Raw genomic sequence first — 72,089 nt, 5'->3', positions numbered from 1 at the left:
AACTCATCTCAAACCAATTTGGTTGAGGTTGGATAATTGTGGAGGCCAGGTCATCTGATGCAGCACTCCATCACCCTGCTTCTTGGTCAAATAGCCCTTACACAGCCTGGATGTGTGTTGGGTCATTGTCCTGTTGAAAAACAAATGATAGTCCCACTAAGCGCAAACCAGATGGGATGGCGTATTGCTGCAGAATGCTGTGGTAGCCATGCTGGTTATGTGTGCCTTGAATTCTTAATCACCGACAGTGTCACCAGCAAATCACCCCCACACCATCACACCTCTTCATCCATGCTTCACGGTGGGAATCACACATACGGAGATCATCTGTTCACCTCTGTACCTCACAAAGACACGGTGGTTGGTACCAAAAATCTCAATTTTGGACTCAGATTTCCACCGATCTAATATCCATTGCTCGTGTTTCTTGGCCCAAGCAAGTCTCTTCTTATTATTGGGGTCTTTTAGTTGTGGCTTCTTTGCAGCAATTTGACAATGAAGGCCTGATTCACGCAGTTTCCTCTGAACAGTTGATGTTGAGATGCGTCTGTTACTTGAACACTGTAAAGCATTTATATGGGCTGCAATCTGAGGTGCAGTTACAGTGCCTTGCAAAAGTATTCATCCCACTTGGCGTTATTCCTATTTGTTGCATTACAACCTGTAATTCAAAAAGATTTGGATTTGGATTTCATGTAATGGACATACACAAAATAGTCAAAATTGGTGAAGTGAAATTAAAAAAAAGTATAGTTACCAAATAAATAAAACATTTAAAAAACGGAAAAGCGGTGCATGCATATGTATTCACCCCCTTTGCTATGAAGTGCCTAAATAAGATCTGATGCAACCAATTAATTACCTTCAGAACTCACATAATTAGTTAAATAAATTCCACCTGTGTGCAATCTAAGTGTCACATGATCTGTCACATGATCTCAGTATATATACACCTGTTCTGAAAGGCCCCAGTGTCTGCAAGACCATTAGTGGGGGCACCACCAGTAAACAAGGGGCACCACCACTAAGCAAGGGGCACCACCACTAAGCAAGGGGCACCACCAAGCAAGCGGTACCATGAAGACCAAGGAGCTCTCCAAACAGGTCAGGGACAAAGTTGTGGAGAAGTACAGATCAGGGTTATAAAAAAATACCAGAAACTTTGAACATCCCACAGAACACCGTTAAATCCATTATTAAAAAATGGAAAGAATATGACACCAGAACAAACCTGCCAAGAGAGGGCCACCCACCAAAACTCACAGACCAGGCAAGGAGGGCCTGGTCTAAATCAGAGGCAACAAGAGACCAAAGATAACGCTGAAGGAGCTGCAAAGCTCCACAGCGGAGATTTGAGTATCTGTCCATAGGACCACTTTAAGCCGTACACTCCACAGAGCTGGGCTTTACTGAGGAGTGGCCAGAAAAAAGCCATTGCTTAAAGAAATAAAATAAGCAAACACATTTGGGGTTTGCCAAAAGGCATGTGGGAGATTCCCCAAACATATGGTAGAAAGTACTCTTGGTCAGATGAGACTAAAATTGAGCTTTTTGGCCGTCAAGGAAAACCCTATGTCTGGCGCAAACCCAACACCTCTCATCACCCCGAGAACCACATCCCCACAGTGAAGCATGGTGGTGGCAGCATCATGCCGTGGGGATGTTTTTCATCGGCGGGGACTGGGAAACTGGTCAGAATTGAAGGAATGATGGATGGAGCTAAATACAGGGAAATTCTTGAGGGAAACCTGTTTTAGTCTTCCAGAGATATGAAGACTGGGACGGGGGTTCACCTTCCAGCAGGACAATGACCCTAAGCATACTGTTAAAGCAACACTCAAGTGGTTTAAGGGGAAACATTTAAATGTCTTGGAATGGCCTAGTCAAAGCCCAGACCTCAATCCAATTGAGAATCTGTGGTATGACTTAAAAGATTGCTGTACACCAGCGGAACCCATCCTACTTGAAATGGCAGGAACAATTTTGCCTTGAAGATTGGGCAAAAATCCCAGTGGCTAAGCTTATAGAGACATACCCCAAGAGACTTGCACCTGTAATTGCTGTAAAAGGTGGCTCTACAAAGTATTTACTTTGGGGGGGGGGGTGAATAGTTATGTACGCTCAAGTTTTCAGTTTTTTTGTCTTATTTCTTGTTTGTTTCACAATAAAAAATATTTTGCATCTTCAAAGTGGTAGGCATGTTGTGTAAATGAAATGATACAACCCCCCCAAAAATCGATTTTCATTCCAGGTTGTAAGGCAACAAAATAGGAAAAATGCCAAGGGGGTGAATACTTTTGCCACTGTAACTCTAATGAACTTATCATCTGCAGTAGAGGTAACTCTGGGACTTCCTTTCCTGTGGCGGTTCTCATGAGAGCCAGTTACATCCTAGCACTTGATGGTTTTTGCGACTGCACTTGAAGAAACTATAAAAGTTTCCGGATTGACTGACCTTCATGTCTTTAAAGTAATGACGGACTGTCGTTTCTCTTTGCTTATTTGAGCTGGACTTGGTCTTTTACCAAATAGGGCTATCTTCTGTATTCCAACCCTACCTTGTCACAACACAACTGGCTCAAACGCATTAAGAACGAAAGAAATTCCACAATTAACTTTTAAGTTGGCACACCTGTTCATTGAAATGCAGTCCAGGTGACTACCTCACGATCTGCTTGAGAGAATGCTAAGAGTGTGCCAAGCTGTCATCAAGGCAAAGGGTGGCTACTTTGAACAATCTCAAATATACACTACCATTCAAAAGTTTGGGGTCACTTAGAAATGCACATTTTTTGTCCATTTAAATAACATCAAATTGATCAGAAATACAGTGTAGACATTGTTAATGTTGTAAATGACTATTGTAGGTGGAAACGGCAGATTTTTTATGCAACATCTACATAGGCGTACAGAGGCCCATTATCAACAACCATCACTCCTGTGTTCCAAAGGCACGTTATGTTAGCTAATCCAAGTTTATCATTTTAAAAGGCTAATTGATCATTACAAAGCCCTTTTGCAATTATGTTAGCACAGCTGAAAACGGTTGTTCTGATTAAAGAAGCAATACAACTGGCCTTCTTTAAATTTGTGGGTTCGATTACAGGCTCAAAATGGCCAGAAGCAAAGAACTTTCTTATGAAACTCATCAGTCTATTCTTGTTCTGAGAAATGAAGACTATTCCATGCAAGAAATTGCCAAAGAAACTGAAGATCTCGTACAATGCTGTGTGCTACTCCCTTCCCAGAGCAGTGCAAACTGTCTCTAACCAGAATAGAAAGAGTGGGAGGCCCCGGTGCACAACTGAGCAAGAGGACAAGTACATTAGAGTGTCTAGTTTGAGAAACAGACACCTCACAAGTCCTCAACTGGCAGCTTCATTAAATAGTACCTGTAAAACACCAGTCTCAACGTCAACAGTGAAGAGGTTGCTGTCCTTCTAGGCAGAGTTACAAAGAAAAAGCCATATCTCAGACCAGGGCAATAAAAAGAAAAGATGAAGATGGGCAAAAGAACACAGACACTGGACAGAGGAACACTGCCTAGAAGGCCAGCATCCCGGAGTCGGCTCTTCACTGTTGACGTTGAGACTGGTGTTTATGGCAAATGCAGCTACTTTGCTGTTCTTACTTTTGCTTTTCTTCCTAGATTGTTTGATGTGACTGTGTTAGCTGAAGTTGGCTAGCGAGCAAGCAAGGGATAAGAACGTTGCCTGCCATCATGGCAACGGAACATTTAGAATGAACGACTGGTCAGGCACTGATGTTGGGCGATTGGGCCTGGCTCACAGTCAGCGTTCCAATTCATTCCAAAGGTGTTCGATGGGGTTGAGGTCAGGGCTTTGTGCAGGCCACTCAGTTCTTCCACACCAATCTTGACAAACCATTTCTGTATGGACCTCGCTTTGTGCCTGGGGGCATTGGCATGCTGAAATAGGAAAGGGCCTTCCCCAAACTGTTGCCGCAAAGTTGGAAGCACAGAATCGCCTAGAATGTCATTGTATGCTGTAGCATTAAGATTTCCCTTCACTGGAACTAAAGGGGCCTATCCCAAACCATGAAAAACAGCCCCAGACCATTATTCCTTCTCCACCAAACTCTACAGTTCGCACTATGCGAACAGGTAGCATTCTCCTGGCATCCGCCAAACCCAGATTCATCCGTCGGACTGCCAGATGGTGAATCGTGATTCATCACGCCAGAGAACTTGTTTCCACTGCTCCAGAGTCCAATGGTGGCGAGCTTTACACCACTCCAGCCGACGGTTGGCTTTTACAGTTGACCGGGGCAGCTCTAGAAGGGCAGAAATTTGACAAACTGACTTGTTGAAAAGGTAGCATCCTATGACGGTGCCACGTTGAAAGTCACTGAGCTCTTCAGTAAGGCCATTCTACTGCCAATGTTTGTCTATGGAGATTGCATGGCTGTGTGTTCGATTTAATACACCTGTCAGCAATGGGTGTGGCTGAAATAGCTGAATCCATCAATTTGAATGGGTGTCCACATACTTTTGTATATATAGTGTAATTGGATTTGTCCACCAGTGCTGCTCTTTGGTCTCCAAGCAGCAGAGTGTGACATCTGACTCGTCACACATATCCCAAACAGCTCCAGAAGCCTGCCAGCTCTAAGCGTCATTGTGGCACTGTTGGAATGGATCTTATTTGGCAAGTTTCTCCACTCGGACATGCAGTGGTCTTTATTAATTACAGATAGTTGTGTATAGTCCCTGGATACACAAGATGGCTCAGAGATTTGCACACTGTGCTAATTTCTGGTGTTGCTACCTGTTGTAGACACAGCATAGCTGAGCACTTTTACCATTACAATTCGACTTATAGTTACAGAAGGAACTATTCATTATAACAGTATGACCTGCTTGGTCAAATGTAATTTAACAGCAAGAACCAACAACACAAATTAGCACCGGCTAAATGACAGTACAGTATTAATGCCTTTTACATCATGGAACTATGCACAACTATCTGTCATAATACAGTGCCTTCAGAAAGTATTCACGCCCCTTGAATTTTTCCACATTTTGTTATGTTCGTGACAAAGTGGGGTTAAAATGGATTGAATTGTCATTTTTTTGTCAGTAATCTACACAAAATAATGTCAAAGTGGAAGGAAAAATAAAACACTCATGTTGATTTAGATAAGTATCCCCCCAAGTCAATGCATGTTAGAAATACCTTTGGCAGCAAATACAGCTGTTAATAATTTTGGGTAAGTCTCTAAGTGCTTTGTACACCTGGATTGTGCAATATTTGCCTATTATTCTTTTTAAAATTCAAGTTGGTCGTTGATCACTGCTAGACAGCCATTTCCAAATCTTGCCATAGATTTTCAAGCAGATTTAAGTCAAAACTGTAAGTTTGGCCACTCAGGAACATTCAATGTTGTCTTGGTAAGCAACTCTAGTGCAGATTTGGCCTTGTGTTTTAAGGGTATTGTCCTGCTGAAAGGTGAATTCGTCTCTCAGTGTCTGGTTGAAAGCAGAGTGAACCAGGTTTTCCTCTAGGATTTTACCTGTGCTTAGCTACATTCCGTTTCTTTTTATCCTGACAAGCAAAATATAGAATGGGGTACCCAGTGATGTGTTGTATCGGATTTGCCAAAAATATCTAACACTTTGTATTTAGGTCATTTCATTGCCATGTGTGTTACTTTAGTGCCTTGTTGCAAACAGGATGCATGTTTTGATTATTTTTTTTATTCTGTTCATTCTTCCTTCTTTCATGCTGTCATTTAGGTACAAGTAATATTTGAGTAACTACAAGTTGTTGATAGGAGAAAACTATCACAGCAACTATGCAACCATTTTAAAATCACCAATGGCCTCATTGTAAAATCCCTGATCAGTTTGCTTTCTCTCGGGCGAACTCAGTTAGGAAGGTCTGTATCTTTGTAGTGACTGGGTGTATTGATACACCATCCAAAGCCTAATTAACAGCTTCACCATGCTCAAAGGGATAATCAGTGTCTCCTTTTTTCTTCTTTAACCAATCGGTGCCCATCTTTGTAAGGCATTGGAAAACTTGAATCTATGCTTGAAATTCAATACGTGGCTGAGGGACCTTACAGATAATTGTATGTCTGGGGAACAGAGAGATGGGGTAATTAAAAAAAATCATGTTAACCACTATTAATTGCACACAGTGATTCCATGCAACTTATGTGATTTGTTAAGCAAATGTTTACTCCTGGACTTATTTAGGCTTGCTATAACAAAGGGGTTGAATACTTTGACTCAAAACATTTCAGATTTTCATTAATTAATTGGTTTTACATTTCTAAAAACTAAATTCTACTTAGACATTATGGGGTATTGTGTGTAGATCAGTGACACAAAATCTCAATGTAATCAATTTTATATCCAAGCTGTCACACAACAAAATATGGTGCGAATAATTTCTGAAGGCACTAATTTCTGAAGACTACTAATATGGTTGTCTAGTACTAATACCAGATATGCTTACATATATCCCAGGATGCACCAGCGAAAAAGTTGTGTACGCATGTGCCACTAAAATCCGACACGTGATTCACTGCACCCCTGCTTTCATGCTCACTTATGAGTCTGAATAAATAATCAAAAGAAAAATAAGGAAACAGATTACACTAAACTAAGAAACATGCTTATGGATACATGAATGTCTTGAAAAAAATACCCCCTCCCCCACACACATTTATAACTATGCTGAATCCAAACACGAGGAGAGTGCAACCCAATAGCTCATCCTATGATAATATTATAGTTGCCACAGGGAAAGGTCAAACCACAGCACACGTCTTGGTTTTCATGGCCTCCGCTGTGACTCCACAGATGGCTTCAGCATTGCTGCAAGGCAAAAATTATCTTAAGAGCCTATGGGGAGGGTACAAGAGGAGGGCTGGCAGCCTTCCCAGAGGTGCCATCATCTTGGCCCTGGATCCTGCCTTGTTTGAAACTTCGATTAGAGCCGTGGGTACGCAATTCCCTGATGCACTCGTGTCCAGAGCTGCCGCAGCAGAATCTGCCAAATACGCGCTGCCTTCGGCACATTGGGGTCATATCAGGGCGATTAACTGATTATCATCTTTTAAACATGTGACAGTTAAAAAGGTCAGTCAATACTTATTTTACCAGCTGTCATTCAAACCACCTGACATGTTTTTATGTATTGTTTTTTTCTGAGCCTAGAGTTTTTTTAACCAATAGTTAGTGCATCAATTAGCATAAGTGCATCCAATAATGTATTACATACGGCTAGCTCCTCCTCATTATACGCAATGGACTGTCCAGATGGAATATTATCAAGTTATATAATATCTCATATCACTGCTCCAACGTGCGAGGCCTCTGCTCCTCAGGTCGTATTCAACAACTGGGGTAACCGCATACTTCTTTTGCAGCACGGTAACGTAACTCCATTAACAAAGTCATCAAGGCCTAAATAAAATGACATGTGCTGGATATTTACCCACCTTCCCACTACTTTTGGATCGGCAATGAGAAATCCATACATACCTAGCAGTGCAGAAAGAGGTTAGGGGCACCATCTGTTTCTGTTTAGGAATAGGAAACTGGATGTAGGGATCGACAAGGAGTTTTGATTTCCAAATAGAAATGTATAAAGTACACTATTGGCACCGGTATTAGTTAGATATGAGAGAATACTTTGCTCATGTCAAAAATCTACTATAGTCCTTAAAATAATAGGACAATTGGTGCAAGCAGTTGTACGTTAACAAGGTTACGTTTAAGCATACTAGTGAGTGGTTAAGGATAGGGTAAGGTTAAATTTAAGCATGCTAGCGTGTGATTGATATTAGGGTAACGTTAAGGTTAAGCATTGAAGTGGTTATGATTAACAGTTAGGGTAGGTTACGTTTAGGCATGCTAGCTAGTAGGTTAGGGGTATAGGGTTAGGGCATGGGTAGGATTACAAAACTAAAACAGGCCAAGAGCCACACCCGGATTCAACCACTGCCACTCAAGGATGTCTTTGTTACCCCCACCTACCAACCTGCTAGCAAATTTCTGAGATGACTCAACATCACACAAAAAGTGTTAATTATTTACTTATGGCTGCATTTCATATGTACAAACCTTACATCTGCATAGCAGTTCCACAATAATTCTTCTGACATTTCAATATGGATCAGTGATGCTGGATAAAGAAACAAAATTACACAATGACTGACAGTGCAGCCAAGTCTCCATCAAAAGGATTTGAGGATACAATTAGAAATCATTTCATTTCTATTTGTTTTTGGTACTCCAAAAGTAAAACTAATATTTTCACAAATCAATCCAACCCCATGAAACATGAGCTGTATCCACCTGAATTACCACCTGCCGCTCTCAGTCTCTCCTGCCATTACCACTCTGCTCCTGACAAAATCAAAAATGTCACCACCCCAATGAAATGCCCATACAAGGCTGGAGCAAGCAGTCCCTAGAGATCCTACCAGGAACCACTACCTGATCCAGGCCTCAGCACTGCCAGAGTCTGCCTCTGGCATTGGGTGACCTCTCCATCACCTCCAGTCCCTATGGGCCCAGTTATGACACAGCCTTATATATTTATATGCCTTACTAGGACACTATTCAAAAAGCTCAGCATGTTCCTTAGCATCGGTTTCATTTGAGAGGACTGATGCCATTAGTTTAAAATGCTCTTAATGCTCATGAGACAGCTGCAGAGAAGTTCCAAGTCCTTTGCCACCCTCAAGCAGCATTGTATTTAGCTTGCCAAAATAACAAGTTTGCCCTCAATTTGCTGTGCTTTTTAGAGAGCAGCATTTGAGATGCTTTCCGCAACACCTCATAGAAATATGTGATTCTCTCAAGACAAGTTTTTCAGCTTGTCAACACCCAATGCAATTTCCTTTACGAAAGGAAAAACGGGCAAGAGCTTATTAACCCTTCAAACTCGCAGAAATTGGCCTATATGGATAGGGCTAAATTGAAAAGTTCTTAAAGAAGAAATATGAAATGCATAAGCATGGTAGCAATTGAAAGGAAACTGTTTGGAGATTATGGATAAATTATTAGACCAAAAGGTGAGGACAACATATCACCTGACACAAGACAATCCAAACATAAAATCAACAGTGTAATGTGCATTTTACATTTACTGTACCTTTCGCCGCTTTTGTTGATAATGAAATCTAAAAATACCCTGGATACATTCAGTAACATGATTTTGGATTTTGATGTATGCTTGGGGTTATTGTCTTGCTGGAAGCTCCATCCGGGGCCAAGTTTCAGCATTCTTGCTTTTGGCTAAAATATCCTGGGTAAAGTTCATGATGCCATTGACCTTAACAAGGGCCCTAGGACAAGTGGAAGCAAAATAGCCACATAACAAATATCCAACACCATATTTTACAGTAGGCATGGGGTTATTTTCTGCTCATTCATTCTCATTTCAAACCCACCACTGGTGTGATCGTGGCCAAAGACCTCTAATTTCATGGCATCTGACCAAAGCACTAGTTCCAATCCAATCCAAGATGACATGAAAATAGAGCTCTTTGGCCACGCAAACCCCTAAAACACTATGTTGATGTTTCCTTTATTTTAGCAGTTACCTGTAGCTCACTATTTCAATGAGTTATTTTTGTCATTTTTGCTCATTTTTAAAATCGAGGGTGTCAATCATTTCGGACCCCACTGCATGCCTCTATTTATATGTGGGAATACATGGGAACAGATTTCCTAAATTAAAATCACTTTGAGCTGATTTCCTGGTGATTTTAGTCTTATGTCCAACAACAAAAAACCCCCAAAATATGTATATTTGTTTTGCTAAGAAAACATGAGGGGACCAAATAAAATCACCCGCGGGACGGATTTGGCTCGCAGGCCGCCTATTGGGGAAGCCTGCCCCTAAGGTCCCTGCTGCCAAACTCCATGATAACCACTACCACCTTGCTCATGTGGAGTTGATCAAAACATTTTAAAGCCACAAACCATATGTCCACAGGGCACCAACTGTTAAATCCTTACTGCATCTGAGCTTTATTTTCAGCAAGGTAATTGGAGGTGCCTCACAGTGACTGTGCACTTTTGGGCCAACCACGGAAAAGCAACTACTTCGATTTCATGGGCATCAAGCGCACACTAATCTCATGGGTGTTAAAGGCACTGGTTTGCAGCAGTGAGAGAATTTTTACAGCCACACCACATTTCATTTCATGGGTCAATGGCACTTTCTGTGGGGTCATTGATTCTTCTGTTTTTGATTTCAAATCAGAGGTCAACAAGGCCTATTGTTAAAATTAGATTTTTAAAACACTGGTCTCTCAGTGACTACTGTATCTCTGTATAGTGATAATCTCACTAATAGTATACCCTTTTTCAGATCATCGTTTTATTTTTTTAAATACCTTCACAACTAAAATACTGGATCACATCCCACATTTAACAGTAATTGTCAACACTCACTGTAAAAAAAAAGAAGAAGTGTTTTCTACAGAGCTATATGACTAATATGTTTCTCAGTATTGTCGCGAGATGCACTGGTGACCAAATCGGTAATATAAAAAAAATATATCGGCGGAGACAAACGGAGTGGTCTGTAGTTAACCGAATGCTCTGCTTAGATCATAGAACCATGGTTACGTGAGTAACCTTTGATATCCGCTATTAGCAGTAGGGACAGAGTGGCTTCTGTTTTCTTCCTACAATTTCGGCCTCAGCTTTTGAACAATTGAAGCTGTTAGCTATTATGACCCCATGAAAGCTGACTCCAGAACACGTACGCGTCTTCTGTTTCCCTCTACGACACACAAGCCGACATGTTAAAAGGGACTGTGACAAAACCGCAATTGAAAGAAATGGCGATCTTATTTTCTACACACACAACTATTACCTGATGATCTTCACTGACGTTTTCCTGAACTTTCCAATACCTTTGATGCATTTAATTTACTCTGTGATGCAAATCCAAACTTTGTTGCAGTTTGTATCCGTGCTAAAATGCTTAAAAAGGCCATAAAAATGAAGAAATACATCAGTATCGATATTGGTTAATATTACAAAGAAAATATTGTACATCAAGGAAGGACTAGAAATCCACCCGTGGAAGATCAAAAAGTCAGATGCACGTCAGCTGCATAATTTGATTCTGTATTCACTTCTTTTCATCATAAGAAATAGCCACATACAGTTGAAGTCGGAAGTTTACATACACTTAGGTTGGAGTCACTAAAACTCGTTTTTCAACCACTCCACAAATTTCTTGTTAACAAACTATAGTTTTGGCAAGTCGGTTTGGACATCTACTTAAGCATGACAAGTAATTTTAGCAACAATTGTTTACAGACAGATTATTTCACTTATAATTCAACGTATCACAATTCTAGTGGGTCAGAAGTTGATATACACTAAGTTGACTGTGCCTTTAAACAGCTTGGAAAAGTCCAGAAAATTATGTCATGGCTTTAGAAGCTTCTGATAGGCTAATTGACATAATTTGAGTCAATTGGAGGTGTACCTCTGGATGTATTTCAAGGCCTACCTTCAAAATCAGTGCCTCTTTGCTTGAGATCATGGGAAAATCTAAAGAAATCAGCCAAGACCTCAGAAAAAGAATTGTAGACCTCCACAAGTCTGGTTCATTCTTGGGAGCAATTTCCAAACGCCTGAAGGTACCACGTTCATCTGTACAAACAATAGTGAGCAAGTATAAACACCATGGGACCACGCAGCTGTCATACCGCTCAGGAAGAAGACACGTTCTGTCTCCTAGAGATTAATGTACTTTGGTGCGAAAAGTGCTAATCAATCCCAGAACAGCAGCAAAGGACCCTGTGAAGATGCTGGAGGAAACAGGTACAAAAGTATCTATAGCCACAGTAAAACGAGTTCTATATCGACATAACCTGAAAGGCCCCTCAGCAAGGAAGATGCCACTGCTCCAAAACTGCCATAAAAAAGCCAGACTACAGTTCGCAACTGCACATGGGGACAAAGATCATACTTTTTGGAGAAATGTCCTCTGGTCTGATGAAACAAAAATAATACTGTTTGGCCATAATGACCATCGTTATGTTTGGAGGAAAAAGGGGGTCGCTTGCAAGCTGAAGAACACCATCCCGACTGTGAAGCACGGGGGTGGCAGCATCATGTTGTGGGGTGCTTTGCTGCAGGAGTGACTGGTGCACTTCAAAAAATAGATGGCATCATGAGGCAGGAAAATTGTGTGGATATATATTGAAGCAACATCTCAAGACATGAGTCAGGAAGTTAAAGCTTGGTCGCAAATGGATCTTCCAAAATGGACAATGACCCCAAGCATACGGGGCGGCAGGTAGCCTAGTGGTTAGAGCGTTGGACTAGTAAACAAAACGTTGCAAGATCAAATCCCCGAGCTGAAAAGGTAAAAATCTGTTGTTCTGCCCCTGAACAAGACAGTTAACCCACTGTTTCTAGGCTGTCATTGAAAATAAGAATTTGTTCTTAACTGACTTGCCTAGTTAAATAAAGGTTAAATATAAAAATACTTCCAAAGTTGTGGCAAAATGGCTTAAGGACAACAAAGTCAAGGTATTGGAGTGGCCATCACAAAGCCCTGACCTCAATCCTATAGAAAATCTGTGGGCAGAACTGTGCGAGCAAGGAGGCCTACACCAGCTCTGTCAGGATGAATGGGCCAAAATTCACCCAAATTATTGTGGGAAGCTTGTGGAAGGCTACCTGAAACATTTGACCCAAGTTAAACAATTTAAAGGCAACGCTACCAAATACTGAGTGTATGTAAACTTCTGACCTACTGGGAATGTGATGAAAGAAATAATAGCTGAAATAAATCACTCTCTACTATTATTCTGACATTTCATTCTTAAAATAAAAGTGGTGATCCTAACTGACCTAAGACAGGCAATTTTTACTAGGATTAAAATGTCAGGAATTGTGAGTTTAAATATATTTGGCTACGTGTATGTAAACTTCCGTGCCTACATGTAACACAGGACAAGGCTGTGTTTTTTTTGCTCATGAAGGAATGGTTTCACACTCAAACACAAAAAAGTCCAGCACAGGGCCAAGTCAGGTGCGTACCATGAAGAATCCGGGACGTGAAGATTTTGTTGGCTCCCATTCAAGTAATCACAGCTATCAGCGGGAGCATGATCATGCTGAATGGTTACAGCCCAGCGACTCAGGCTGACCCAGTTCTTAGTAGTAGGCTAGCACACTGCATAAGAATGTGAGTTCCTGATGGGTAGAGTTGAGGGATGTGTGATGAATATTGTTCTCTACTTTGTGGCCAACATACTCAAACACCTAAGGGTGTTTGTTATCTCCCCCCAAAATTCTGTAGAGCTCTGCAGATAAGCATAAGTACTACACCCACAATGACACAGATTATTCAACACATGATTTTCAACATGTCCCTAAACTGATATTGTTAGCCATGTAAAATATATTTTACAACGTACAGTGGCAAGAAAAAGTGTGAACCCTTTGGAATTACCTGGATTTCTGTATAAATTGGTCATAAAATTTGATCTGATTTTCATCTAGGTCACAACAATAGACAAACACAGTTCACTTAAACTAATAACACACAAATAATTATACGTTTTCATGTCTTCATTGAACATAGTGTAAACGTTCACAGCGCAGGGTGGAAAAAGGATGTGAACCCTTGGATTTAATAATTGGTTGACCCTCCTTTGGCAGCAATAACCTCAACCAAACGTTTTCTGTAGTTGAGGATCAGACCTGCACAATGGTCAGGAGGAATTTTTGACCATTCCTCTTTACAAAACTGTTCAGCAATATTCTTGGGATGTCTAGTGTGATGCCACAGTATCTCAAATCAGGTTGAGGTCAGGACTCCATTAGGCGTATTTTCTTCTGTTGAAACCATTCTGTTGGTGATTTACTTCTATGTTTTGAGTCGTTGTCCTGTTGCATCACCCAACTTCTGTTGAGCTTCAATTGGCAGACAGATATCAAGACATTTTGCAGGAGAATGTTAGGCTAAACTTGGGAATTAATTTTTCTGTCGATGATAGCAAGCTGTTCAGGCCCTGAGGTAGTAAAGCAGCTCCAAACCATGATGCTCCTCCACCATACTTTACAATTGGGATGAGGTTTTGATGTTGTGTGCTGTGCCTTTTTTTCTCCACACAGTGTTGTGTTCCTTCCAAACAACTCAACTTTAGTTGAATCTGTCCACAGAATATTTTGCCAGTAGCGCTGTGGAACTTCCAGGTGCACTTCTGCAAACTTCAGATGTGCAGCAATGTTTTTTTTGGAAAGCAGTGGCTTCTTCCATGGTGCCCTCCCATGAACACAATTTTTGTTTAGTGTTTTACGTATCGTAGGATTGTCAACAGAGATGTTTGCATGTTCCAGAGATTTCTGTAAGTCTAACTGACAGTCTAGGATTCTTCTTAACCTCATTGAACATTCTGCGCTGTGCTCTTGCAGTCATCTTCGCAGGACGGCCACTCCTAGGGAGAGTAGCAACAGCGCTGAACTTTCTCCATTTATAGACAATTTGTCTTACCGTGGACTGATGAACATCAAGGCTTTTAGAGATACTTTTGTAACCCTTTCCAGCTTCACGCAAGTCAACAATTCTTAATCTTAGGTCTTCTGAGATCTCTTTTGTTCGAGGCATGGTTCACATCAGGCAATGCTTCTTGTGAATAGCAAACTCAAATTTTGTGACAGTTTTTTTTATATTGCAGGGCAGCTCTAACCAACATCTCCAATCTCGTCTCATCGATTGGACTCCAGGTTAGCGGACACCTGACTCCAATTAGCTTTTGGAGAAGTCATTAGCCTAGGGGTTCACATACTTTTTCCAACTTTTTAAATTATGTATTCAATATATACAAGAAAAATACAATCATTTGTGTTTTGTTAGTTGAAGCACACTGTGTTTGTCTATTGTTGTGACTTAGATGAAGATCAGATAAAATTTGATGACCAATTCATCCATTAACAAAAACTTATTCAGCATATTTATTATTACTTTGAAGACTGAATTAAAAGTGTTGTGCAAAATCGAAATATAATGCATATATTAGAGAGTCAATAAGCTGAATATGGACGTTTCTTGTAACCTTATAAGACCTGTTTAACTAAACTATGTAAAAAATTACAATTAATTGTATAACATGCATTTATTCACTTTCATTAACATTAGTAAATACATACATAAAACCATTTATTATGAAGACCTGCATTTTTTGTTATAAATCAGGAACACCACATCTTAATTATAAGCAGAACTTGAAATATGGATTCAATTTAAAAAAAAATCTTAGCAATCTACACACAATACCCAATAATAACGAAGAGAAAAATGATTTTTTGAAATTTTTGCAAATGTATTAAAAAACAGAAAGACCTTATTTACATAAGTATTCAGACCCTTTGCTATAAAACTCGAAATTGAGCTCAGGTGCATCCTGTTTCCATTGATCATCCTTGAGATGATCAACTTGATTGGAGTCCACCTGTGGTGACATCACCAGTCTATATAAAGGTCCCACAGTTGACAGTGCATGTCAGAGCAAAAACCAAGTCATGAGGAAGGAATTGTCCGTAGAGCTCCGACACAGGGTTGTGTCGAGGCACAGGTCTGGGGAAGGGTACCAAAATAATTTATGCAGTAAGGAAAGTCCCAAGAACACAGTGGCCTCCATCATTCTTAAATGGAAGAAGTTTGGAACCACCAAGACTCTTGGAACCACCAAACTGAGCAATTGGGAGAAAGGAGACTTGGTCAGGGAGGTGACCTTGAACCCGATGGTCACTCTGTCAGAGCTCCACAGTTCCTCTGCGGAGATGGGAGAACCTTCCAGAAGGACAACCATCTCTACAGCACTCCACCAATTAGGCCTTTATGGTAGAGTGGCCAGAAAGAAGACACTCCTCAGTAAAAGGCACGACAGCCCACTTGGAGCTTGCCAAAATGCACCTAAAGGACTCTCAGACCATGAGGAACAATATTCTCTGGTCTGATAAAACCAAGATTGAACTCTTTGGCCTGAATGCCAAGCGTCACGTCTGGAGGAAACCTGGCACCATGTTTTTCAGAGGCAGGGACTGGGAGACTAGGCAGGATCGAGGGAAAGATGAACGGAGCAAAGTACAGAGAGATGCTTGATGAAAGCCTGCTCCAAAGCGCTCAGGACCTCAGACTGGGGCGAAGGTTCACCTTCCAACAGGACAACGACCCTAAGCACTCAGCCAAGACAATGCAGGAGTGACTTCGGGACAAGTCAGCCAGCCAGAACCCAGCCAGAACCCGAACTTGAACCCAATCGAACATCTCTGGAGAGACCTGAAAATAGCTGTGCAGCAACGCTCCCCATCCAACCTGACAGAGCTTGAGAGGATCTGCATTGAAGAATGGGAGAAACTCCCCGAATTCAGGTGTGCCAAGCTTGTAGCGTCATACCCAAGAATACCCGAGGCTGTAATCGCTGCTAAAGGTGCATCAACAAAGTACTGAGTAAGGGTCTGAATACTTACGTAAATGTGATATTTCAGTGTTTTATTTTTAATACATTTGCAAAAATGTCTAAAAACCTGTTTTTGCTTCGTCATTATGGGGAATTGTGTGTAGATTGATGAAACAAAAACAATTTAATCCCTTTTAGAGCAAGACTAACATAACAAAATGTGGAAAAAGTCAAGGGGTCTGATTACTTTCCGAATGCACTTTATCCAGGGTTTGTTTTAACTAGCTCTATACTTCCATGGAAAAGGTAACAAAAAGGTAACAAAGCTACAAAATATTGGACATGATCTTCAGCGCCTCTTGTTCGGTGTCAGGAATGTCAGAAAGGTGGTGGAAAAAGGCTTGTCCATGGATGCAGGCTTGGCTGGTCTCCTCTAGCTGCTGTTGCATCCGCGAAAGTGTGTCCTCCACATCCTCTTTGGCAAGGTTCACAGGCAGCTGACGGGCCAGTCGAACAGCTTCTCCCTTCAAGCGGAACACACCATCATGCATTAAAGGCAACAATCAGTATATTTGACTTTCACCTAGAGATAGTCTTGATCTAGTGGTCTTGATGTCGACATTGGGTCTTGGAAAGGTGTCTGCTTCTTGGCACCACTATCCTGGTCTGGGTCTTGATCTCGGCTCATAGTATCAGAAAATACCATTGTTTTTTTGTAGTATCTAAACTCACGTGGTCAAGATGCACCACCTTGCTTTCTGGCCAACTCAGTGGCCTTGGGGTAAGAGTATCTGCCCTGAGATTGGAAGGTTGGGTGTTGGGGAGATGGATTTGTGGTAAGGCCCTGTGATAGACTAGCAACCTGTCCATGGTGTGTACTTGTACATCAAGCTATTTTATGATACAAACAAGAGGTAGGCTTTTGCCCTATGGGCCATTCTGGTTTGGACATGGTTACTCTTACTTACCTTGCTTTTTAAAGGTGGAAGCCGGACAACAAAATGTTTAGAGAGAATGTATTATTTCTCTGGGTCTCGTTTTATCACAATGAATTGGTCTTGGTCTCATCCTGGTGTCAATATACAGGGTCTGGGTCTCAATGGGTCTCGGGCTGGAGTGTTCCAGTCTTGACTCCATCTCCACTTTCATTACGAGATAAAGGGCTTTCAAGACCTTCACATCAATTTAACCACTATACATTTACCCACAGGAAAGTACAGTATAGGAACCTTATATATACACACACACACACACACACACACACACACACACACACAGTGCCTTCAGGAAGTATTCATACCCCTCGACTTATTCCACATTTTGTTGTGTTATAGCCTGAATTCAAAATGCCTTAAATCAATGTTTTTTCTTACCCATCTACACACAGTACTCTAACAGAGATGGGCAATTCCAGTCCTAGAGGGCCGGATTGGTGTCACAGTTTTCCCCCAGCCCAGCGAACAATAATCCCCTAATCATGATCTTCAGTTTAGAATGCAATTTGATTAATCAGCTGCGTTTGCTAGGGATGGAGAAAAAGTGTGACAACAATCAGGCCCTCGAGGACTGGAGTTGCCCACCCCTGCTCTATAATGACAAAGTAAAAACATATTTAGACATTTTGCTAATTTATTGAAAATTAAATACAGAAAAATCTAATTTACATAAGTATTCATACACACAATACTTTGACAGCGATTGCAACTGAGTCTTTCTGGGTAAGTCTCTAAGAGCTTTCCACACCAGGATTGTGCAAAATTTGCCCATTATTCTTTTCAAAATTCTTCAAGCTCTGTCAAATTGGTTGTTGAGCATTGCTAGAAAACCATTTAAGTCTTGCCATAGATTTACAAGTAGATTTAAGTCAAAACTAACTCTGCCACTCAGGAACATTCACTGTCTTCTTGGTAAGAAACTCCAGTGTAGATTTGGCCTTGTGTTTTAGGATATTGTCCTGCTGAAAGTTGAATTCGTCACCCAGTGTCTGGGGGGGAAGCAGACTGAACCAGGTTTTCCTCTAGGATTTTGCCCGTGTTTAACTCCTTTCCGTGTTTAACTCCTTTCCTTCACGATTACAAGCATACCCATAACACAATGCAGCCACTACTATGCTTGAAAATATGGAGAGTGGTACTTTAATGTGTTGTATTGGATTTGCCCCAAACATAACACTTTTTGTGTTCAGAACAAAAAGTTAATTGCTTTGCAAATTTTTTTTTGCAGTAGTGCCTTGTTGCAAAAAGGATGCATGTTTGGGAATATTTGTATTCTGTTCAGGCTTCCTTCTTTTCTCTCTGTCAATTAGGTTAGTATTGTGGAGTAACTACAATGTTGTTGATCCATCCTCAGTTTTCTTCTATCACAGCCATTAAACTCTGTAGCGGTTTTAAAGTCACCGTTGGACTCATGGTGAAATCCCTGAGTGGTATCCTTCCTCTCTGGCAACTGAGTTAGGAAAGACATATGTACCTTTGTAGTGACTGGGTGTATTGACACACCATCTAAAGTGTAATTAATAACTTCACCATGCTCAAAGGGATATTTGATGTCAGATTTTTTTATGTTACCCATCTACCAATAGGTGCCCTTTTTTGCGAGGCATTGGAAAACATCCCTGGTCTTTGTGGTTGAACCTGTGTTTGAAATTCACTACTCGACTGAGGGACTTTACAAATAATTGTATGTGTGGGGTACAGAGATGAGGTAATCATTCAAAAATCATGTTAAACACTACTATTGCAACTTATTATGTGACTTGTTAAGCAAAATGTTTACTCCTGAACTTATTTAGGATTGCCATAACAAAATGGGTTGAATGACTCAAGACATGTCAGATGTTCATATTTAATTCATTTGTAAACATTTCTAAAAACATAATTCCACTTTGATATTATGGGGTATTTGTGTAGGCCAGTGACAATTTTTTTTTTTAAATGGAATACATTTTAAATTCAGGCTTTAACACCAAAATGTGGAAAGAGTTAACGGGTGTGAATACTTTCTGAAGGCACTGTATATTCACACATACATTTATTATTGTGTAAGTGAGCTTTATTTTCAGGTACATGAATCAATGTTTATTTCTTACCTGAAGGTAGTTTGTGACTTTTAGCGGCCGGCACTCCTGCACGGTCTTAGCATTCCTGTGCAGAACAGCTGTAAGGATCTCCCTGAGGTCCTCCATACCGAGGAAAGGCACGCAGTCGGCCATCGCTGTCACTTCCAGATGTCTCTCAGTGGACGAGGACCCTGGCCAAAGAAAGCAGAAAACAAGGATTAATATACTCCAGACACTAACAACTATCTCCAGGAAAGAATAATAAATAAATATTGTGATTTACACCCATACTGGGGTCCAAGTAAAACAGCCAAGGGGCCAAATAGAGTGCTAAATGACTATTACGTTGACTTTGCAGACTGGAAACAAAATATTGAGGCGGAAAATGATCCTAATGGTATACAATGTTGTTGAATAAAAATTATACAGCGTTGGTCCCATGTTTAATGAGCTGAAATAAAAGATAACAGAAATGTTCCACACGCACAAAAAGCTTGTAAAATTTTGTGCACAAATTTATTAACATCCCTGTTAGTGAGCATTTCTCATTTGCCAAGATAATCTATCCACGTGACAGGTGTGGCATATCAAGAAGCTGATTAAACCGCATGTACTCCTTGTGCTAGTGAAAGTAAAAAGGCCATTCTAAAATGCGCAGTTTTGTCACACAACAATGCCACAGATGTCAAGTTGAGGGAGCGTGCAATTTGCATGCTGACTGCGGGAATGTCCACCAGAGCTGTTGCCAGAGAATTGAATGTTCATTTCTCTACCATAAGCCAGCCTCCAACGTTGTTTTAGAGAATTTGGCAGTACGTCCAACTGGCCTCACAACCGCACACATTACATTACATTTAAGTCATTTAGCAGACGCTCTTATCCAGAGCGACACCATGTGTATGGCATCATGTGGTCTAGCGGTTTGCTGATATCAACAGTGTGAACAGAGTGCCCATGGTTGTGATGGGGTTATGCATTTGCATTTGCATTTTATCTATGGCAATTTGAATGCACAGAGATACCGTCACGAGATCCTTAGGCCCATTGTCATGCCATTCATCCGCCGCCATCACCTCATGTTTCAGCATGATAATACACAGCCCCATGTGGCAAAGATCTGTACACATTTCCTGTAAGCTGCTAAGACCGTGCAGGAGTGAAACAAACATTTGGGATGGTCTGGATCGACGAGTACGACAGCGTGTTCCAGTTCCCGCCAATATCTAGCAACTTCGCATAGCCATTGAAGAGGAGTGGGACTACATTCCACAGGCCACAATCAACAGCCTGATCAACTCTATGTGAAGGAGATGTGTCACGCCGCATGAGGCAAAGGGTGATCACACCAGATGCTGACAGGTTTTCATATCCACGCACCTACCTTTTACATTTAAAAAAAAAAAAGGTATCTGTGACCAACAGATGCATATTTCCATTCCCATTTATGTGAAATCAAATAGATTAGGGCCTAATGAATTTATTTGCAATTTATGAAATTGTTGAATGTTGAATTTATATTTTTGTTCAGTATATATGAAAAATATTACCACTGTGGAGAGAAATGTTTTGCATACACCAAACAATGTGCTACTAGGCTTGGGTAGGTTACTTTCTAAATGTAATCAATTAGTTACTAGTCACCTGTCCAAAATTGTAACATCACGGACAAACTGAAAATGGTCCACCCACACAGACAGTGTGGTGAAGAAGGCGCAACAGTGCCTCTTCAACCTCAGGAGGCTGAAGAAATATGGCTTATCATCTAAAACCCTCACAAACTTTTACAGATGCACAATTGAGAGCATCCTGTCAGGGCTGTATCACCCGCCTGGTACAACAACTGCACCACCCTCAACCGCAGGGCTCTCCAGAGAGTGGTGCGATCTGCACAACGCATCACCAGGGGGCAAACTACCTGCCCTCCAGGACACCTACAGCACCCGATGTCACAGGAAGGCCAAAAAGATCATCAAGGACAACAACCACCCGAGCCACTGCCTGTTCACCCCGCTACCATCCAGAAGGCGAGGTCAGTACAGGTGCATCAAAGCTGGGACAGGGAGACTGAAAAACAGCTTCTATCTCAAGGCCATCAGACTGTTAAACAGCCATTACTAACATAGAGAGGCTGCTGCCTTCATACAGACTTGAGATCATTGGCCCCAATAATAAATGGAACACTAGTCACTTTAATGTTTATATATCTTGCATTACTCATCTCATAGGCTAAGATGGTATAGAATACAGTATATACCTATGTCGCTCTGTCATTGCTCCTCCAAATATTTATATATTGTTCCATTCCTTTACTTAGATTTGTGTGTATTAAGTATCTGTTGTGGAATTTTTTGATATTACTTGTTAGATATTGCTGCACAGTCGGAACTAGAAGCACAAGCATTTCGCTACACTCACAATAACATCTGCTAACCATGTGTACGTGACCAATAACATTTGATTTGTAACTGATTATAGTTAGTCTTTTTGTAATCAAATTGTATTGGACATATGCACCGAATACAACGGGTATAGACTATTGTCAAACACTCGTTTGTTTATGAGCCCTTCCCAATGACGCAGTTAAAAAATGTACAGGAAAAAAATACATACTAACACGAGAAATAAATAAAAATACACAGGAAAGAAGCTATACACAGGGACTCCCAGTAAAGGTCAATGTGCAGGGATACGAAGTATTGGAGGTAGATACAGTTGAAGTCAGAAGATTACATACACTTAGGTTGGAGTCATTAAAACTCGTTTTTCAACTACTCCACAAATTTCTTGTAAACAAACTATAGTTTTGGCAAGTCGGTTAGGACATCTACTTTGTGAATGACAAGTAATGTTTCCAACAATTGTTTACAGATAGATTATTTCACTTATAATTCGCTGTATCACAATTCCAGTGGGTCAGAAGTTTACATACACTAAGTTGACTGTGCCTTTAAACAGCTTGGAAAATTCCAGAAAATGGTGTCATGGCTTTAGAAGCTTCTGATAGGCTAATTGACATCATTTGAGTCAATTGGAGGTGTACCTGTGGATGTATTTCAATGCCTACCTTCAAACTCAGTGCCTCCTTGGTTGACATCATGGGAAAATCAGAAGAAATCAGCCAAGACCTCAGAAAAAGAATTGTAGACCTCCACAAGTCTGGTTCATCCTTGGGAGCAATTTCCAAACACCTGAAGGTACCACGTTCATCTGTACAAACAATAGTACGCAAGTAAAAACACCATGGGACCACGCAGCCGTCATACCGCTCAGGAAGGAGACGCGTTCTGTCTCCTAGAGATGAACAAACTTTGGTGCGAAAAGTGCAAATCAATCCCAGAACAACAGCAAAGGACCCTGTGAAGATGCTGGAGGAAACCGGTACAAAAGTATCTATATCCACAGTAAAACGAGTCCTATATCGTCATAACCTGAAAGGCCGCTCAGCAAGGAAGAAGCCACTGTTCCAAAACTGCCATAAAAAAGCCAGACTACGGTTTGCAACTGCACATGGGGAGAAATATCGTACTTTTTGGAGAAATGTCCTCTGGTCTGATGAAGCAAAAATAGAACTGTTTGGCCATAATGACCATCGCTATGTTTGGAGGAAAAAGGGGGAGGCTTGCAAGCTGAAGAACACCATCCCAACCATGAAGCATGGGGGTGGCAGCATCATGTTGTGGGGGTGCTTTGCTGCAGGAGGGACTGGTGCACTTCACAAAATAGATGGCATCATGAGGCAGGAAAATTATGTGGACCTATTGAAGCAACATCTCAAGATATCAGTCAGGAAGTTAAAGCTTGGTCGAAAATGGGTCTTCCAAATGGACAATGACCCCAAGCATACTTCCAAAGTTGTGGTAAAATGACTTATGTTTCCTGAGGTCTTGGCTGATTTCGTTTGATTTTCCCATGATGTCAAGCAAAGAGGCACTGAGTTTGAAGGTCGGACTCAAATGATGTCAATTAGCCTATATCAGAAGCTTCTACAGCCATGACATAATTTTCTGGACTTTTCCAAGCTGTTAACAGGCACAGTCAACTTAGTGTATGTAAACTTCTGACCCACTGGAATTGTGATAGATTATTTCACTTAAAATTCACTGTGTCTTTAAACAACTGTTGGAAAAATGACTTGTGTCATGCACAAAGTAGATGTCCTAACCGCCTTGCCAAAACTATAATTTGTTAACAAGAAATTTGTGGAGTGGTTGAAAAACGAGTTTTAATTACTCCAACCTAAGTGAATGTAAACTTCCGACTTCAACTGTACTTCTCAGATGGAGTTCAGTGTGTCAAATCGGAGGGCCTGCTGTCCGGACCTCTGACAGTCTCTGGGGGTGCCACAGGATTCAATTCTCGGGCCGACTCTTTTCTCTGTATATATCAATGTCGTCGCTCTTGCTGCGGGAGATTCTTTGATCCACCTCTATGCAGACGACACCATACTGTACACATCTGGCCCTTATTTGGACAATGTTTTAACAAGCCTCCAAACGAGCTTCAACGCCATACAACACTCCTTCCGTGGCCTCCAACTGCTCTTAAATGCTAGTGAAACTAAATGCATGCTCTTCAACCGATCGCTGCCCCACCCGCCCGTCTGCCCGACTAGCATTACTACCCTGGACGTTCAGCTGACTTAGAATATGTGGACAACTATAAATACCTAGGTGTCTGGCTAGACTGTAAACTCTTCTTCCAGACTCACATTAAGCATCTCCAACCCAAAGTTAAATCTAGAATCGGCTTCCTATTTTGCAACAAAGCCTCCTTCACTCATGCTGCCAAACATACCCTCGTACAACTGACTATCCTACCGATCCTTGACTTCCGTGATGTCATTTACAAAATAGCCTCCAACACTCTACTCAGCAAATTGGGTGCAGTCTATCACAGTGCCATCCGTTTTGTCACCAAAGCCCAATATACTACCCACCACTGCGACCTGTATGCTTTTGTTGGCTGGTCCTCGCTACACATTCGTCGCCAAACCCACTGGCTCCAGGTAAACTATAAGTATTTGCTAGGTAAAGCCCCGCCTTATCTCAGCTCACTGGTTACCATAGCAACACCCACCCGTACCACACGCTCCAGCAGGTATATTTTACTGGTCACCCCTAAAGCAACACCTGCTTTGGCCACCTTTCCTTCCAGTTCTCTGCTGCCAATGACTGGATAGATTGCAAAAATCACTGAAGTTGGAGACTTATATTTCCCTCGCTAACTTTAAGCGTCAGCTGTCAGAGCAGCTTACCGATTGCTGCAGCTGTACACAGCCCATCTGTAAATTGCCCATCCAAATTAACTACCTCATCCCCATATGTTTTTCTGCTCTTTTGCACACCAGTATTTCTACTTGCACACCCTCATCTGCACATATATCACTCCAGTGTAAATTGCTAAATTGTAATTACTTCGCCACTATTGGCCAATTTATAGCCTTACCTCCTTACTTAATTTGCACACACTGTATACAGATTTTTCTATTGTGTTATTGACTGTACATTTGATTATCCCATGTGTAACTGTTGTTTTTGTCACACTGCTTTGCTTAATCTTGGCTAGTTCGCAGTTGTAAATGAGATCTTGTTCTCAACAAGGCTACCTGGTTAAATAAAGGTGAAATAAACAAATAAAAAAACAGCTGTACATTTCAATGAAACATGTTGAAGCCCAAAAATTGCCAACCCTGGAAGCCTGTTTTTCAGACATAAGGAAGTAGATGGCGGCACATTTTTTACTTTTAAACTCGGACAAAACAGAGATGCTACTTCTAGGTCTGCTGTCGGATCTAACAATGAATCTCGAAGATTGTACAGTTCTCAAATAAAACTGAAGGACCTCGGCGTTACTCTGGACCCTGATCTCTCTTTTGACTAACATATCAAAATGATTTAAAGACCCACTTTTTTCCGGCTTCGTAACATTGCAACAATCTGAAACTTCTCGTCCAAATGATGCAGAAAAGCTAATCCATGCTTTTGTCACTTGAATATTATAATACTGCAATGCTCTACTCTCCGCTACCCGGACAAGGTACTAAATAAACTTCAGCTAGTGCTAAATATGGCTGCTAGAATCTTGACTAGAACCCCCCCAAAAAAATCATATTACTCCAGTGCTAGACTCTGGCTTCCTGTTAAGGTTAGGGCTGATTTCAAGGTTTTACTGCTAACCTACAAAGCATGACATGAACTTGCTCCTACCTAGCTCTCCGATTTGGTCCTGCTGTACATACCTACACATACGCTACGGTCTCAAGACGCAAGGCCCTAGAATTTGGAGGCAGCTGGTGGCAGGGCTTTCTCCTATATAGCTACATTTTTATGGAATGGTCTGACGATCCATGTGAGACGCCGAGTGGGTCTCAACTTTTAAGTCTTTACTGAAGACCGATCTCTTTAGTAGATCCTATGATTGAGTGTAGTCTGGCTCATGGGTGCGAAAGGTGAACGTCAAGGCGTTGGAGTGACGAAACACCTTTGCTGTCTCTGCCTGGCCGGCTCCCCTCTCTCTACTGCGATTATCTGCCTCTGAACCTAAGGGAGCTGAGTCACTGGCTTGCTCGCACTCTCCCATGCCCTCCCAAGGAGAGGTGTATCACGTACCAGGCTTTATTCCCTATACTTGACTTGAGTTCGTTGAGTCACTGACATGATCTTCCTGTCCGGCATTGCACCCCCTCGGGCTTGTGTGGTAGGGCGAGATCTTCGTGGGCTATACTCGGCCTTGTGTCAGGGTAGTAAGTTAGTGGTCTGTTGATATCCCTTTGGTGATGTGGGGACTGTGCTTTGGCAAAGTGGGTGGGGTTATCTCCTGTCTGGGGTTAACTTTGGACGAGGCCACAGTTTCCCCCAACCCCCCGCCTCAGTCTCCAATATCTATGCTGCAATAGTCTATGTGCCAGGGAAGCTAGGGTGAGTCTGTCCTATCTGGTGCAATTATCCTGTCTTACCTGGTGTCAGGCATGATCTTAGGTATGCTCCCTCTAATTCTCCCATTTCGCTTATCTCTCCCGTAGGACCTGAGCCCAACGAACATGCCTCAGGACTACCTGGCCTGACAACTCCTCGCTGTCCTCATCACCAGTCCATCTGGTCGTGCTGCTGATCCAGTGTCTACTGTTCTCCCTGCACCTGTTCACCGGACGTGCTACCTTGTCCCGGACCTGCCGTTTCGACAACCTCCCTCTCTCTCGCTCTACAGCACCTGCTGCCTCGACCTCTGAATGCTTGGTTATGAAAAGCCAACTGACATTCACTGCTGAGGTACTGACCTGTTGCACCCTCAATCACTGTGCTTATTATTTGACCCTGCTCTTACGTCATCTTGAATAACGATTTTGCCTTAATGGCCATGTACAGTGCATTCGGAAAGTATTCAGACCCCTTCCCTTTTTCCACATTTTGTGAAGTTACTACATTTTACAAATGTATTGCTCTAATACGCCCACAAGCTTCACAAGACTCGTCTGAAGGTCCCCGGTACAAGTTAAAAAATGAATTGAAGTAGACAAGGAGATATTTTAGGCACTTAAACTAAGGTGATAAATACATGCCAATGTTTTTAATAATGGTTTCCTTATCTTTCTTATGTTTAGGGTAGGGGTTAACGTTACGTTTAGGGTAGTGACGTCCCAAGGATTCCGGATAGCATTGACCCTAGCAAAACAGTCTTGTAGCCTTGCTTCTGCTTCATCAGACCAATTCCGTATTGAGCGTGTCACTGGTACTTCCTGTTTGAGCTTTTGTTTGTAATCAGGAATCAGGAGAATAGAGTCGTGGTCAGATATGGCAAAGGGAGGACGAAGGAGGGCCTTGTGTGCGTTTCTGTGGCTAGAATAAAAGTGGTCAAAAGTTTGTGCCCATAGTGGCACAGGAGACGTGTTGGTAAAATTTGTAAGTCGCTCTGGATAAGAGCGTCTGCTAAATGACTTAAATGTAAATGTTAAATGTAAAAGTTAGGTAGAATGGTTTTAAAGGTCTGCCCTCGTTAATGTCTCCGCCCACCAGAAAAGCTGCCTCTGGTTGAGTGGTTTCTTGTTTGTTTTTGCCCCCATACAGTTTATTTAGTGTCAGAGGTGTGGGCTTGTGGAGGGGTGTAGACAGCCATGATAATTACGGATGAAAACTCTCTTGGGAGATAAAAGGGTCTGCAGCTTACTATGAGGTATTCTATATCAGGTGAGCAAAAGCTAGAGATTTCCTTCACACTGGAAGCAGTGCACCAGTTGTTTATGAAGAGGCACACCTCTTGGACTTGCCCAAGGCCGCCTTCATCCGATCGTGCCGCTGCATGGAGAAACCACTGAGTTCTATGTACATAGAGTCATCCAGCCACGTCTCTTTCAAGTCTCTCTGATAGGAGACTCTTGAAAGAAGCTCATCCATCTTATTCTCGAGTGACTGGACATTTGCCAATAGAGCGTGCCGGTCGGTTTTCTCTTCCTCTCAATCTCACCAGGAAGCCGGCTCGTCTACCGTGTCCACGCCCTCTGTGTTTTGGTAGCCCATGAAACAAAGGATTGGGGTCCAGTATAAACAAGGGAACAGCTGAGTCAGAGTTGAAGTCGAAATCGAGGTTAGTAACTGTCAATCTGATGTAAAGAAGTGTGTGGCGGTCATATGTGATACTAGTATGAACTTTGTCCCAAAAAAGTTCAAATGAACACAAAAACGTCAATAAATAGCAAAGTTGGGTTGGAACTCTTAAGATGTCGCCCTTCGCTGTTGGCGCCATCTTTCCACCAGATTCCATGTAACTTTAAACACATATTATGAGGCAAAACCCTTGCCTGTGAACAAATAATCACGACACACATTTCTCTATTGCATCCAGATGATATGGGTTAACTACTTGCAGCGGCAGGTGACTCAAGACAATACAGTCGCCCAGCATTAATCACTCAGTAATGAGGAAAAACATTGGCGAAAGGAAAGCAAAGGTAATAGGGGCCGAACTGGTAAAGGATCAAATTTGGGTCAATAAGCAACAAGCCGCCACTAGAACATAGCACAACTTAAGTTCTAAAGAGACCTCGGAGATAACAACCACTGTGACCATTATAATACCAGCACTCATTTTTCCTATGACCAGAAATGTGAGCAATATTACATTACTGTTAAAAATCTGATATTGCTACTACCGTTGGCAATCGCTCCATCCTGGCTACCTAGTCTCACATTCACACCCACCTGCTGGGATTGACAACAAAAATACTTGGAAATTCTTCCCTCTCTAAAGGGCAGCCATTATCTTCACCTGCACACTGTGGTACAAACCCACTGTGAGGGCACAGTGCCTGGCAAAATGCCAAAGTCAACTAAGGTGACCCATACCGGCACTAAAAACAACCAGGATTTGGAGAAGGCCTTTTGCACTTTTCAACCGCAAGAAGAAATAAGGTCACACCAACTGAAGACAAGGGGGATGGGGAGTAGTTTGCTTTAGCTTTCACAGCCATTCAAGGTATTTGAGACTGTTCAGTACCATCTAACACCAAACACTATTAATAGTGGATGTCATATGAAAAACATAAAAATATACCCGTACACAAATACTGGCTGAAAAGCGAAACATTGAAAAGCTAGGGATTACAACTACGACTAATGATAATGGGATGGATTTTTTATCGTTTTATTGTTTTCGGTCTCAAGTCAGCACCTAGACAAGGTACTTGAAATTGTTGAACACTGAAAACACACTTCATACAAAGTAATGCGGAACCTTGAATAACTTTAAAAATGTTGCATATGATGGAAGCATTTTGGGGGGAAAATGTTCTCTTCTTTCTCTCATCCACTGCTAAAACAATACTGACACAGCAACTCTGTCAGAAATAATTTACCATAATCCTGTTACTCCAGCTCTTATGTTTGACATTTCTAAATGATTTGTGAACTATGACATTAATGACGTCCAATGAGCCCAACCTTTGTTAAATCGAATTGCACAATCCTTCAGACCTTTAAACAGCTTGAATCAAGGAATAATAAAGGCCCATTTTCTAACAGAAGGAAAGGGTGGGCTGTAAAATGCACTGTTTTATGTACCAGCGAGAGAAGGTAAGTAAGATGAAAGGACCAGACCAGGAAAACAGTAAAGTCATCGAATAGGTAAAAAATATATTTAAAAAATTGCTTAAATCCTTTTTAACAAGTCAACAAACTTTCACTGGGTCCAACTGCATCACCAGGACCAGGGAAATGCTGACCAATATATTTTACAAAAAATGTAAAATTGTATCTTTTCTCTCCGTGTTTCAAAATGTTCTTTCAATTCGCATGAGGCTCAATGTATCTCCCCGGAGAAAGCATTCGAGCCAGTGAAACAGCACCCTTCTGTCTCTGTATGTGTAGGCCATCGATCTGATGCTCTCTGGTCAAAAAGAGTATGACATTGTTGGTGCCTTAGCATTGAATGCAATGGAAGCCAGCAAGAATTTGGCCTCCCTTAATATATATATATATTTTTTAAATAAAATAATAGCCAATCAGCATTCGGCTAAACTGAGCGAGCTCAACTGTGAATGGTCCTGGCATACCAAAAAAAAGTGTCAATAGATGCCAGTTTGGATTTGGCTTCCCTCTAATCATATCACATCGAGAGCAATACGCCATTGACAGAAACAACTTGAATTATTGCATCTCGTCGTGTTGTCTTCCTCTGGAAGCTAGCGAAAATTGTCCCTTCCCTAAATTAGCCAAGGATGGAGATAGGGATTTGAACTGGTGGTTTAACTTAATTCTCCACACTGGCCAATGATTATAACAGCGATTCTGATCCAAACATACAAAGCATTCGGAAAGTATTCAGACCCCTTGACTTTCTCCATATTGTTACATTACAACCTTATTCTGAAAGTAATTAAAATATTTGTTTCCCCCTCATCAATCTACACACAATACCCAATAATGACAAAGCAAAAATAAGTTTAGACATTTTTGCAAAAATATTATTAAATTTACGTAAGTATTCAGACCCTTGACTCAGTACTTTGTTAAAGCACCTTTGGCAGCGATTACAGACTCGAGTCATCTTGGGAATGACACTACAAGCTTGGCACACTATCTATACTATGGTATCTTAGTCACTTAATAATGTTTATATAATATATATATATATATACACACACACACAATCTTTTTTTTCAGTTCTGTCAAAACTATAGTTTGTTAACAAGATATTTGTGGAGTGGTTGAAAAACGAGTTTTAATGACTCCAACCTAAGTGTATGTAAACTTCTGACTTCAACTGTGGACAGGTCTGTGTCTTTCCAAATCATGTCCAATCAATAGAATTTACCACAGGTGGACTCCAATGAAGTTGTAGAAACATCAAGGATGACCAATGGAAACAGTATACACCGGAGTTCAATTTCTAGTCTCAAGACAAAAAAAATTCTAAAAACCCGTCTTCGCTTTGTCATTATTGGGTATTGTTGGAAGATTGATGTGGAAAATGTTTTATTTAATACATTTTACAATAAGGCTGTAACGTAACAAAATGTGGAAAAAGTCAAGGGGTATGAATATTTTCAGAATGCACTGAAAATTCATACATTGTGCCCCTGGCCTGAGAGGATGGAAGTTCAATATGTAGCTAGATGTAGAAGGCTAATGTTGAAGAAGGCTAGCTAATGTTGCCCATGAAATGAAGTTAGGCCAGCGAGCAAGCATTTTAGCCAGGTAGCCTAGGATATCAAAAAATAAAAGCGTGTACTGTTTGAGTCATAGACCGTTTCGTCAACATGAGAGGATGGCATTGGTGTTTCTCTACTAGTAGTGTGAGTCAACATGTTTTTTTTTTACTTGCGCACACACACACACACACACACACACACACACACACACACACACACACACACAGTGAGAAATCAGAAACATGTTTAGCAACAGAATATTTAGCTTGCATTGTTCGGACTAAATTGTGTTTTGTATCTTTTAGTTGTCACTGTATTTAGATTAAGCAGAGGTGATTTGATAATGTTGAAGTTGAAATGGTGCTGGAATAGTGGAGACAGCTCCTGTTCTCTTTGCAAATAGTTGTTTAGTAGTCTGAAAATGTCAGAAACATTAACTTGCTTGACCATGCTGTAGGTAATTTAACTGTTTGTTACATGCAATATGCTTTGTGGACTTCACTGGACAGAGATTTCTCTCAGGTTGTGATGAAACAAAGGTGTGGTTGAATTTGTTCTGTCACTGTCTTCTTATTGTTTCAGCCTTAGGCCTATATATCACGGTCACAAGGCATATGAACTAACAGGTTACAGCACACACACAACGCAATTATCACAACACAAGGTGTAATATGTCATTTTTTTCCTGGCTTGTCTTCCCCAATGATTTTAGCCACACACCGCTAATGCAAGCAACAGGTGTCCCTCAGGGCTCAGTGCTGGGTCCCCTGTATTGTTGTGAATGTTTTACATTTGTCTTTTTCAACTCAAGATTACATGTTCTACTTAAATATGGCTATTTGTCAACTAACTAACCAACCAATGATAATGAAAATCTATTTAATTCATATTCTACCCTACCTGGAGTGAGTGTGATTTGAAACCCGTTGGCCACAAGCCTGGGATCAGAGAAGACGGCCATTCCTCTCAGCTCAGGACTTCCCTTCTCCATTGTACTGAGAGCCTGAGTATACTCAGCACCCCCTAGGATACTAAAAAAAGACAAGCACATATTGCATTAACAAAGGACACCAAATCTATACCTGGTACCACATGGGACAGTGAACAAAAATGTAATTATCATGTACACTGTACAAAAATATAAACGCAATATGTAAAGTGTTGGTCCCATGTTTCATGAGCTGGAACAAAAGATCCCAGAAATGTTCCATACACACAGAATGCTTATTTCGCTCAAATTTTGTGCACAAATTTGTTTACATCCCTGTTAGTGAGCATTTATCCTTTACCAAGATAAGCTGACTAAACAGCATAATCATGACACAGGTGCACCTTGTGCTGGGGGCAATAAAAATCTACAAACAAATGTGCAGTTTTGTCACAACACAATTCCACAGATGTCTCAAGTTTGAGGGAGCGTGCAATTGGCATGCTGACTGCAGGAATGTCCACCAGAGCTGTTGCCAGATAATTGAATGTTCATTTCTCTACCATAAGCCAACTCCAATGTCTCGTCAGAGAATTTGGAAGTACATCCAACCAACCTCACAACACGTGTAACCATGCCAGCCCACACCCGGGCTCTTCACCTGCAGGATGCTGAGGAGTATTTCTGTCTGTAATGAAGCCCTTTTGTGGGGGAAAACTCATTCTGATTGGCTGGGCCTAGCTCCCCAGTGGGTGTGACTGGCTCCCAAGTGGGTGGCCCAATGCCCTCCCAGGCCATGCCCCTGCCCAGTCATGTTTAATTAATAGATTATGACATTATTTATCCTTACATGAACTGTAACTCAGTAAAATCTTTGAAATTGTTGCATGTTGCGTTTATATTTTTGTTCAGTATAATTATAAAATTACCATTCGACCCAGTAATTTATAAGAACTGTATTGCAGGTACCAGATAAATAGCAAGCTGTAAAATGAAGTGTAACATATGGTGTTACATAATGACTAGATTATATAATGCATTATGAAATCGCTCTGAATTGATGAGCTAAGAACAAGATTGTGTCAATGTTCACATTTCACTGTTGGGTAACGTATCACTCCGATTTCTCACCTATCTGTTAACTGTATAGGGTTCTGCAGGCTCGCTGCTGGAAGTATATTATTCTCCAGAAGTCTCTTAAACAGCAAGGCCTCCTCCACCCGAAATGGATTTAACAACATGAGCTTTCTACCACATAAAACGACCCAGGCGCTTTGAGAGGCCAAGCGGTTTACAAGCCGGAGGCCCTGAGGTCTTGGGCTGCTCTGGAACGAGAGGCAATGAAGCCGCTGCCTGAGGGTAACCACACTGAACGGTAGGGGTTGTGAGGGCTTTGGCCCAGGGCTCCTCTTTTTCTGGGGCTGGGAAAAGAAGAGCTGGTCTAGGACCGGCTGGTTAGAAGGCAAGACCTTGCGTTTCTGGCCCTGGGGCCGACTCAGCGGGGAGACCAGACGTCGCTGCCTCTCGGGCTCTCTCACATCTCCATCAGAGGCCAGCTTGGTCTGGAGGTCGTAGCGTTCCAGGTTTTTCTTTGCCTTATCCTCATACCTGCAAGGACCAGAAACCAATTAAGAAATGGTGTATTATCATCTCCAACATAACACAAAGGTATCTCACTCAAGGTCTCTGTAAGAATGTAGCAACAGACCTGGACAGGACATTATTGCATTTAGTAGTTTTTTTGAAAATGCCAACTTTTCAAATACTCGAGGTAGTCGAATATAGTTTATAAAGTTTCAACTAAAAACATTTTCTTTGACATTCAAAAACAGATCTAAGAAAAACTATTTATAAAGTATTTTGACTCTCAGAAAACCAAATAATATTTGAAGGTATTTGAATATATGCAAGTTATTTGAAAACAAAAAACATTTTAGAGCTGGCAAATATTTGATGAAGAACCAAAAACTACAACAGTTAGTTGAATTAGTCTAAATACTGCATATTATCATAAGCACATGGTTTGGAGGGCTCTTAGAGATGAATCTTAGTATACCCATATCGACGGGTTGGCAGACAGTCACGAAAATGACGCAAGCGCATCGATGTGGCCGGAAGGCGTGGGTTATGATTCTTAACTGACAGATGGCTAGCAACAATGACAAGAAGCTGCCATTGATACTGTCTGGTTTTGAGATCTTTTGATTGATGTCATGTCTATGCTAATACGGCTAAAATTAGCTAGCTATATAAGCAACAACTCTACCCTTACTAAAAAAGATTGCAGTTAGGGTGCAGTATAATTGCAGTATGCTGCATCCAAAATAACAATATTTTTTACTGCAGTAATTTTGCAGTACACTGCAGTTATTCTGCAATTACTGCATCCAAAATACCACAGTCGACTGCAGTTACAAAACACATTTGTTTTTGTAAGGGTAACCATGTATTTGAGAGATAAAGAGTGCTCATTGTGCAAATGTATTTATGCTTTCAATAAACAAACATTTGGAGACAAAATATAGTTTACATGTTATCAACAGTCTTTGCCAACCCAGTCTGTTTTGGCCCAGTTGCACAGGTGTCAGTTTTGTTGCTAAACAATCAACTGTCTATAGCCTAGACTTAAATACATGAGGGACATGGAATACATTTTCATAATGAATGAGCCATAAGGTAATAAACTAACACTTGGCATCAAGTTCTTATGCATGTGTAGTAACTGTGATTATTACAATAGCAACATTTCCCTTACATAGTACTTTGGAAATGGCTTTATAATGCATAATATAAGCGCAACAAGGAACAGAACCTATTCCTCGAGTACAGTAGTTAACTCTCAGCTCATTGCTATGCAATTAAAACGCAATTATGAAAAGTATTATGTAACAACTTGATAATAAAATATTGGATTCGACCCAGGGACTGTAGTGACGCCTTTTGCACTGAGATGCAGCGCCTTAGACCGTTGCGCCACTCGGGAGTCCTGATACAGATACAGTCCTGCCTTTAGTTGAAGGTAGCAAATCTAATAGTTTCAGAAAAGTAGTCGCTTTCTCAGCTCTGTATTCAAGTAATTTTTGGGGATCTGTATTCAAATAGTTGTAGTCACCTCCAAAGTAACCATTTGGTCACCCCTGAAAAAATAGTTACTTTCCACAAAGCAGAGTTAAAACTATAGTTATCCCAGATCTGGTAAGCAATCACATTCAGGATTCCTCCTACTTCACCTCACTAGACGCAGCACAAAGTTGCACTGGGTTATAAACCATCTTTAAGATGGTAAAAGGTGTACTGCACTCAAAAATGCTTATTCCTAGGATTTTTTTAGTTGTTCAAATCAGTGAGAAAATGCTTTTTAAAACACTAATATACCCTTTAAATTGTCAATCTGAGAATTCAGAACTATTTACAAATTTGAGCAAGCTCGGAAAGGTAGTTATTTTATGCTACTGTGCATTATGGGTCTAATCCTTAATGCTGATTGGTTAAAACCGCATTCCAGCCAGTGTCTATTCCACAAGTTACCACGTCTAAGTCTTTGACGTTAAAATGCCAATTTACTCGGTTCCATCTGACTGCACAATCCACTGTCTCATCAGCCCAGCCAGACAATTTATAAACTTGATCTCCACTGTAAAAAGCATCTAGACATTATCTCACATTTCTTTTAGACTAACAGTAGAGATTTGTATAAACCTTGCGGTGTGTCTCGCCAACATTTGCAACATCGTTTCAATATTCAAATTCGATCTCCAGCTGTCCCATAGTAATGAATGTGTCGGGAGTCGGGACAATACATTATTGGCAGGAAGGCAGCACTTCTCAGCCAGTCGAAATCATGAATCAGCTGGCATCATTTATATGGATATATACAAAGAAATGTCAATAAAAAAAGGTCAAACCAAATGAAGTGCAGTTAGTTTGCAGTCTTTCCAGCTTCAGTTTGAAGTGATTGTGTTAGCTGTGTTGTAACCCTCTGAACAACAGCGTCCTGACAATTGAGCACATTTTGCCACTATGCCATGTATCCAAATAAATGTCACTGGAAAACAGCTTTAAAAAAAAAATCAAATTTGTGTAGGGCATTATGTGGAAGGATGAAATAGTATGAATAAATTAATCAAAATAAAGTTTAATGAAAATACGTCAATCATTATTTGAATATGTTGGTAACCCATTGTATTAAAGATATAATGCCCTCGAAGCGGGTGTTGAGGAGATATATATATGACCCGTTTCAGGAAACTAGGCGTATGTTGCGCGTCAAAAATGTTGCTGTCCACTTTCTGGAGGACCGAGTTGAGATCAGTGGAATGCCCAGTTGAATTAAAGTACGATAGGTAAGGAGATGGAGAGTATTCTGGCATTTGATTGCAATTATGCAGAGGGCGTCGAAAAAGAGAGCACACAAAAGGCTATTGTATAAAACACCTATCTCCAGATTACATCTTCAAACTAAGGGCAACCATGGCATCCGTGACAAAAGGAGAAGATAGTCTAGCTAGCTACATTTTCAGATATTAAACATTTCTAATTGTCAGAAAATCGTTTTCATTTCAAGTTAAGGCGTACTGTTAGCTAACGTTAGCTGGATCGCTAGCTAACGTTACATTTATGATCTGTGTAGTAATATTATTTGTATCTCAGCGCCATTTGCATTGCTAGTTATAGCCTAATGTTAGCTAGCTAGCTAACATTGAACCTGGTTGGTTAGCTAGCTACAGAATCATGCAGGGTTGTAACAGTATGAGTTGGGATTATGGTTCATTGTTTAGCTAGCTAGCTACATGTCTAAACAAAAAGACTCCACTATGCAAGTAACCATTTCAATAGAATGTTTATGATGTCACTGCGACAATTGTTGATAGATGTTGCTGGTGAATTTGCTCTGGCTATCTACCCTGAATTTAGAGCACTCATCTGAGAATAACTGACGAATTTATGAATGCTCAACACCCGTTGAATATGGCCAGTCAGTAAATGCTGGCAAAAAAGCGCAATTAAATTGTTGCCAGCAGCACAGTTACAGTCACCAACGCTCTGGATAACATAAAAACAGCCTAACCAGCTCTGAGAGGGCAAGTACTGTAATTTCCGGACTATAAGCCGCAACTTTTCCCCCACGCTTTGAACCTCGCGGCTTAAAACAATGACGCGGCTAATATATGGATTTTTCCCGTTTTTCACTTTAAAAATTTTTTTTCAAACACATTCTGTGATGTGCTCAGTTTTTTGGCGGCATGAAGCTTTCATTAGACCAATGAAATTGCCGAACGGGTTACGGTCAAACAACTTTTTTGTTTACTGTTTAGATTAAATCGCGCGCGCTCAAACTTCCCATCATTCTGATTACGGTAGTCATTTTGTCACCCTGATTCCTTAGGGCACAACAAAGTATTTGCAGCCACTCGACATCAGTGTAAATCGTGCATTTAAGGTGGCGCTCCGTGTTTAGTGGGAGGCTTGGATGACAAGTGGGGAGAAATCCTTCACTAAAACGGGCCGCATGCGAAGAGCAACTTATGGTCAAGTCTGCCAGTGGGTCCTGACAACGTGGAGCATTGTCAAAAAATCTACTATCATCAACGGGTTTCGAAAGGCTGGACTGCTGCGTGTTGAAGAGGGCTCAGAGGGGGATTTGCCTCCGGATGAAAGTGACGAGAGCGACAATGAAAACTATCCAAAATCGGATGAAGCAATTCTGAGGCTATTCAACTCCGAGTGGTTTCAGTGGTTCAGTGGTTTCAGTGCACAGGAGGAGGAAGATAGTGACCAATGACTTTCTTGGTAGGCTACCGTTTACTGCAAATTTTTATTTTTTTGTTACAAGCCGTGTTTCGTTAAAGCCTGTGTAAAGTTCATTTGTTTCAATGTACCGGTAGGTACCTGCGGCTTATAGACATGTGCGGCTTATTTATGTTCAAAATAATATATTTTTTAAAATTCAGTGGGTGCGGCTTATATTCAGGTGCGCTTAATAGTCCGGAAATTACGGTAAAATGGTCAGTGAGCTGTTCTCTCATTTGTGTCTGGAAGTAGCTAGCAAGTTAGCCAACGTTAGCCAGTTAGCTTGGGTGCTCGACTGATGTTAGGTCAGAACGCTCGGATCAACCCTAATCCTCAGCCAGAGCATACAGTGTGCACTCTGAACGCTCCAAATTTGAATTTACGAATGGACAATCTGACAGTGCGTTTACAAATGCCGAGAGCGCACTCTGACACTGCAGATTGAATTTAATTTTCTCAGAAGTGAGGTTAAATCGTCTTTCAAAGCAGAATTACTTTCCCATTGTTCCTCAACTGTAGTGTATGATATATCACTTTCTAGCTCTGAGTCTACTTTTATCCAATCTAAAAAACACCATTTAAAATGTTGTTACATAAGGCCGAATCGAGCCCATTGGTCACATATTGGCACAGTTTGCCGGCCCTTGACTTCATCTCAGCCCTAACACCTGTGCCAATATATCATCCAAATACCGGTTTCTCGGGGATTATCACTTTATTACACTGCATATCAGTTTGCAAGCTCAGCTTATTATTAGTCGTCAAGCCCTAATATTTTACAATAAGCCCTTCTGACTTATTAATTCAGAACCAATTCATCTACGGGAGTGATGTTAATACACTACTGGTCAAAAGTTTTAGAACACCTACTCATTCAAGGGTTTTTCTTTATTTGTACTATTTTCTACATTGTAGAATAATTGTGAAGACATCAAAACTATGAAATAACACATGGAATCATGTAGTAACCCCCCCAAAAAAGTGTTAAACAAATCAAAATATATTTTATATTTGAGATTCTTCAAATAGCCACTCTTTGCCTTGATGACAGCTTTGCACACTCTTGGCATTCTCTCAGCCAGCTTCATGAGGTAGTCACCTGGTTTGCGCTTAGTGGGACTATCATTTGTTTTTCAACAGGACAATGACCCAACACACATCCAGGCTGTGTAAGAGCTATTTGACCATGGAGGACAGTGTTGGAGTGCTGCATCAGATGACCTGGCCTCCACAATCCCCCGACCTCAACTAAATTGAAATGGTTTGGGATGAGTCAGACCGCAGAGTAAAGCAAAAGCAGCCAACAAGTGCGTAGCAACTCCTTAAAGACTGTTGAAAAAGCATTCCTCGTGAAGCTGGTTGAGAGAATGCCAAAAGTGTGCAAAGCTGTCATCAAGGCAAAGGGTGGCTATATGAAGAATCTCAAATAAACAAATCTAAATATATTTTATAACACTTTTGGTTACTACATGATTCCATATGTGTTATATAATGGTTTTGATGTCTTCACTATTATTGTACAATGTAGAAAATTGTAAAAATAAAGAAAAACCCTTGAATGAGTAGGTGTTCTAAAACTTTTGACCAGTAGTGCAGGTTTATTGAAGGTGTCACAAGTTGTGACCACTTAAATATCATAAATTCACATATGGAATCTTGATTCAATTTAGTGAATCTAAGTGGCTCCCGGTGACATGAGGTAAATCATAGCTTAGAAAATGTGCAGAAAACGTCAAGATAAAAAACATCTGCTACTAGTAGCCAGAAGGGGGTGGGAGGTGAATCACTCAAAATGGAAGTGGGGGACTGTTAAAATATCCAGTCTTGACCTTCCACTTGGAATTGTTCCACATTCCTGCCAATTAACATCAGGGGCAGTGTGTTGAGGTTTGCTAGCTGCTGTAAATACAGGAGCTTTTTGAGTCACCTCAAGGCTAGGGGTTAGGGCTAAAGTAGCGATAACATGCTTGAAAGCAATAACTACTGCTTGTATCCAAGTATGATCAGACATTGGTTCAATACACTAAAATAAGAGTTTAGCTCCACAAACCCCATTCATTCACAAAAACACACATCTTTCTCCGCATTATGTATGGCATCTGTTTGGCACTTCCTTTCACAAGTTTTGTGTTAATGTATTGATTCGGCAAGTAAAGAAACCCATCCCGTTTTACTGTCAATCTGTCATTTATGCCCTGAAACGCCCTGTTTAAATTTAAGGAAACAGTCGCAAGTGAAAACAGGAAACAGCAGTCCAGGGTGACAAAATAAAAAATTAATTGAACCCAATTCAGAAAGCGCAAATCATTGTCAGAGGGACACGTCTCCATTTCTGGGAATGTATATTAAAAATAAGCTAAAACGGTTAAAAAAAGTTAGCAATCCTTTTAAAGTTTGTAAACTTTTGTGAAGTGCAGAAGTGATGCAAGTATTCTGATGTGAATGGCGCCAAAGGAGCATTTGTGGGGAGCTCAGGGGACAGAGAAAAATTTGGGGTGCTCCCAAAATTCTGGAATAATATTGTCAGCGTTGCTATATAAAAAAGTGTCCATCTATACTGTAAATCGCCTTCTACCAACGCCGTACCTTCTGGAAGTCCAAACAGTACAGCCTTAAGACAAAGGTCCACCTACACAACAGTAATGTAAAGCCTGTGTAAAGCAGTAAGGGAATTTAAGTCTCCCTGGATAAAGTGTGTGTTTTCAGATTCCAGCCAGGTGTTGGTTGTGCAGTGCACACATGGGAAATAAGGGAGAAATCCTCAAAAATCCTCCCAGCAGCTGCAGTGTCCACTAAGACCGACTACAGTGGACCGTGCTATACTCAATGTTTCAAGCTACTGCATTATTAGGTAACACAATGTTTGCATTTAGAGCCTGGCTTTCATAAGAGAGGATCAAAAGTATATAGTGCGTGCAATAAGAAATCAGTGCTTCTCTAGCACAGGGATTCTGGAGGAGGATCAGGTCTATACATTTAGCTGGAAGACAGCCAGGGTTTTTGTTATCTTTCCTCATTCTATTGCTTCATATAATCACAACAAATAAAACATTGCAAGAGCTACATCAAGCGTGGGGGGGTCTGCTAACTTCCATTCCCACACGCTTCCATGTAAATAATCCTATGGGTTTATGGCACTGTATCCACACATTCAACTGACCTGTGTTACTAAAGTTCACGTGAGAGCGATAACGATTCCTAGAAGTGGCGTGCCACTTAACAGCAGCGTCGAAAGGAGCCAAATATTTGCCTCCTCTTATTTCATGTTTAAGACAGCACTAACACAAGGCGGGATTCTAAACAGATGTCTTTTTCCATACACTCGTCCATACCTTACATAGGTTCCACACGTAGGCTAATGCTGATACACATTTTCCGTCCTTTCAATTGGTATGCAGTAATCTACGATAAATTCAGTAGAGGGTAGTGATGTTATTCCATGTTGTTCGGTCTCGGTGGATTGAGATCAGAAGATAACGCCATTTATGATTGGTTTTACTGGCCTGTGAAAGCGTATCTGGATGTTGTTAGAAGTCTGGAGAACAGTAGTACGACATGCATTGCTTATCTTTGATACGTCCGATTAAAACAATTCTACACTGTTAGGAAAGCACAAAGGTGAGATGCCTTGTGCTGAATCATGAGTCATGCAGACCCTATTACAGTGTGCTGTGGTATAGATACTGACAAAAAAATCATATCCTCAGTTGTGGAAAGGCAATTAAACAAAGGACACAAAATGTAAGATATGCAACATGTGTAATTCCCCAAAGTTGCAAAATGTTGAAAATATTGGTAGAACTTTATAATAACTCCACATAATAAAGCACATAATTAATTAGTAAATAATTTATTCACAAATGATTAGTCATTACTCATTCGTAAATGTTAGTAACCTAGTTATTCCCACATTAATAAACAACTTTTAAAGTATTTAATAATGATTCATCAGAAGTTTAATATTTTTCCTTATAAAACATTTACTAATCATTATTTTTGTGTGGTCTCAACTAAAGTGTGGGTTATTTATACTTTATAAATACTAACACAAGTGTTTCTTGGCAGTGACTTTTCTACAAAAACTAAAAGTGTGGATTGCAATCAACCAAGAACTAGAATCTCACGTAATTTGGTCAGCTGTGCGATTAAGTTCTGGGTCCATAAGTGTTAGAAATTGGGAGTTCCGGTTTGCCCTCACAAAAGGAAACTCTCAGCCAAAGTCCGCAGTTAAAAGACTGAAGCAATGGAAACAATAAAAAGTGAACATTTCTACCCGCAAAATCACACACACACATACAGTTGAAGTCAGAAGTTTACATACACCTTAACCAAATACATTTAAACTCAGTTTTTCACAATTCCTGACATTTAATCCGAGTACAAATTCCCTGTCTTCGGTCAGTTAGGATCACCACTTCATTTTAAGAACGTGAAATGTCAGAATAATAGTAGAGAGAATGATTTCAGCTTTTATTTCTTTCATCACATTCCCAGTTGGTCAGAAGTTTACATATACTCAATTAGTATTTGGTAGCATTGCCTTTAAATTGTTTAACTTTGGTCAAACGTTTCAGGTAGCCTTCCACAAGCTTCCAAAAGTTGGGTGATTTTTTGCCCATTCCTCCTGACAGAGCTGGTCTAAGTGGGTGAGGTTTGTAGGCCTCCTTGCTCGCAAACGCTTTTTCAGTTCTGCCCACAAATTCTTTATAGGATTGAGGTCAGGGCTTTGTGATGGCCACTCCAATACGTTGACTTTGTTGTCCTTAAGCCATTTTGCCACAACTTTGGAAGTATGCTTGGGGTCATTGTCCATTTGGAAGACCCATTTGCGACCAAGCTTTAACTTCCTGACCGATGTCTTGAGATGTTGCTTCAATATATCCACATAATCTTCCTGCCTCATGATGCCATCTATTTTTTGAAGTGCACCAGTCCCTCCTGCAGCAAAGCACCCCCACAACATGATGCTGCCACAACCATGCTTCACGGTTGGGATGGTGTTCTTCGGCTTGCAATCGTCCCCCCTTTAACCTCCAAACATAACGATGGTCATTACGGCCAAACAGTTCTGTTTTTGTTTCATCAGACCAGAGGACATTTCTCCAAAATGTACAATCTTTGTCCCCATGTGCAGTTGCAAACCGTAGTCTGGCTTTTTTATGGCGGTTTTGGAGCAGTAGCTTCTTCCTTGCTGAGCGGCCTTTCAGGTTATGTCGATATAGGACTTGTTTTACAGTGGATATAGATACTTTTGTACCCGTTTCCTTCAGCATCTTCTCAGGGTCCTTTGCTGTTGTTCTGGGATTGATTTGCACTTTTCGCACCAAAGTACGTTCATCTCTAGGAGACAGAACACGTCTCCTTCCTGAGAGGTATGACGGCTGCGTGGTCCCATGGTGTTTTTACTTGCGTACAATTGTTTGATGAACATGGTAACTTCAGGTGTTTGGAAATTGCTCCCAAGGATGAACCAGACTTGTGGAAGGCTACAATTCATTTTCTGAGGTCTTGGCTGATTTCGTTTGATTTTCCCATGATGTCAACCAAGGAGGCACTGAGTTTGAAGGTAGGCCCTGAAATACATCCACAGGTACACCTCCAATTGACTCAAATTATGTCAATTAGCCCATCAGAAGCTTCTACAGCCATGACATCATTTTCTGGAATTCTCCAAGCTGTTTAAAGGCACAGTCAACTTAGTGTATGTAAACTTCTGACCCACTGGAATTGTGATACAGTGAATTATAAGTGAGATAATCTGTCTGTAAACAATTGTTGGAAAAATGACTTGTCATGCACAAAGTAGATGTCCTAACCAACTTGCCAAAACTATAGTTTGTTAACAAGAAATTTGTGGAGTTGTTGAAAAACGAGTTTTAATGACTCCAACCTAAGTGTATGTAAACTTCCGACTTCAACTGTATACGGACACACATTCAAAATTAGTAGATTCTGCCATTTCAGCCACACCCGTTTCTGACAGGTGAATAAAATCGAGCACACAGCCATGCCATCTCCATAGACAAACATTGGCAGTAGAATGGCCTTTTTGAAGAATTCAGTGACATTCAACGTGGCACCATCATAGGATGCCACCTTTCCCACAAGTCAGTTCGTAAAATGTCTGCCCTGGTCAACTGTAAGTGCTGTTAATGTGAAGTGGAAACATCTAGCAGCAACAACAGCTCAGCCACGAAGTGGTAGGCCACACAAGCTCACAGAACGAGTTCCAAACTGCCTCCGGAAGAAACGTCAGCGCAAGAACTCTTCGTCTGGAGCTTCAGAAAATGGGTTTCCATGGCCGAGCAGCCGGCTGGAGTGGTGTAAAGCTCGCCGCCATTCAACTCTGGAGCAGTGGAAACGCATTCTCTGTAGTGATTAACCCCGCTTCACCTTCTGGCAGTCCGACGGACAAATCCGTTTTTGGCGGATGCCAGGAGAAGGCTACCTGCCCCAATACATAGTGCCAACTTCTCAGATAGAGTTCAGTGTGTCAAATCGGAGGGCCTGTTGTCCGGACCTCTGGCAGTCTCTGGGGGTGCCACAGGGTTCAATTCTCAGGCCGACTATTTTCTCTGTTTATATCAATGATGTCGCTCTTGCTGCAGGTGATTCTCTGATCCACCTCTATGCAGACAACACCATTCTGTATACATCTGGCCCTTCCTTGGACACTGTTAACAAAACTCCAAACGAGCTTCAATGCCATACAACACTCATTATGTGGCCACCAACTGCTCTTAAATGCTAGTAAAGTGAAATGCATGCTCTTCAACCGATTGCTGCACGCACCTGCCCGCCTGTCCAGCATTACTACTCGGGACGGTTCTGACTTAGAATATGTGGACAACTACAAATACCTAGGTGTCTGGTTAGACTAAACTCTCCTTCCAGACTCACATTAAGCATCTCCAATCCAAAATCGGCTTCTTATTTCGCAACAAAGCCTCCTTCACTCATGCTGCCAAATATACCCTCATAAAACTGACTATCCTACCGATCCTTGACTTCGATGTAATTGACAAAATAGCCTCCAACACTCTACTCAGCAAATTGGATGTAGTCTATCACAGTGCCATCCGTTTTGTCACCAAAGCCCCATATACTACCCACCACTGCGACCTGTATGCCCTTGTTGGCTGGCCCCCGCTACATATTCGTCGCCAAACCCACTAGCTCCAGGTCATCTATAAGTCTTTGCTATGTAAAGTCCCGCCTTATCTCGGCTCACTGGTCACCATAGCAACACCCACCCGTAGCACGCTCTCCAGCAGGTATATTTCACCGGTCATCTCCAAAGCCAACACCTCCTTTCCTTCCAGTCCTTTGCTGCCAATGACTGGAACGGATTGCAAAAATCACTGAAGCTGGAGACATATCTCCTTCTCTAACTTTAAGCATCAGCTGTCAGAGCAGCTTACTGATCACTGTACCTGTACACGGCCAATCTGTAAATAGCACACCCAACTATCTCATCCCCATATTGTTAATTTGTTTTGCTCTTTTGTACCCCAGTATCTCTACTTGCACATCATCTGCACATCTATCACTCCACATCTATCACTCCAGTCTAGTCTACAACATGTCATGGAACTTCTGGAAGCACGGCCCCATCCTGCAAAGTGGCACAGAACACGTGGAGCACCTAAAAAGAGGTTTCTACACATCTCACACTTTCTGCCCCGTGTCCACTCAGGATGCACATCACACACCCTCTTGCACCTTTAAAACTTCCTGCTTTCAAATGAGTTACAACCTGGTCCACGCGACCGATATAAGTTCCTACCACTTAAAGATCACTCCAAAAACCCTGCCACTGTCACTTCAGGCCCAGGCTGTGTGGTACAAGGGTGAATGGTTGGACTTGGGGCAGACACACTCCATGGAAACATAGGCTCCCCTCTCATGTGTGCTCTCCTTCCCCTCCCTCCCCCTCCTTTTCACTCCTCTTCCTCCCCTCCTTTTCACTCTCCTCTTCCTTTCTCCCTCCACTCCTCGCTCCACATCTCTATCCCTCCCATCATCTCTAACTCCTCTTCCTCCCTGCCTTTTGCTGCTTAGCCCTGAATCTCCACATCACTTCCTTCTCTAACACTGACCTAGAGTAACAGAGGGAGAGGAGCAACAAATAGGATACAATTGTGGTTAGGAACATAATCTCCCTCTTCCTTCTGCTCTTTATTTTTCCTCAACATACTCTCTTCCTAATAAGGGGTTCCAAAAATTGTGACAGTTACACGCCTCCCATTCCACACACACAAACTCAGTCTCCTCCAATCAACTCTTGCTTTCTTGCCTGACAGACTAGCTACAGAGTTTGACAATGTAAGCTGGTTAGTTACAAAGCTGGGCCAGTTTCCAAATGAATTGCATCGGTAGAAACAGGCAAAAAACAAGCATCTTGTTAGCTGGCGATGTAAACAAATATACTATAGCAGCAAAGGGGAGGACCAACTTCATATTAATGCCCATGATTTTGGAATGAGATGTTCGACAAGCAGGTCATGCATTGTACATGTAACATTTCTACCTCAATCACATATCAGTAGTGAAGGAATATAAAAAGTCCACTAGTTGTAAGCTACATCTCCCCGTTTTATGATTAATTAGCGTTCACTAGGTTGGCATTAGCAGAACAGTTACATTACAATTCTCCCACAAGTCCTTGCAACAGTTTCACTGTTTGTGAATAAAATGCGTATTCTTCAACCATTGGTTATGCTCTTGGCTATTTTGAGAACTTAAGGAGCATCAGCTTATAAAGTATTTATAAAGCATAAATAGCCCACACTTGAGGCCAAGCAAAAATACTTAGCTAATGATTAGTAAATGGTTTATAAAGGAACCATATTAAACAGCGTATGAATGGAGTAATGATTGGTAAATGATGAATAAACTATTTAACTAATCCATCATAAATGCTTTATTACGTGGTGTTATTATAAAGTGCTAACAAAATGATCCATTATATTTTCTAAAACTATATTCATACCCCAAACATTAGGAACACCTTATTTTGCCCTCAGAAGAGCCTCAATTCGTCAGGGCATGGACTCTACAAGGTGCTGAAATGTCCCACAGGGATGCTGGCCCATGTTGACTTCAATGCTTCCCACAGTTGTGTCAAGTTGGCTGGATGACCTTTGGGTGGTGGACCATTCTTGATACACAAGGGAAACTGTTGAGCGTGAGAAACCCAGCAGTGTTGCAGTTCTTGACAAACCGGTGTGCTGGCACCTACTACCATACCCTGTTCAAAAGGCACTTAAATATGTTGTCTTGCCCATTCACCCTCTGAATGGCACACATACACAACAATCCACGTCTCAATTCTCTAAAGGCTTAAAAGTAATTCTTTAACCTGTCTCTCCTCCCCTTCATCTAAACGGGTTGAAATGGATTTAACAAATGACATCAATAAGGAATCAAAGCTTTCACCTGGTCAGTCTGTCATGGAAAGAGCAGGTGTTCTTAATGTTTTGTATACACAGTGTATATTATCCGTTTCGTTCGCCTACATCTTATTATTTGTCGAAAACGCAACAAATCGAAATACTAGAACATATTCATAAATCAAGACATTTTTGATGCATCTGAAATGTGGCCCATCTTTTGCACTTGCTGATTAAGATCTTTCTGACAACGTCTTCAACTAGGAACAAGCCGCACCAGACGGGTGAGACAGAGGAGAGGGTTAGTGCGTGTCCACATACAGAATATTAAGTTAAATGTATTAAGAGTGACTAGCAAAATACTTTTGAGTGCCTAAGATGCATGGCATACTTTGGAAAAAGGGGAGATATTTCATCATGCAGAATACCTGTTTTACAGTGGAAAATACTGACCATGTAACCTAGTAATCAGATTCAGTTGTCTGGAAAATATAAACATAGCTCATCTCAACAATTCTCTGTCTGGGTAGCAACATGAATATGCCAAGCAAAATTTCCTGGGCCATATTTTACACATGCAAGTGACAGGTCAACCTTTCTTTTTTTGCCTTGCTAATAATAACAAATGGAAACAACTGCTTCGAAAGTGAAGTCTGGAAACCCACTTCTTTCGGTCCTCCTCCCCTAGGTTTTTCCATTTCTCCTGCACGGCAGTGGAGATGTCCTGGAGTCTGGCTGTGGGCTTCTCCTGGAGAACCGATGCCCGGGTCTCCATCTCAAACAGGGCGGCAGGGGACAGGGGGGTCCTCATGGCACGGTTATTGATCAAGTCGTAGGCCGTCAGCACCGCCCGTTTCTCTGTTATGGCGTTGGACACCTTTTTGCCAGGGCTGCTCTGTCCCTTGGCCATGACCTGGCCAAGGTCACTGCTCGATCCAGTGGCCAGGTGGACCTTGACGGGCTGCAACGGCTCGCCTGTGGAAGGGTCCGTCAGAGCCGTTCCTCGGCTCCAACTCACTGCTGATAACTGCTCGACGTCTTTGCCTTTGTCATGACCTTGGTCGTGGCTGTCGAGCCTCTCCAGGCCTTTGGCCGTGCCTGAATTTGTTGTCCCGGTGCCAGTCGAAGCCATGTAATCTTCCAATTGTGGAAATGCCAGGTCAAAGTCCCCTGGATTTAGGTTGACTATCCAGTCTTCAGAGGAAGAGGAGGAGCTAGTGTTTTCTGTCTGGTCACCAGCCACTACCTTGGATGGAGGGCCATCACTGCAGTCAGATGGAGCTTTGGCCACTCTGACATTGTGCTCCGCAAGACTGTCCTCTAAGTCAGCGTTTCCCCTACAGTGGCCCAGTGATGGGCCAGCATGCAGGCCGCTGCCTCCATCATATTCTCCAGTGACTGGTGGAGCCTCAGCGGCAGACCCCAACCCAGGGCCATAGAAGGAAACCAACAGCGTCTCCACTGCAGCCAGCACAGCCACCTGAGAGTCAAAGTCTCAGTGAGAAATAACACCACACACACTAATACCCATGCTGTTCACTTTTCCCTTTCTGTTTTACAGGAAATGGCTGTGCAACCAGGTAACTGTTAATTTAATTTCTGTGGTTAATTACAGCACTGGTCAGCTCCTATTATTTCAAATGGTGGTGGGTGCAGAACTGATTGTCAACTTACTGTTTACTGTCAGCACTTTCTATTTTTATAAAAGAAAATCAAATCAAGTTGTTTTGAGGAGTTACATTTAAGAGACCGTAACGTTTACTAGCCAAAGCAAGTACATGGATTCCTTGCTGTACCGTAGAGGCTACACGTAAGGAAATCGTGAATTTGCCAAATGGAATTTGCTTGCATTGCATATTCGCAGTTGAATCAGTCTGAAAGCCAAAATGTCTAAATTGACTGGTAACTGGTTCTGCAGCTACCCCCCCCATCATATTCTGTTTCCCCTTAGTTCTCTAATCTTTCAACCTGTCTGCAAGGAAAATGATAAAAGAATAGAAAACGGCACCTTGTTCTGGAGCAGAATCTGGGTCTTGTCGGGTGTCAGGTTGACGTCTACAGTGGATGCGGGAACAGTGATATTGAGCATCATAGTGGGATAACGATTTAGGGCAGAGTCTGCCGGGTACTGAGCCAGGAAGTGCTGCCGGACCACCTGATGGTCAAGCAGAGAAAAGGTATATGAACTGCAATGATACTATGAGCAATGCTTCACTTTGTTATGTAAACGCTACAACACTGTCAAAGTGACAGTATCAAATGACAGAGAGCTACATCGGGGATAATAGACAGGCCTATGCGTTGACAAAGTGATACTTTAGAGGACCGTAATGAAATAAGCTTTTGGATTTTATTCTGTATGCATTGTCGTCTTCAGCTAGAGCGACTTTATGTATTTTTAAAAAAATCTTCGGTTAAATAAAAATACTACTGGGTGTGCTTCTAGTGCCTGAATTGATGTGATAAAGATAATATGAACCACTGTTTTTTACATTTTTATTATCCTTGAAAACTACTACTACTTTGATGGTTATAGCCATCAATTGTCCAATTAACAAATCACCCATATTAGAACAATTATTTATTTTCAAACTTCACATTTCTCAGTTTAGGGTACTTATCATAATGAACTAAAATCAGCAAAATGCCACCGATAAGTGATCGGTATGATCAATAATGTTTTGTTTATCGTCCCAGCTCTAGTGAATACGCACTGTACAATTACAGGAAGACAACAAATTTTGTCCAAGCTACTTCAAAAGCTCTTGTTTATAGAACACCTCTATCCCATTGGCTGCCAATTTTCTTTACCTAAACCAAACAAACAAACATATGTACATTTCATTAACACAAAAAAAATGTTTTTACCTTCAGGATATCCTTCTGGTGGACAGGTCGATCATTCACAAAGATAAATGTTTTGTCGGGGTTACTGGAGCTTGCTAAAGAGCAATCCATACCAGGTCTGGGAAAGAATCCATCAATTACGATCTGTTAAAAGAAATAAAATCAACGTAACAACTGGGGAACAATTTATCAGTGCAAAACATTTTTTACAGTTATAGTTTGAACTCACTTCATACCAAGTGGCCCTGCCTATTAACATGCATATTACACAGGCAGGTAGAATGTAATACAGGGGTTCCCTTTTGTGATAGCAAATTCATCAGGGACCCCCCTCATAATCAGAACAACTCCCGTGCGATAAAAATGTATTACAGGGAGTTAGGGCTCGGCGATATGGCCTAAAAATAATATCTAGATTTTTTCTCCCTACTTATGGGCGATTCACATCGATTTTTAAAACCTCTCTAAATAAGCTTTGTCACACAATTACAATGCCTTCAGGAAGAATTCATACCCCTTGACTTAATCCACATTTTGTTGCATTACAGCCTGAATTCAAAATTGATTAAATTGATTTTGTTTCTCACCCATCTACACACAATACCCCATAATGACAAAGTGAAAACTTGTTTTACAAATGTTTTCACATGTATTGAAAATAAAATACAAAAATATCTCATTTACATTCTATAAAGTATTCACACCCGAGTCAATACTTTGTAGAAGCACCTTTGGCAGCGATTACAGCGTCTCCGGCACCTGAGTAGTTACTGGGTATATTGATACACCATCCAAAGAGTAATTCATAACGTCACTATGCTCAAATGGATATTCGATGTCTGCTTTATTTATTTTTTACCCATCTACCAATAGGTGCCCTTCTTTGTAAGGCATTGAAAAACCTCCCTGGTCTTTGTGGTTGAATCTGTGTTTGAAATTCCAGGCTCACCTGAGGGACCTTACAAATAACCAAATTCTATTTGTCACATACTCCAAATACAACAGGTGTAGATCTTACCGTGAAATGCTTACTTACAAGCCCTCAAATCAACAATGCAGTTCAAGAAAGAGTTTTACTAAATAAACTAATATTTTCTTAAGTAAAAATAGTAAAAGAAAAAGTAACACATTAACAATAATGAGGCTATATACAGGGGGTACCGGTACCGAGTCAATGTGCGAGGGTACAGGTTAGTAGACTTATTGTGTACATGCAGGTAGGGGTAAAGTGACTATTCATAGATAATAAACAGCAAGTAGCAGCAGTGTAAAATACATATGGGGGGTGTGTGTCAATGTAAATAGTCCGGGTGTCCATTTGATTAATTGTTCAGCAGTCTTATGGCTTGGGGGTAGAAGCTGTTAAGGAGCCTTTTGGTCCTAGACTTGGCGCTCCGGTACCACTTGCCATGCGGTAGCAGAGAGAACAGTCTATGACTTCGGTGACTGGAGTCTCTGACAATTTTATGGGCTTTCCTCTGACACTGCCTATTATATAGGTCCTGGATGGCAGGAAGCTTGGCCCCAGTGATGTACTGGGCCGTACACACTACCCTCTGTAGATGCCGAGCAATTGCCATAGCAGGCAGTGATGCAACCGGTCAGGATGCTCTCGATGGTGCAGCTGTAGAACCTTTTGAGGATCTGAGGACCCATGCCAAATCTTTTAAGTCTCCTGTGGGGGAAAAGGTGTTGTCGTGCCCTCTTCACGACTGTCTTGGTGTGCTTGGACCATGTTAGTTTGTTGGTGATGTGGACGCCAAGGAACTTGAAACTGCTCCACTACAGCCACGTGGATGTGAATGGGGGCATGTTCGGCCCTCCTTTTCCTGTAGCCCATGATCATCTCCTTTGTCTTGCTCACGTTGAGGGAGAGGTTATTGTCCTGGCACCACACTGCCAGGTCTCGAACCTCCTCCCTATAGGCTGTCTCATTGTTGTCGGTAATCAGGCCTACCACTGTTATGTCATCAGCAAACTTAATGATGGTGTTGGTGTCAGACTTGGCCACGCAGTCGTGGGTAAACAGAGAATACAGAAGGAGACTAAGCACACACCCCTGAGGGGTCCCAGTGTTGAGGATCGGTGTGGCAGATGTGTTGTTGCATACCCTTACCACCTTGGGGCAGCCCGTCAAATTCCAGAATCCAGTGGCAAAGGGATGTTTTTAGTCCCAGGGTCCTTAGCTTAGCGATGAGCTTTGTGGGCACTATGGTGTTGAACGCTGAGCTGTAGTCAATGAACAGCATTCTCAAATATGTTCCTTTTGTCCAGGTGGAAAAGGGAAGTGTGATTGCGTCACCTGTGGATCTGTTGGTGCGGTATGCAAATTGGAGTGGTCTAGATTTTCCGGCACGATGGTGTTGATGTGAGCCATGACCAGCCTTTCAAAGCACTTTGTGGCTACCGACATGAGTGCTATGGGGTGGTAATCATTTAGGAAGGTTACCTTCACTTTCTTGGGCAAGGGACTACGGTGGTCTGTTTGAAACATGTAGGTATTACAGACTCGGTCAGGAAGAGGTTGAAAATGTCAGTGAAGACACTTGCCAGTTGGTCCTCGCATGCTTTGAGTACACGTCCTGGTAACCCGTCTGGCCCCACGGCTTTGTGAATGTTGAGCTGTTTAAAGGTCTTGCTCACATCGGCTATGTAAAGCGTGATCACACAGTCGTCCGGAACAGCTGGTGCTCTCATGCATGCTTCAGTGTTGCTTGCCTCGAAGCGAGCATAAATGGCATTTAGCTCGTCTGGTAGGCTCGCGTCATTGGGCAGCTCATGGCTTGGTTTCTCTTTGTAGTCGGTAATATTTTTCAAGCCCTGCCACATCCGACGAGCATCAGAGCCGGTGTAGCAGGATTCAATCTTAGTCTTTTATTGACGCTTTGCCTGTATGATGGTTCATCAGAAGGCATAGCGGGAGTTCTTATAAGCGTCCAGATTAGTGTCCCGCTCCTTGAAAGCGGCAGCTCTAGCCTTTAGCTCGGTGCGGATGTTGCCTGTAATCCATGGCTTCTGGTTGGGAAATGTATGTATGGTCACTGTGGGGACAACATCGTCAATGCACTTATTGATGAAGCCAGTGACGGAGGTGGTATACTCCTCAATGCCATTGGATGAATCCTGGAACATAATCCAGTCTGTGATAGCAAAACAGTCCTGTAGTGTAGCATCCGCGTCATCTGACCACTTCCGTACTAAGCAAGTCACTGGTACTTCCTGCTTTAGTTTTTGCTTGTAAGCAGGATAGAATTATGGTTGGATTTGCCAAATGGAGGGTGAGGGTCCATATGACCGATTATGTTGAACCAAACTTCAAATGCAAATAGCAAGTTGAAACTGATTGTATTCAGAGAGAAGTTACATTTCTTTGCATTGTTATTGTGGGGGAGGGGCTTGGTGTCTGTGTGTGAGTGGGAACATGCACAGTACAGAAGGAATGAAGGAGACGAGACCAAAAAGACAAACACTCAAAAACAGAAGTAGGGGGGAAAAAAATTACTTGATTCTTGCGATACAGGCATTTGGAACATTAATTCAAAGTTGTTTTAACACAATCGAATTAATTCAATATATCGCCCAGCCCTACAAGGAGTTTTACTATAACATCTGCTGTGCACGGCTGGACGAACCAAGTCTCGCCCCCTGGGTTAATAACACTTACAAAGGCTAGCCTCTTAGCATCGCAAAGAAAATTATGCATTTTTCAAGCTAATATCCTGCAATTCTACACATTTTGCCATGAGACAGAAAGAAAACATTGCTGTTTTAAAGCTTATATTTCAGTGCATTTATAGTACCGAGTTGAAAAATGTATAATTTGTGGAGTACTGTGGATACCAATATCTCTGAGCCTCCCAGGCCCATGTTGGCCAGTGATATGAACATAAATTGTAGATGAGTACATTGTATTACACAGTTTAAACATATTCCATGGATCCCTTGGGCAAAAGTAATTTAAATCTCTGTTAGAAAAACAAATTAAATGAGTACTACCATCATCATCATCATCATCATCATGATGTAATGTACACATTAACTACAGCAGCTATGTAACCAAACATGCTTTTTGCATAATTTGTAACAATATGTACCGATACTGTACTTACAATGCATCTGTAATTTAAATACCATGTAAAAATAAGGTAAAATAACAGGGATTTGGGTACAGTTCACTCAAATTAAAAACATACTTATTTGTTTCCTTCTATGGACAAGGAGAGACAGTAGTCTATGCTTTTTCTGTTTACCTAGGCCAGTGCGTTTTGGTTTTTGACCTAGCACTATACAGCTGATTCAAATAACCAAAGCTTGTTGATGAGTTGATTACTTGAATCAGCAGTGTAGTGATAAGGGCAAAAAAAAATACCGCTTACATTAGTGTTTTCTAACCAAAAACCAGTTACCCAACATTAGAATGTTTTACATTTTACGCCAAAATCTTAAAAAATTACTTCAAACCAAGTCTGAACAATCTAGTCTCAGGGACTTTGAGATTTAAAAAAGTACACTATCAAATCGATTCATGCCGGATCCTTAACGATTTCACATCTTTAAAGGGATAGTTCAGCCAAATTACATATTGGTTTTCTATGTCTATGAACATGACAGCAATTCAAGCTTTGGTTTAGTTTCCCTGGTACGGTTTCTATATGCTAACTTTTTGGCATTTGTGGCAGAAATCCCATTCAAGTCATGGGACTGATATTAACACTTTTCTCACATGTTCAAATCATCTATAAGTGACTTTGTTGAGCTTCACAATCAATTTTAGATAATTTCAGATGTTTTGGACATAATGCATGAAAAATGCCCATATCGGTCCCATGACTTGAATGGGATTTTTGCCACAAATGCTAAAACATTAGAAAGAGGAAACAGTGCTAAGGGAAACTAAACAAAAGCATGGATTGCTGCCATACCTGGTCCATAGACTGCTTACAGGGTAAGGAATTTTGTAATATGGGTGAAATATCCCTTTAAGGATTCACATGTTGTTTTTTTTTATTCAACAGAAACATCACACGTGTTCACACTTCAAAACTGTTTGGACAACCAATGACATCAAACTGCTGTTTCCAAGCTTCTTAATTCTAGGAAACAGTTTCTGTTGGCGGCATGTGATAGACAAAAGTGTTGGTGAAAAGAGAACCAGCTCCAAATTACTAAAATTATCCACTGTGTACTGCATAACTCAGGCAAACAATTCTAAATTAACAAGCTCCGCAGTTGACAAGCATTAGGGCCATATAATTGGAGTTTTAACAACAGCCATGTACATTACATATACTTTTCCATTAAAATATTTGTCAATTACTGTGATGCAGGTGATCCTGCCCACTGACTACCTGGCCATGAATGAGCTCGATTATTCGAGGCTGAGTCATGTAGAGGTAATCTGGGCCTCATTGGCAGCAGTGTTCACTGCCACAGGACCCCGCTCTCGTAATTACAAAAGTAGTACAGAAAAAAAATGGCCCAGGTTCCCCGCAGATACTCGTTGACACACTTACAGCTAAGCCTCTTGAAAAAAAACAAAAAACTCTTGATGCGTCCACTCAATCAAGGAGTGACCACGAGTATATTTTCATACAAAATATGTCAAACAATGTCTTGCCAAAGATGAAATACTTAAATATAGTAGGCACCAAAGTTAAGGGAAAATAACTAAATAAACCAAGTGAGAACTGTGTGAGATATGAAATCTGCAAGACAACCTACCTAAATCTGAAAAACAGAGGTCCTAGGATTGACACAGGCCAGGGTCCTAAGATTGAGTCAAACTTTTCTCAGGTGACCTGAGCAGCAGGCCTGGCTGTGTTCCCCAGTCTGTCTGCACGTGTCACACCCATGAGCGCGGAACTGGAACACATCTTGGCTTGGTGTCCTACCCGATGAGTGATCATCTCTCCCTGGCTAATGACTGATTACTCAAGCAGACCTCTCACCGCATAAATTAAAAGGGTGGTTCTATAGGACATTCTAAGATTGTTGAGAGAGAGAGAGAAAAAAAATTGGTAGACAAAAACATTTCCTTATCTGGATAATGAGTTTCATGAGCCAGACCTAAGGCTAATGTTATTACAAAGCTATCGATGTAGCTGGGCTATATGTAATGTGGTACCACAAAACAAAAGAACACACTATCCTCACGCATGGAAGATGTAGTTCCAGGGACACATTGTTTTGGTTTCAGATCGGCACACTGCTCATTTTAATGAGCAGTGCAAAACTTCTCATAACTTAACACAGTAAATGAAAAGCCAGTTCATTGATGCAACGCTGTTTGAGGATTTGCACGTACACTACCGTTCAAAAGTTTGTTGTCACTTAGAAATGTCCTTGTTTCTGAAAAGAAAATTTTCTATCCATTAAAATAACATCAAATTGATCAGAAATACAGTGTAGACATTGTTAATTTTGTAAATGACTATTGTAGCTGGAAACGGCTGATCTTTAATGGAACATCTACATAGGCGTACAGAGGCCCATTATCAGCAACCATCACTCCCGTGTTCCAATGGCACGTTGTGTTAGCTAATCCAAATTTAGCATTGTAAAAAGGCAATTTGATCATTAGAAAACCCTTTTGTAATTATGTTAGCACAGCTGAAAAATGTCCTGATTAAAAGAAGTCCTCAACTGGCAGCTTCATTAAATAGTACCTGCAAAACACCAGTCTCAACATCAACAGTGAAGAGGCGACTCCAGCATGCTGGCCTTCTAGGCAGAGATCCTCTGTCCAGTGTCTGTGTTCTTTTGCCCATCTTCATCTTTTCTTTTTATTGGCCAGTCTGAGATATGGCTTTTTGTTTGCAACTCTGCCTAGAAGGTCAGCATCCCGGAGTCGCCTCTTCAGTGTTGATGTTGAGACTGGTGTTTTGCGGGTACTATTTAATGAAGCTGCCAGTTGAGGACTTGTGAGGCATCTATTTCTCAAACTAGACACTCTAATGTACTTGTTCTCTTGCTCAGTTGTGCACAGGGGCCTCCCACTCCCCTTTCTATTCTGGTTAGAGCCAGTTTGCACTGTTCTGTGAAGGGAGTAGTACACAGCATTGTACCAGATCTTCAGTTTCTTGGCAATTTCTCACATGGAATAGCCTTCATTTCTCAGAACAAGAATAGACTGATGAGTTTCAGAAGAAAGGTCTTTGTTCCTGGCCATTTTGAGCCTGTAAATCGAACCCACAAATGCTGATGCTCCAGATACTCAACTAGTCTAAAAAATGCCAGTTTTATTGCTTTTTTAATCAACACACCGTTTTCAGCTGTGCTAACATAATTGCAAACGCGTTTTCTAATGATCAATTAGCCTTTTAAAATACTAAACTTGGATTAGCTAACATAACGTGCCATTGGAACACAGGAGTGATGGTTGCTGATAATGGGCCTCTGTACGCCTATGTAGATATTCCATTAAATTTTTTTTTAAAATCTGTCATTTCCAGCTACAATAGTCATTTACAACATTAACAACGTCTACACTGCATTTCTGATCAATTTGATGTTTTTTTAATGGACACTTTTTTTTTTCTTTCAAAAACAAGAACATTTCTAAGTGAACCCAAACTTTTGAACTTTAGTGTACATGTGGTTTCCTCTTGTTCTGTTCATGATCTAATTAGGTCAAGTTATGGTAGCACCAACGGTACCTTAGCACCAAAGGGCATGGTTGTGTGTTGTCACGTTGCCAAAATGAGCATCACATTTTGTTCCACAAGAGGCATGGCCCCTACAATCAACTTCCCAGAATTGCGTGTGGAATCTTTGAACTGGATTCCGTGATCGCTAAGCTTCGGCGAATGAAGGGGGAGCCAATAAGCGTTCTTTCATTGCTACCGGGAGGACAAAGGCCAATGGTCCTTCTCATAACTAGGACCCAGAGTCCTGCTGAAAAATAACAAAGCAAACAAGGGAAAGGGACTTGTGCTCCGTATCTGTCAGGCCACATTAGCCGAGAGATGCACGGCAGGTAGCAGCCACACAACACCTACCATGACCAAGCAGAAACTTAACGCTCCACAGCCAACTCAATTACCAGCAACAAAGCAAATCTCACACAAGGAGAAAAGGGCATAGATGTAGCTGCCGAACAGCCAACCAACATCATATACTGGCTTGAAATCAGGAGTTCTTGGTGCAGTCATTTACCAAGCTTGCTGTCTAGTATTTCTCTTAGGTTTCTCACTTGCAGTCAGTCACACACACGGTGGACCTGTCCGTTCTGCAGCTGAACCACCACCGTCCAGAACAAGGTCCATGCACTGTGGAACACACCCAGGATATGGAGAGAGGGTCTCTGGGAAACATGGTGTTGGCCAAGCCTGGAGGGCAGTGGGAGGACGAGTGGCTGGGTGCCAGTGCAGCCGTGTCATGTCTCTCTCTGACACTGGGCCATCCACATGCACCACGGGGGTCACACAATCTCTTCTAATTTAATTCAGTGCCACATTTGTCACAAGGGTTCGAATGGCTTTTTCTTGTAAAGACAGTTATGGTGTATCGTTTCATGATTGCCCCTTCCATTTGCATGACACGTCATTCGAGTCAAATGGTGCTCCGACTCTTTACATGTTCTCTTTTTCTATTTTGGAGGCAGGGCACTTATTGTAAAAAAATATATATATATATACAAATGTTTTTTAAAGTGACTGATGTGTACTTTTGGGAGATACAGAAGTCAATCAAATAGTAACTGGTGTCATTGAGCACTGCAGGAGGAGACAGTACTGCAAAACCAGCAATGTTTAAGTCAAGCTCTGTGTGGACACCTCCAAGAACAGCCATCTGCTCACATATTTCAGGACTGAGGTGTAACATTAAAGCCCTTGACTGTGGCTAATGTGTAGCCTTGCTTGATCCAATTCCATGTGGTGTATGAGACTACATTATAATAGCCACTCGAAAGAGTGTTCAATCAAAACAGATGGGAAATTTCTGGGGTAAGGCCAACAACGTTGGTCCTAAGCGGTGTAGTAGAACTCATATCCAATTTCTGTTTTTCACCTATATAGCATAGTTAAATTGCATTACTGCAGGACGGCAGAAGCGTTTTATCTATGATTACTGGTTTGGTTGGACCAGTCCCATGACAGAGTGATGCTGGTGTGAGTGTTTGACTGACCTCTGGTTGTTGATGGTGGACAGGGAGCAGGTGGGCCACAGCGTTGGGCCCCAGTGTAGCCATGAGAGCCATCCTGTGATCGGACACCTTGGCCTTCTGCCACACCACCACCTGCAACAACACGTAGCAGCTTATTTTCAGTCCGCCTAAAAAAAGACCACCTGCCGGATCTCGAAATCAAGACAGTAGACGCTGACCACCAATCAAAGCCTCGCCTGTAGCACTTCCCTTACCTGTGTGGCGGCACAAGAGGGGGTAAGAGAGAGGTTTACTGTGTCAACTGTTCTAGAAAGACCTGAACGAGAACAGGGGGTTTGGGGAAGGCTAGAGAACAAGTTAGTGAACACTGGTCCATATGTCAGGTCACATACTGTGAGAGCAGTTGTACTGAATCAGCGAGTCTGTGCTAGCACCTTGGAGCTTGTAAAACGGACACTAGTTCACATTCTCAAATCAGCATGTTGTCTGAGCATATTATTCAACCCAATGGATCAATGTGCACTGCATAATGAAAGTTGACCACAGTAGCCACAAGGTTACACAATCTTCCTCATCACTGTGCAACCTCCACCGAGGCATGGATTCCTCCGATTTTCCTTCGTGTCAGATGTATGAGAGGAAAGTAGTCCAGGAGAAAAAGCACACACATTCACACCCACGGGTGGCCCTGTCATTGGTGTCCACAAGCGAGTACATCTCCAGGGTGTTGATTTCTGTAAGCATGCTGCCCGCAGCAGCACACGTCTATGCAATGAAATATGCAATTTAGTGACTGTAAACGGATCACTCCCGTAAAAAGCACTTGGAGAAGCCATGAAACCCAACACAGGCTGAAGTGCAAAGTTCGGGATACGGGATATGTCTCCCAAGTGCTAATGCCATGAAATGGGGGCACGCTCCTCCCTTGATGATCTCCGAGTGATTTCAAATGAAAAGTATACGGCGGTCGAGTAACTCCTCTGACTCCCTCCCCTAATATTTTATTCCAAGTGGCCACTGACTGAAACAATCTCAAATCAAATTGTATTGGCGGCGTACACTATTTGCAGATGTTCAGTGAAATGCTTTTGTATCTAGCTCCAACAGTGCAGTAATACCTAACAAAACAAACACACACACAAACCCCAAAAGAATGAGCAATGTCAGAGTCTGGAATATCAATATATACACACCGAAAAAGAAAAAAAAAATGCTACAATTTCAAAGATTTTACTGAGTTACAGTTTATACAAAGGAAATCAGTCAATTGAAATAAGTTCATTAGGCCCTAATTTATGGATTTTACATACAGATACGCATCTGTTGGTCACAGATACCTTAAAAAAAAGTAGAGGCGTGGATCAGAAAACCAGTCAGTATCTGGTGTGACCACCATTTTCCACATGCAGCAAGACATATCCTTCGCATAGTGCATCAGGCTGTTGATTGTGGCCTGTGGAATGTTGTCCCACTCCACTTCAATGACTGTGTGAAGTTGCTGGACATTGGCGGGAACTGGAACACGCGGTCTTACATGTCGCTGCAGAGCATCCCAAACATGCTCATTGCGTCACACCTGGAGAGTATGTAGACCATGGAACAACTGGGCCATTTTCAGCTTCCAGGCATTGTGTACTGATCCTTGTGACATGGGGCCGTGCATTATCATGCTGAAACAGGTGATGGCGACGGATGAATGTCACAACAGTGGGCCTCAGGATCTCGTCACGGTATTTCTGTGCATTTAAAATTGCCATCAATAAAATGCAATTGTTTTTGTTGTCCGTAGCTTATGCCTGCCCCATACCATAGCCCCACCACCACAGGGCACTGTTCACAATGTTAACATCAGCAAACCGCTTGCCCACGACACCATACACACGGTCTGCAGGCTGCCCGGTACAGTTGAAACCGGGATTCAGTCAGGTCAAGACCCTGGTGAAGACAATGAGCACACAGATGAGCTTCCCTGAGACGGTTTCTGCAAAAAATATTCTGTTGTGCAAACCCAGTTTCATCAGCTGTCCTGGTGACTGGTCTCAGACGGTCCCGCAGGTGAAGAAGCCGGATGTGGAGGTCCTAGTTACACGTGGTCTGCGGTTGGGAGGCCGGTTAGACGTACTGTCAAATTCTCTAAAATGACATTGGAGGCAGCTTATGGTAGAGAAATTAACATTAAAATTCTCTGACAACACCTCTGGTGGGCATTCCTGCAGTCAGCATGCCAATTACACACTCCCTCAACTTGAAACATCTGTAGTGATCATGCTAATTTAATAAATCTTCTTGATATGCCACACCTGTCAGGTCAAATCAAATTGTATTGATCACATACACGTGTTTAGCAGATGTTATTGCGGGTGTAGCGAAATGCTTGTGTTTCTAGCTCCGACAGTGCAGTAATATCTAACAAGTAATATCAAAACATTTCACAACATATACCCAATACACACAAATCTAAGTAAAAGAATGATGAATTAAGAATATATAAATATTTGGACGAGCAATGTCAGAGCTACATAGACTAAGATACAGTAAAATACAATATATACATATGAGATGAGCAATGCAAGATTTGTAAACATTATTAAAGTGGCCAGTGATTTGGATTATCTTGGCAAAGGAGAAATGCGTGCATGGAACATTTCTGGGATCTTTTATTTCAGCTTTATTTCAGACAAGCACGCTCTTCTGTCATCATTATGCTTTGAGTGGCTAGTTAAGGATCATCTCCACCTTAAATCGACACCCACTACAATTTGCATACTGCCCCAAAAGATCCAGGGATGACGCAAACGCAATGCACACTGCCCTATCCCTATCCCATCTGGACAAGAGGAATACCTATGTAAGAATGCTGCTCATCAACTACAGCTCAGCTTTCAATACAATAGGGCCCTCCAAGCTCGGGGCCCCGAGACTGAATCCCGCCCTGTGCAACTGGGTCCTGGACTTCCTGACGGCCGACCCCAGGTGGTAAAGTTAGGCAACAACACCTCCTCTACGCTGATCCTCAACATAGGGCCCCACAAGTGTGCGTGCTGAGCCCACTCCTGTACTCCCAGTTGTCAGACAACACAATGCCACACTCTCAAGTTGAGGGAGCGTGGAATTGGCATGCTGACAGCAGGAATGTCCACCAGAGCTGTTGCCCAAAAATGTAATGTTAATTTCTCTACCATAAGCCGCCTCCAGCGTCGTTTTAGAGAATTTGGCAGTACGTCCAACCGGCCTCACAACCGCAGACCACGTGTAACCATGCCAGCCCAGGACCTCCACATCTGGCTTCTTCACCTGCAGGATCATCTGAGACCAGCCACCTGGACAGCTGATGAAACTTTGGGTTTGCACAACCAAAGACTTTCTGCACAAATCGTCACAGGGAAGCTCATTTGCGAACACGTCGTCCTCACCAGAGTCTTGAATTGACTGCAGATATGCATTGTAACCGACTTCACTTGGCAAATGAAGGAGTCAAACAGACATGCCTGGATGAGATCTTTTAGGCCAGGGCCCTCCGCAAGGCTCACAAAATCCTTTTAGACACAAGCCACCCCCTATACCCAGACTTTGGAAAAACAGAACTAGACAATCATTTGTGCCAGGTGTGATATCCCTCCTAAACAGCTCGGGTTAATGTTCCTATCGACTCAGTAAGGCCAGCACGCTAGTCTTTTTTTTTCTCTTTTAAATGTTTTATTGGTATGTAACTTATGAAAGTTGTATTGTCAATTTTGTTTTGTATTTAAACGCCACTTTAAATGTGTACATGCCACTGCAACAAAATTTCCCCATGAGGACAATAAAGTAAGTAAGTAAGTAAATGCTAAACTTCTATGGCCACTGGCACGGTGGAGAAGTGTGCTCTTCACAGATGAATCCCGGTTTCAACTGTACCGGGCAGATGGCAGACAGCGTGTATGGAATCGTGTGGGCGAGTGGTTTGCCACATGGTTGCGGTGCGGTTATGGTATGGGCAGGCATAAGCTACGGACAACGAACACAATTGCATTTTATTGATGGCAATTTGAATGCACAGAGATACTGTGAAGAGATCCTGAGGCCCATTGTTGTACCATTCATCCACCGCCATCACCACGTTTCAGCATGATAATGCACGGCTCCCATGTCGCAAGGATCTGTACACAAATCCTGGAAGCTGAAAATGTCCCAGTTCTTCCACGGCCTGCACACTTACCAGACATGTCACCCATTGAGCATGTTTGGGATGCTCTGGATTGATGTGTACAACAGTGTGTTCCAGTTCCCACTAATATCCAGCAACTTCGCACAGCCATTGAAGACGAGTGGGACAACATTCCACAGGCCACAATCAACAGCCTGATCAACTCTACGCAAAGGAGATGTGACCAATGCAGCGCGACACACCAGATGCGAACTGTTTTTCTGATCTACACCCCTACCTTTTATTTTTTAAGGCATCTGTGACCGACAGATGCATATCTGTCTTCCCAGTCATGTGAAATCCATAGATTAGGGTCTAATGACCTTATTTCAATTGACTGATTCCTTATATGAACTGTAACTTAGTAAAATCTTTGAAATTGTTGAATGTTGCGTTTATATTTTTGTTCAGTGTAAGTTACATTTCTGTATCCCATTTTCAATAAATTTGCACAAAATGTCAAGAAACTTGTTTTCACTTTGTCATTATGGGGTATTGTATGTAGATTGGTGAGAAAAAACAAAATGTAATCCATTTTGAATTCTGACTGTAACAACAAAATATGGAATAAGTCAATGGGTATGAACAGTTTCTGAAGACACTGCACCTGCGTATGACACTGATCTACAAGTCAGATGTGCACACAGTGCGGGACTCATTGGCGTGAGCAGCTGTAAGGTAGCTAGGCCTACCCTATCCCTGTTCTAATATTCGTAGGCTACACCTGTGCTGCACCTTCAGCATTCAGATGTAAAATGGCTTTCGCAATATTCAAATCATAGGCTTTAATGCGGGACAACCAATGTAATTTGCTGGGTCATTGTTACCAAATGCGCTGTAGAAAATTGTGTTTTTACCGGCAGAGCTGTGTGGGCTACCGGGGTGGACACAACTCACATCTTGCTGATTGAACATGTTACTGCTAATTGGGGGTTTTCCTGTCATTACATGAACAGGGTAAAAGTGTAATTTCATAACAAGGACAGCGATCATTTTTGTGAGCTGCACTGGTCTGAACGGGAGAAGAGAGCAGCTCTCCTCCGTAAAGTTCCAAGCGGTCAAAAACATTCGCTTTTGTGACAGGGGTGAAATCCAAAGCTGTGTTATATTAATTGGCCATGTATGTCATTGCTCATTTCTAAAAGATAAATATTGACATATTACTAGCTCAAAGCAATTGTATCTTATATATGACAAGTTAATCACTGGGTGATGAGAATTTCAGATCAATTGCCCCCCCCTCATCTGATTGTGGTAGATGCTCAGTCTGCCCTATGGCTCAGCTGACACACTACATCATACACACACACACACAGCTCAGAAGTCAGCTGAGACAGATCCAATCATTTCAAACTAAAAGTATCGTTCCTGTATAGTATCGGAACCCATGTAACAAGATGTGTATCGAATTGTGTTTGTAAGGAGAGAAACACATCCCTGGAATAAGATGATCTACCATTTTAAGTCCCATCAAGACACCACTAACGTATCAAATCATACACAGCATTAACGACACTCTAAACAGTGATTATTGGAGTTGGTATGCAGGGATTGGTTTCATGGAATATACAGACAGATGAGGACACCTTGTGGTAAGAAGTATAAGATTCATAAATAATGAGAAAGAAGTAGTACCTTATTGTGAGTGAGGGTGAGTCTCAGCTCTGGTTTTAAAATGGCATAGGCCATGAGCAGGTCCTGCACCTTCTTCAACTCCTCCTTGCACTTCTTCGTGTTGGCATAGTACTGCCTCCTCACTGGGAGATTCTTAAAAAGCTTCAGCGCACAGACTGTGGTACCTGAAAAGACATCAAAGCTCATGTCTACCCATAACATTTCTCTCTGTCAAGTATACATAATAAATATTGTTGGAAACGGACGGAATGGATCGTCCGTTTCAGTAAAAAGGAAAAAGCCAAACCTTGCCCTAGGTGAGAGGGCTTCTGGGAAACAACATTTCCCGTGAGGTCAAGCGTGTATTGGGTCCCGACGTCGTCCTCTGACGTCTTTGTCGTGACAGCTACCTGGTGGGAGTCAACGGGACAAATCTATCACAGCTACTTAGTCCCGCTTTGGACTTTTTGGAGCAGAATTGTCTAAAAGACAGATGTATCTGACCTCTGCCACAGCACAGATGGAGCCCAAGGCCTCTCCTCTGAAGCCATATGTCGCCAGGTGCTCCAGGTCATCGTGGCTGCAGATCTTAGAGGTGTAGTGTTGCACAGCCATCACATCAGTATCAGCAGCTTTGATGCCAGAGCCATTGTCTCTGATTTCTATTCGATCAAAACCATAATTCTCCTAAGACATGACATAAACAAAAAACAGAGAATGCAGTTCATAAGAAATTGAAGTCAGTTCAGTGTAGTCCCTTCAAAGAGTCTCAAAAGCAGATTTAGTTGTGTCCTATTAACATTTACATTTTAGTCATTTAGCAGACGCTCTTATCCAGAGCGACTTACAGTAGTGAATGCATACATTTCATTTCATGCATTTGTAAAAAAAATTGTACTGGCCCCCCGTGGGAATCGAACCCACAACCCTGGCGTTGCACACACCATGCTGGCGTTGCAAACACCATGCTCTACCAACAGAGCCACAGGGAAGACTATTAACATAAAGTACCTTTTGTGGGTTGATCTGATAATGTTTTAGTGTCCACTGCAGCCTAGTTTCCAATTCAAGAGGAGGAAGTACAAGAAAGTCATCAATTGTGCTTCAATAAAACATTAGCTTCCTTCCATACAGGCAGGTGTATGTGCTAGATGCTTGGAGGCTTTTGATATTGATGATGTGGTGTTCACAGTTCCGGAAAAATGTTTTCCTCTTCATAAGTGGATTTGCTTTCCTCTTGGCAATATAGGAGAAGAGTTAGAAATATTAGTCCAATAAAAAAGCTTCACTATGTCCTCAGAGGCTGGCTGTGCTGCCTGAAAGTATTACTGCTGACAGCTCATTAAGAAATGGCTTTGAAGTGGGCAAAGACTGCATTGATGAGAGTGAACTCAAGTATTCCGCCATGCCAAGAAAAACAAGCTCACACTGAGAGCAGGTGAGCTGAGCCCACTCGAAATGGGAAAATATCTTAGGAATTCAGATGACATGACCATGAGTACACTACAACCATTTCAGACAGTAATTGGGAGTTGGAGACGGTGTGTGTTGCTAGCTAAATTCATTTTATCATGACAGGTTAAACAGCATACCTTCAAAAAGGGCAATTCTGCCACTTTTCAACCCCATTCATTATCTCCAACACAAAGCCATTGTCTACATACAGTGCCTTCGGAAAGTACTCACAGCCCTCGACTTTCTCCACATTGTTACATTATAGCCTTATTCTAAAATGGATAAAATATTGTATTTTCCTCAGCAATCTACACTCAATACCCCATAATGACAAAGTGAAAACAGGTTTAGACATTTTGCAAATGTATTAAAAATAAAACAGAAATACATTATTTACATAAGTATTCAGACCCTTTGCGATGAGACTCAAAATTGAGCTCAGGTGCATCCTGTTTCCAATGATCATCCTTGAGCTGTTTCTACAAAGTGATTGTCCACCTGTTGTAAATTCAATTGATTGGACATGATTTGGAAAGGCACACGTCTAAATAAAGTCTCACAGTTGACAGTAAATGTCAGTGCAAAAACCTAGCCATGAGGTCAAAGGAATTGTCCACAGAGCTCCGAGACAGGATTGTGTTGAGGCACAGATCTTGGGAAGGGTACCAAAAACAATGTCTGCAGCATTGAAGGTCCCCAAAAACCCAATAGCCTCCATCACTGCTAAATGGAAGAAGTTTGGAGCCACCAAGACTCTTCTAGAGCTGGCCGCCAGGCCAAACTGAGCAATAGGGGGAAAAGGGCCTTGGCAGAGAGGTGACCAAGAACTAGATGGTCACTCTGACAGAGCTCCAGAGTTCCTCTGTGGAGATGGGAAAACTTTACAGAAGGATAACCATCTCTGCAGCACTCCACCAATCAGGCCTTTATGGTAGAGGGCCAGACAGAAGCCACTCCTCAGTTAAATACACATGACAGCCCACTTGAAGTTTGCCAAAAGGCACCTAAAGACTCTCAGACATGAGAAACAAGATTCACTGGTCTGTTGAAACCAAGATTGAACTCTGGCCTGAATGCCAAGCGTCACGTCTGGAGGAAACCTGGCCCCATCCCCACAGTGAAGCATGGTGGCAGCATCATGCATTGGGGATGTTTTTCAGCGACAGGGACTGGGAGACTAGTCAGGATGAGGCAAAGATGAACGGAGCAAAGTACAGAGAGATCCTTGTTGAAAACCTGCTCCAGAGGGCCGTCGTTTGTCTTTGCTTATTTGAGCTGTTCTTGCCACAATATGGACTTGGTCTTTTACCAAATAGGGCTATCTTCTGTATACCACCCCTACCTTCCACAACACAACTGATTGGGTCAAATGCATTAAGGAAAGAAATTCCACAAATTAACTCTTAACAAGGCACACCTGTTAATTGAAATGCATTCCAGGTGACTACCTCATGAAGCTGGTTGAGAGAATGCCAAGACTGTGCAAAGCTGTCATAAAGGCAAAGGGTGGCTACTTTGAAGAATCTGAAATATATATTTTGATTTGTTTAACACTTTTTTTGCTTACTACATGATTCCATATGCGTTCTCATGTCTTCACTAAATTCTACTATGTAGAAAATAGTACAAATAAAGAAAAACCCTGGAATGAGTAGTTGTGTCCAAACTTTGACTGGTACTGTAGCTGTGCAGCAACGATCCCCATCCAGCTTTACAGAGCTTGAGAGGATCTGCAGAGAGGAATGAGAGAATCTCCCCAAATACAGGTGTGCCAAGCTTGTAGCGTCATACCCAAGAGGACTGGAGGCTGCAGCGAGCCTAAGGTGCTTCAAGAAAGTACTTAGTAAAGGGTCTGAATACTTACGTAAAATGTTATATTTCCATTTTTTATTTTGTAAACATTTGCACAAATTAAAAAAAAACTGGTTTTGCTCTGTCATTGCGAGGTATTGTGTGTAGACTGATGGGAAAAAAAACATTTAATACATTTTAGAATAAGGACATAACTTAACAAAATGTGGAAAACGTCAAGGGGTCTGAATACTTTCCGATTGCACTGTATGTGAAAACGTTTCTATGATCTGTGGTTAAAAAGATAAGGTCCTAAAAAAAAATGCAGGGTAGGAGTAACCCTTAACGCTCGTTCTCGTATATGGGTTGAAAATGCCAGATTTGGGCAATTATAAGCCTCCTAAATTGGAACGTAGTGACTGTACAGTAACATGCTATACATGACGTCAGAGCTCTGGCTCTGTGCTTCACAGTGCCGTATGGTTTTGACTGACAGCCGTTCTGAATTTGAACACTGCGAGCAACAAGAAGTTATCCCCATCCCTCCTGGCAATTTTTGCACATTTTTTGTTGTCAGCAAGAACGAAATGCTGTAAATTAAGATGACTATGTATTTTGACAGAGGAGATGTTGAGTATTATAATAAATACTGCTTTGGTGTCATACAAGCAAGCCATGAGTCCAAATGTGCACTTCACATTTCCAAATCAAACTCATGTCATATAGTGTCAACTTTCATGAAAACTATGTTTGATGTACAATTACAAGATGAAATGCCGTCATACCCTGGGTTGTTCTGAACAGAATTACCCTGTTTGTTATTTAAATTTGCCACGGCAAACCTACCTGAATGCGCTCATGTAACAATTTCAACACGCCATTAGTGATTTTCATGTGCTTCCCTGGCCACAGTAATGGTTAAAATAATATTTTACCAGTTTAATGTCGATGCTCAAGGCACCAGCATCCAAGGAATTCTCCAGCAGCTCCTTCACCACGTTTACCACAGAGGTGATGACCTGACAGCTGGACAGAAGCCTCACGGTGTCTGCAGGCAGCTGTTTCATGATTTGTTACTGTTTATGGACACCTGCAATATGGAGAAAAAAACTGATATGATATTGGTAGCACAGATAGAACAATGAGAGATATTTCACTGGAATATAAATATGAAGAATGCGCTTGGCGTTTCCACTCACTACCAAATTTGGCGGCCAGTGGGAGAAGATGAAACGAGATTGCAGATTGTAGACCAAAATCAAATGTTCTCATCGATGAAAGTTTTTAAAAATCACATTGTTTAGAAGGAGTTTAAAGTCGAATTGAGTTATTGCACACACGCGTTTCACGTAGTAGGCGTTCCCAAACGGAAATATGCAGACGTATGCAAGAACAGGCCAATAGGATCTCGCTTCGCTCTGCCCACCTCTTTGCTTGTTCTGCCCACTATGACTCATCTATTCCAATTGAAAACGACAGACCACAGCCTATCTGGGTTTAGTTATAAAAGTCTTTGATTATAGTGCAATGAGATGTCACAACACAATTGCTAGCTAACTGGTTGGCTGATTAGGGTTAAATTAGCTAGTGTTACATGCTAGCAAGGGTGTATTCATTCCGCAGATTCTGTTGCTAAAAGTTTGTTAAACGGAACGGGACTTAAATTAATTTGTCCAATATAAAAACTCGTTTTAGTTTCAGCAAATTATTATACCCATGGTTGGCTGAGTGAATAACATTAGCTAGTTAACTAACCTTACCTGACAGCCATGAACTCTCGAAACGATGAAAACATTTACAATACACACAATAGTGACTCACTGGTGGACTGTGTAGTTATTTATTTGAAAGACAGCGGTCTCCTACCTCCGCGTCCGGTCTGGTTCAATAACAATAACGCAAATACATGTGCTAAAAAATGTTGATGCTGTGAAGTCGTTCAGTGTGTAAAGCTGGCAAGAATAATTAAGTATTTCCAGGTCACGGATTTTTGGAATCATTCAGAATAAGAGTCCCGTCCAGTATACTTAATAAATTAATAGTTAGGACGAACATTACAGAAAATGTACACAATTATCGATATGTTTTACACTACACTGAACAAAAATACTTAAAGTGTTGGTTTCATGAGCTGAATTAAAAAATCCCATAAATGTTCCATATGCACAAAATGTGTATTTCTCTCAAATTCGGTGGACAAATTTGGTTACACCCCTGTCAATGAGTATTTCTCCTTTGAAAAGATAATCCATCCACTTGACAGGTGTGGCATATGAAGAAGGTAATTGAACAGCATGGTCATTATACAGGTGCACCTTGAGCTGGGGACAATAAAAGACCACTTTAAAATGTGCAGTTTTATCACAGCACAATGCCACAGATGTTTCAAGTTGAGGGAGTGTGCAGTTGGCAAACTGACTGCCGGAATATCCACCAGAGCTGTTGCCAGATAATTGAATGCTAATTTCTCTACCATAAACTACCTCCAACTTCGTTTTAGAGAATTTGTCAGTATGTCCAATCAGCCTCACAACCGCCAACCACCTGTAACCACGCCAGCCCAGGACCTCCACATCTGGCTTCTTCACCAGCGGGATCATCTGAGAGGGGGTGGGATAGTGCTGAGGAGAATTTCTGTCTGTAATAAAGCCCTTTCTTGGGGGAAAACTAATTCTAATTGGCTGGGCCTGGCTCCACAGTGGGTGGGCCTGGCTGTCAAGTGGGTGGGCCTATGCCCTCCAAGGCTCACCCATGGCTGCACCCCTGCCCAGTCATGTGAAATCCATAGATTAGGGCCTAATGAATTTATTTCAATTGACTGATTTCCTTACATGAACTGTAACTCAGTAAAATCATTGAAATTGTTGCATGTTGCTTTTATATTTTTTTCAGTATAGTTATCATACAAAGAATAATACAAATTATTTCTATAAGATATTATGTGATTGATTATTTTTTTTCAAGCCTAAATCGTCAACAATGTCTTTTGTGTGTGTATCCCTATAATTTATTGCACCATGTACACAATATTCTGTACATTTTGTCACAGTAAAAGGGTGTCCATTCTAGTCAGGACCACTTCTAGTTTCCAAATCCACAGTTTCACCCAGAGGAGCGTGCTACTCATTTTGCGGCCCTTAAATAAACTCTGAAAAAAAAGAAACGTCCTCTCACTGTCAACTACGTTTATTTTCAGCAAACTTAACATGTGGAAATATTTGTATGAACATAAGATTCAACAACTGAGACATAAATTGAACAAGTTCCACAGACATGTGACTAACAGAAATGAAATAATGTGTCCCTGAACAAAGGCGGGGTCAAAATCAAAAGTAACAGTCAGTATCTGGTGTGGCCACCAGCTGCAGTAAGTACTGCAGTGCATCTCCTCCTCATGGACTGCACCAGATTTGCCAGTTCTTGCTGTGAGATGTTACCCCACTCTTCCACCAAGGCACCTGCAAGTTCCCAGACATTTCTGGGGGGAATGGCCTTAGCCCTCACCCTCCAATCCAACAGGTCCCAGACGTGCTCAATGGGATTGAGATCCGGGCTCTTCGCTGGCCATGGCAGGACACTGACATTCCTGTCTTGCAGGAAATCACGCACAGAACGAGCAGTATGGCTGGTGGAATTGTCATGCTGAAGGGTCAGGTCAGGATGAGCCTGCAGGAAGGGTACCACATGAGGGAGGAGGATGTCTGTCCTGTCTGGTCCAGCAACAGTGGGTTTGTGCCCAAAGGCGATGTTGTTGCCGGTGAGGACCTGCCTTACAACAGGCCATCCTGTACCTGTCCCGTAGGTGTGATGTTACTGATGTACTGATCCTGTGCAGGTGTTGTTACACGTGGTCTGCCAC

The 72,089-nt window shown here is 41.7% G+C and overlaps 1 protein-coding gene across 5 annotated transcripts; it reads right to left on the bottom strand.

Moving 5' to 3' along the window:
• Window positions 1-16,665: 16,665 nt before the first annotated feature.
• pms1 (PMS1 homolog 1, mismatch repair system component) lies at window positions 16,666-70,171 on the bottom strand. Of its 5 annotated transcripts, none has more exons than XM_029703471.1 (13): window positions 70,097-70,171; window positions 69,166-69,320; window positions 65,489-65,671; window positions 65,292-65,394; window positions 65,006-65,169; window positions 59,206-59,316; window positions 50,100-50,222; window positions 49,240-49,386; window positions 47,897-48,711; window positions 33,181-33,657; window positions 32,022-32,152; window positions 19,511-19,671; window positions 16,666-16,946 (listed from the first exon to the last, which is right to left on the bottom strand). In XM_029703471.1, exons 2-13 carry the CDS (start codon window positions 69,295-69,297, stop codon window positions 16,749-16,751), a joined length of 2,745 nt encoding a protein of 914 aa, XP_029559331.1. In that variant the 5' UTR covers window positions 69,298-69,320; window positions 70,097-70,171; the 3' UTR covers window positions 16,666-16,748. The 5 variants fall into 5 exon arrangements, with proteins under 5 accessions (XP_029559331.1, XP_029559332.1, XP_029559330.1 ...); XM_029703472.1 differs by having other exon boundaries at window positions 69,986-70,168; XM_029703470.1 differs by having other exon boundaries at window positions 69,991-70,168.
• Between the last annotated feature and the right edge of the window lie 1,918 nt (window positions 70,172-72,089).

The sequence above is a fragment of the Salmo trutta genome, chromosome 20 (assembly GCF_901001165.1).
Source record: "Salmo trutta chromosome 20, fSalTru1.1, whole genome shotgun sequence".
In the NCBI taxonomy this organism is placed as follows: domain Eukaryota; kingdom Metazoa; phylum Chordata; class Actinopteri; order Salmoniformes; family Salmonidae; genus Salmo; species Salmo trutta.
This window is presented reverse-complemented; position numbering and strand designations above follow the sequence as displayed.

Bases quoted from the DNA above. Each gene is read 5' to 3' on its own strand.
- pms1 (XM_029703471.1), bottom strand. From the start codon at position 69,297: ATGAAACAGCTGCCTGCAGACACCGTGAGGCTTCTGTCCAGCTGTCAG. The intron at 65,170-65,291 runs GTTTGGCTTTTT...ATGTCTTTTCAG, and splicing joins GCCCTCTCACCTAGGGCAAG to GTACCACAGTCTGTGCGCTG. The intron at 32,153-33,180 runs GTGAGAAATCGG...GTCTTTTTTTAG, and splicing joins CCTATACAGTTAACAGATAG to TATCCTAGGGGGTGCTGAGT.